The sequence below is a fragment of the Microcebus murinus genome, chromosome 6 (assembly GCF_040939455.1).
Source record: "Microcebus murinus isolate Inina chromosome 6, M.murinus_Inina_mat1.0, whole genome shotgun sequence".
Classification (NCBI taxonomy): Eukaryota; Metazoa; Chordata; class Mammalia; order Primates; family Cheirogaleidae; genus Microcebus; species Microcebus murinus.
This window is the reverse complement of record NC_134109.1, coordinates 7,298,435-7,370,523: the sequence shown is the minus strand read 5'-3', so window position 1 is coordinate 7,370,523 and position 72,089 is coordinate 7,298,435.

Sequence of the window (72,089 nt, the reverse complement as noted above, 5' to 3'; positions counted from 1 at the left end):
GCATTGGCTGAGGCTAGGGGACATGCATGGGGACAGGATTTGGAGCCCCAGCTCTGGGAAAGGGCGGGGGGGGGGGCAGAAATCTACATGAAAGAGACGTTGAGTCGGTCAGCTATCACTGCGTAACAAACACCCTCAAACCCAATGTGGCTTAAGACAACCACCACGTATTGCTTCTCACGGTGCTGGAGTTCAGCAGGAAGTTCTGCTGAGCTGGGCCAGGCTCAGGCTTGCAGGGCTGCTCGTGCTTCTGTGGTTGGCGGACGGTCTGGCAGGGGTCCGGCTGATCTGGTCGTTTGGCTGTGGGTTTGGGCTGTGAGGATGCCTCTCACATCCAGCTGTGAGAAGCTGTGAAATTTTATAAATTTCATTTGTAAAATTGGAACAATATTCTTTAACTCATAGGGTTGTCTTGTGAATCGAGTGAACTTGTGAATAAAGTGCAATAGTGGATTGGAAAGTGATGATTACTGTTCATATGGAAGTATTGCTGAAACTTTGTAGTTCTTATTGCTGTTATTAATACTGTTGTTATTAATTTATAATCTATATCTGGCTGCAATTTTCCTTTGAGGACAAATAGAGGAGAAAATAATATTCTAGTAATTATAAAGTGCTTTGAGATCCTCTGGTAATTGGAACTCAAGCAGGTTTACGTGGCTGGGAACACTAAAGCGCATTAGATTCCCTAACGGTTCTGTTTGTGTAACTTAGCCTTCCTGTGCCTGATCACAAAGCACTAGAACTTAGGGCCATTTGCAGCAGCAAGTCTCTTCCAGAACATGAGCTGAAAATCTTTGTCTTGTTGGGCAAAATTCCTTTATAAAGCAACACGTTATTTAAGGGACAACGTTCTGCTGTCTCCTCCGCTGTCACATCCAGGCAGAATGGTGGTTTGAAGCACAAGGAAATTGCTACCCACTCCCATCCCTTTCATTTCTACCGTAACAGTAGAAGTTAAAGTGGAAGCAGTCAGGCCCCACAGGGGCCCACAAACTCCATCCTAAGGGCGTGCGGAGTGAGCGTGTGCAGAGAGAGTGGAGGCAGGAAGAGGGCAGCTTGGAGTCATGCTCCCAGAGCAGGTCCATGACCTGGGGCAGTGAATACTGTGTTCTAATTTCTTAGAATCTCTGTGGTCTTTTTTTTTTTTTTTTTACTCATTCATTTGAACTTGTATTTTGGGCACCTGCCAAGTGGCAGGCAGTCTTTGGGGTGATGGGTGAGACATATTTCTTGCCTCAAGGAGAGCTCAAAGTAAGGAAGTGAGGCCAAGAAACATCCTCAAGGGCCAAGGAGATACCTGGTTTGTGGGGGCATTTAAATGAGACCCCTAGACATGGGAGAATGGAAAATGAACACCTGTGATTCTGGCTACTCAGTGCTGGAGCTGAGAGTTCCCAGAGAGAGGGCCCCGCAGTTAAGGCCTATTATTCTGTGTCCAGGAGGCCACACATCCCCTCACCTGTGGGGGGCTGTAAATGGGACTGCACACCTGGTCTGGCACATGACCCATCGTTGTGGCTTTGTGGTCATGCAGAGGGCCAAGCTCCTCCCAGAGCTCACCCCGACACTGACCCTTCATCCAACGTGCCTGCTCTGAAAATAGTGTTGAAAACACTGCAAGGCTGTGACTGTCTGGGTTACTTAGACACAGTGGGCGATCGGCAGCACATGTTTGGAAGATGCTCAGGAAGCATTCCTTTTGAAAAACGCACACCTCACTGACCAGAGAGGTCTGAGCTCCAACTGCGACAATCACTCCCTAGCCCCGCACCCTTGAGTTAGTGAACCATTAGTTAGTGCACCACTGACAGGTGTCACCTGTCTGAATCTCAGCTTCCTACTCCGTGAAGTGGCGATGGGACCACCCAGGAGGCAGGATTGTTGTCAGGATTCAGTGGGATGCCGTACGGAATAATGCCTGTAATGTATTATAGAAGGTTCTGGAAAATGTGAGTTAACTTTGGCCACCTTCCTAATGATAAGTGTTACACAAAAGCTTCACATTCTTATTTTTTCCCTCCAAAAAGGAGGCCAAATATTGGTTCCCATGCTATCAGGCCCTGAAAAGACTCTTCTTGGTTCAGTGACGTTTGCCCACATGTGACCTTGTGGTCCAGCCACATCGTTGTCTTATTGCTGAAGGGTCCCTTCCAAGTGCACTGTGATCTGCCCATCACTTCTTCACCTCCAATGTGATCCAGCCACACCAGACTGGTCGGTGTCCGGGATGCACACCCTGCTCGGCGCTCAGAGCACCGGCCTCCATGCCCACCACTGTTGCCGTCTTGCTTTAGCTCAGGCGGTTCACCTCCCTTTTCCCATGCCCCACCCTGACTGGGTGATGAGTTCCTGCACCCCATATCTAACTCTGAGATTCACTCAACATAACAGAGCACTTTTGTTCCTTGATAATTACCGCCGCGTCTTACTCAATGTCTTTCATTTCCTCAAATCTAGAGAGGTACATGGTACATTGCAGATATTCAATAAATCCTTTCATGTGAGTGATTTAATGCAAATTCACTTAGTCTTTCTTATTAGCAAGTGTCTTCTATGCCTCACCTGCCACGATCTGATATAGTCTATCAAACTGCTTGTAATTCCTTTGTTATGCATCAACAATTGCTTAAAATCAGTTACATGTATCTTTTGATACCCTAGAGGAAAGCAGTAGAATTAAGAATACTGAACCAATATAACAAATACATCTTAAAAAGGAAAAAAAGAACAAAAAGAAATCAGGGTAAATGGAAACTAAGAGCATTGATAAGTATAACAATACCAACAATTACAATAAATGTGAATGGGTCAAATCCCCCTATGAAAAGATAAAGATTTTCTGATTGGATTTTTATCAAGGGAAAATTCAAGAAAAATGCAGCTATGTTATGTTTATGAGGCATGCCCCTAAAACAAAATGACAGGAAAAGCCTGAAAACAGACAGATGGAAAAAGAGAAACCAGCAAATGCTTAAATAAAAGAGGTGAAGAAAAATATATATCAGACAACATAGAATCCAAGTCAAAAATATTAAATAGGACAAAAAGGGATTTCAATATTATTAAATATTACACTCCTTCAAGAAGAATATTCACACATCTAGTAACAAAACTCCCAACTACATAAAACAAAACCTGTTGGGGATGCAAAGAAAAACTAATAAATCCACAATCATAATAGAAGATTTTAACACATTCCTCTCAGATCAAATGTCACATCAAGTAAACAAAAAATAATGAAAAATATAGAAAAATTGAACACACCATTCACATGCAGTGCCAAACAGAAAATACAAATCTTTTCAAATTCCTCTGACACAGACAACAAAATTGACCATGGATAATGTGTCAAATAAAATATTAATATACTCACAAAAGCATAAAACAGAAAGAAAAACACCTGACCATAGTATTAAAAAAAAAATAAGAACAGTAGAAAAAACAACCTAAACTTTAGGAAAATTCAGTTTTTGAGTTGAAAAATTATCCTTTTATATATCTCTTAAGGTAAAAAAGACATTAAAACAAAAAAATGTATTTTAGAAATAAATAAATTTAAAAGACTATAATAAATCTTTAAAGATATGGCCAAAGGGATATATTAGAAAGGAAAAAAACTTCTAGTCAAAATTGCATTTATTAGAAAATAAAGACTGAAAAAAGTGTATTGAGATATTTAACTTGAAATGCTAAAAATACAACAAAATTAATCTAAATAAGTTAGAAGAAAAGATTCAATCAATTTAAAAGCAGAAAAGTCTTACATAGGAAACAAACAAAAATAAGGCCATAATTAATAAAGCCCAAAACAGATTCTTTGAAAATATCAATAAAATAGCTAAATGGCTTATGAAGAAATCCAAAATGAAGAAAAAAAAGGCAAAAATAAGCAACATCAGGAATAAGAGATTGTATAAAATTATAGAATCAGATGACAGTTTTTAAGTGACATCATATGCTAATTTACTGCCAATAAATTTGAAAAGCTTAAGCAATGGATGATTACAAATGAAAATATAAATTGGAGAATTAATGTATGCAACATAATTAAAAATTGCTGTTCATGAAAAGACACCATTAAGGAAATTAATTTCCAAGCCATGGACTAGGGGATTGCATCTGACCATACATATATCTGCAATACCTTTGTCTAACAAAGGATATGTGTCTGGAATAGAAAAAGAAATCCTAAAATTCAATAATAAAATATGGGCAAAGACTTGCACATACATTTGACAAAAGAAGCTATGCAGACAGCCAACAGGCACATGAAAAAGCGTTCAGTGTCACCAGCCATTGCAGAAATGCAAGTAAAAACCACGATAAGGAACCATAGCATGTCCCTTAGAATAGTAAGGTTACATGGATTCACAGCCCCTAATGTTGTGAGGGTGTGGAGCAGGTGGAACACCTCATACATTGCCGGTGGGAAGGTTAAATGGTGCATGGCTTTGGGAAGTCAATTTCTTATAAATTAGTCCTACACTACCTGTTTTGGTCAACTTGGGCTGCTATCACTAAACTTATTTGATAAAGCAGTAGCACGGTTTGAGAAGATAGCCTCCAATTTTGAAATAAATTTTACTGTGTGTAGAATTCTATCCAACAGCATTGCGTGATGTAGAGAAATCTTTGGTAAGAGGAAGAGTCCACCAATGTGGGAAACTCCACTGAAATATTTTAAGAAACGGCCACAGCCACCCCAGCTTTCAGTAACTACCACTGTGATCGGTCAGCATCCATCAACATCACAGTAAGACCAGCAAAACATCACAACTTGTTGAAGGCTCATTAGCAATTTTTACCAATAAAGTATTTTTAATTAAGGTAAATATGTTTTGTTTTTAGACACATTACTATTCCATACTAAATAGACGACAGGAATAGTGTAAACATAAGTGTTATATAGACTGGGAAACCAAAACAATCTTGTGAATAGCTTTATTCTGGTGTTTACTTCATGGCAGTGATCTGGAACCTAACCTGCCATCTCCCTGAGGTTCGCCTATGTATCAACTTTAGAAAGACACAGACCTTCAACCCATGGCAAGACCCAATGTCTGAGCAACCCCACTCCCAGATATTTGCCCAACATCAACTTACAAAATGACTTGTGTTTTCTTCATTCGTAATTGCCCAAAACTGTAAAGAATCAGCTTTGGAAATGTCCATCAACGGAAGAACAGATAAACAAATTATGCTGTACTCATATAATGGATCGACTCTGCAATAGAAAATAAATAAATAACCACTGACACGCAATAAGATAATGAATCTCTAAATCATTATACGGAGCGAAAGAATCCAGACACAAGGGAGTACATAGAGCATGATTGCATTTACTTGAAATTCTCCATCAGGCCAAGATAACCACCATGAAAGAAGTCACAGTGGTTTCTGCGGTGGTGGTGGCTGGCAGAATCGGGCTACAAAAAGCACATAAGGGAGCTTTTTGGGATAACAGGAATAGTCAAAATTTTGATAGTGGGGTGAGCTATACAGGTGTGGCGATTCGTCAGAACTCATTGTACTTTATACTTAAGATTTGTGCATTTTTCTGCATGTAATTATTTACCGATTTTTTTAAAAAATGCTTTAATACCCTACTTCTCAGTGTTTTAAGAGACGAAAAAGAGATTGCCCATAAACTAGTTATAGTCAGGGTGTCTGGTCTAAAGCACATACTCAATGAATTAGATCTTTTACACATTAGAATATTGATTAAATAAATAGAAACAAAATGCTGTGGGCTGTCTATGAAAATGATAATTTTCAGCAAGGTTTTTTTCCTACCTAGACAGCATGATAAAGTCGGAACACAACTGCTTCTAGAATTTAGATTCAGCTAGCAGGCCAGGGCCCATCAACTCCCTCCCAGTAACCTCTGATTCCCAGGTGGGGACCAGGAGAGCAGCCTTTGGGATTGATTTAATTCAATTGTCAGAGTTATTAACTTTGTTTCTGAAGGAATTTGTGCGATTCAAATGCTGGTGCAGCTCTGCCGGTCCCACTTTTTTGTTTGTACCTAGTTGATAATGTGCATCTGACATTTCTTCATTTTGCAATATCAGAGAACCAGGGAGATTTTAATTAATCCTTTTCTGCCTTCGTGTCTAAAAGCTAAAAGACATTTTAATGAGAAGTCAGCAGCAGCAGCAGCAGCAAAACAAAACAAAACAAAAATCAGTAATAAAATAAATAACAAAATAAAATTTGTGAAGCCCATAAGAAGCCCTACAGATGGAAGCATTCAGCTCAATGAAATAAAAGATGAATTTATCTGACTAATGTAAATAGAGAGAAAATGAAGCATTTGCATGGAGCTCAAACCGACTATGAATAGATGAGTAATGTCAGAGAGTCAGACCTGTGGTCGTAAACTCCCGGGCGCCAACAATGGTCATGCCCGATTTAATGAAAAAACAAATGAAATGCTACATATTACTGTTTGCTTCCCCAGTCAAATGAGTTGTCTGAATATTTTATTCGGTAAGGAATGTTTTATATATGAAAGATAATTAAATGGTGTATAAAGGAAGTGGGTTGCACGACGTTCTGCTGGGCACAGTGAGTGCAAGACAGGGTAGGCGGGAAGCTGGCAAGGCACAGTGCTTCTCCAGTGAGATTACAGCTCTGGGGAGTGACATACAGCAAGACCTGCCCGTGTGCCCAGCACTGTGCTAATCAAGCCTTCAAGGATGGCATGCAATCGCAGGCACGTGGCAAGCACTGAGAGACACATAAAAAATAGTCCGAGACAAGCACTTAGAGACACCGTAGTCCCAAAGGGAAAATAAGACAATACAAAGCCTTGCACATCACAGGTGATCAAAAATATGTATTGAATGAATAAGTGCCTGAGCATGAATAAGTGATAAATATATATGGCAAGCGCCAAAATGAGAGCCTCATACTCTTATCTGCTTCAGGATCATTGTCTATACTTGGGATGTGCTCTATCGGTTCTCTCCACGTTGGGTAGGTGGTTAGGTGGTTATTGACGTTTTGGAACGGATAATTCCGTGTCACAGGGGGCTGCCCTGTACATTGTAGAATGTCTAGCAGTGTACCTGGCCTCCGTTCTCGAGACACCAGTAGCAACCACTCCCCAACCCTCCCCAACAGCGTGACAAACAAAACTGTCTTCAGACATTGCCCAGTGTTCTCTGGTGCTAAGAATTTCTCTTGGTCAAGGACCACTGAGTGAGACAGACCCAGATCCCAGTTCAGGTTCTATGCGTATTGGCTTGGTGACGTTGGTTGGGCAAGTCACTCCACTCTCTTCCAACCTCAATTTCCTCACCCCTAGAGTGGATCCAGTGATGTTTATTATGACTGGGGTAGTTTGAATGATTGCCTCCAATTTTTCCTTTTCCTCTGCATCCCCAGCTCTTGACTTTGGGCTTGGTCACATGACTTGCTTTGGCCAAGTCAAGTCAATGAAGCGTCTCATCCTTCTGTCTCCACTGGCTGCCTTGTCCCTTTGCCTCACCAAGACAAGAACAAGCTCCAGTGAGCTTTCCGGTCTAAGAAAGACAAACATTCAATTGCACGTGATCATGGGGAGGACCCAGACCTACACAGCCACAGCCTGAAGCAGAGTTACTGGAGGCTGCCTGCAAACAGGTGGGAATAGCTGTTTTGCATCACTAGAGATCACGGTAACTTGTTATGTGGCATTATGTTGACAAGGGCTAACTGATACAATGAGAGCAACTCTACACAGACCCAACCGCATAGCAGATGATCGGCACATGCTAGATGCCTCCTTCCCTCTCCTTTCCACCACCTTAAAGCATGAATGTGCCTGTTTTCCTTCTGGCTGCAAGTATGGTCCAGTATTGACTCTAGAACATTTTCTCCATCATTTGAAGAACTATTAAAATATCAAGGAAAATAATAACAACTAGCACACTACATAGAAAAGCCAGAAATTAATTTTGTGCTTCCTATAAAGCAACTCTACCTTGGCATGCAGCAATCTGAAAACAGGACTTAATTTGCAATATGTTCAAGTGCTGAAACCAGATGCATGCTGGAAGAATGTTTCTGCGTCTCATTCATTCATTAAATGTGTTCTGTCCATGCTTGGGGCCCCAGCTGAAAACCAAAGTTAGGATGAGATCATTAGAGTGAGCTCTGATCCCACATGGCCAGTGTCCTTCTAAGAAGAAGAGCAGGCCATGTGATGACAGAGGCAAACGTTGGAGTGGCACAGCTGTAAGCCCAGAAGCACACGGGATAGAAGGCCACCCTCAGAAGCTAACCAGAGGCTAGGAAGGACTCTGCCCAGGGCCTCAGAGGGAACATGGCCCTGCTGACAACTTGACTTCGACTTCCACCTTCCAGAACTGAGAGGGAAGAAACATCTTTAGCTTTAAGCCACCCAGTTTGTGGTACTTTGTTATTGGCAGCCCTGGGAAACTATTAATGACACAGCTCAGCTCCACGCAGTGACTCGGGCCCCAGGCTGAGCAGGATGCGACCCCCCTGTAGCCCATGCCATTCAGGGCAGAGAGGACTGTCGAGGTCACTGCAGAAAGGCAGGGCTCTCACATTCCCATCTGCCAGGGCTCAGTCACATGTCCCCAACCCAATGCCAAGGGAAGCTTGGAAAGTACAAGGAGCCCCATGGACATTTGATGAACATTAATCATCTCTGCCATGGTGTTAAGTAAATATTGGTAGGATAATTAAACATACGCCCATTCCACTTAGACCTAATGTGGTTGGGTCCTATCACTTTAGCCATGTTGTAAAAAAGGAAATTAAAGCACGGAGTGATTAAGTGACTTCTCCAATGTCACACAGCTAATGGGGACAAGACCAGGCTCCAAACCCAGAAGCACTAGCTCTGAAGTCCCCATTCTGGCCTCTCAGTAAATGAGGACTGATGCTACAAAAATGGAGTTCTTCGTGGCAAGAGACTCTGTACTGTGTCACTTAAAGGTGTCCCCCAGGCAAGTGGCTTAACTGTCTCAAAGTACAGAAAGTTTTTCTTCCGGTTCAGATGTACCTTGTGCATGAAGCTCCTTGCGTGCTCAGAGGCGGTCTGCCCATCACCATTTGAATTTAAAGCAGGCCGTTTGGCACCCCTCCACATCATTGCCATTAGTGGAGTCGTTTGGTTTGGAGGGGGGAATCTCGTGCCTCAAGAGGAGCTGTATTTCTGAGTGGGAAAGGGTCGAGGCCTGCAGATCGGAGCCTGCAGTTCAGCCTCGTCCTGGATCTCGAGAAAGTCCCTGTCATGTCTGACGTTGCTCATTTGGTGAGATATTTTAATTCACCTTGCGCTGGCCCATGTGGCTGTCTCCTGGTTGGAGAAGACCCGTCGACAGGAGCTGGCAGAGTCGCCGCGCACTGCCAGCTCTTTCTGACTTCACAAAAGAACGCTGGTCTGGCGGAGGCTGCAGAAACCAGGTTTGCAACTTAATGCTGATTTTGCCCAGAAGTAATTAGTTCATTAACTGTGAGCACACGAGCTCATTAAAGGGGGAGGTGGAGGATGCAAATCAGTGGTCTGTGCAAGTCCATCAGAAGCGAGAAGGAGCTGGAAGAGGTCTGGTGCAAGCCTCCTGCCCAACACTCTCATTAACCAAAGAGGTTTCTGAAAGTCCAGAAGTCCCTGGAGGTCGGTGGTATTTAAAAAGGCACCAGCCACACTAGAAGGCAGGAAGGCAGGTGGCAGGAGAGGGGCAGAGGGATCTGCCACGTCCCGAGTGTTTCCAGGGCTCAGGCCTCACGCCGGGCATTCCTACTTTCAGTAAACAACATAATGCCCATGGTGGTGGCTTCAGGGTATTTTACATATGGCAGCATAGGCCCTGGGGTGGGGGCGGTTAAGACCTGCCAAACATCTCAGGGAGTCAACGGCAGAGCTGGAATCAGACCTGTGTCTTTCTGAACCACAAAACCAATGCTGTTTTTATCACACCAAGAAATTAATGGGCCCAACTTGAGGATTCACTGCCTCCTGACACGTGGTCAGCTCTGTTCCCTCTACCATCTAATCTCTGAGCGCGTTTGGAAGCCTTCCTGGGCAGTGCTATATTGAGATGAAGTTTGCAAATGTTTATTTACAGGGGATTAATTAACTTTGCTATTTGCAAGGACTGAACTAAGGGGAAATTGGCTTTCTCTCAGAGTAGGTATGGTGACATTCCCGGGGCCCTCATCCCCACCTCAAAATGTCAAAACCCTTCTAGGCCAACCCACGAAGAAAAAATAGCACAGGCTCAGCGCACTGGGGTTTGAAGTCCCTGCCTGTCACTGAAGGGCCACGGAAACTTGGATGAGGCCCGCTACTTCCCTGAGCACCAGCTCTCCCAGCCAGAAAATAAGAAACAAAGTGGGATCCCTGAAATCCTGCCTGGTTCTGAGACTCTCTGGGAAGTGCCGGGGAGTCTGACATGACCACTATCCACAGCCTGAGTCCGGATGGGGCTCTGGGTGGATGCCAAGGGACCGAGCAGAAGGGTCAGGATGAGGGGCCTTGAGTTTCCTGGCCCCTGGCCCACGCACGCCTGCCTATAGGCAGAGCCCCCAAAGGAAGCAGGAAGCAGAGTTGACATAGAGGCACCTGGAGCTCTCATTCCAGCACGGCGAGAGGTGGCAGGTGAGGCTCCAAGGGAAGAAAGTCTCCGTCTGCAATGAGCATGGAAGTTCTCCTAGTGCCTAAGAGGCCTGGAGTGTCTCAGGATGGGTTTGAGTGACCCAAGAGACAGAAGGGGGACTCAGAGAAAGGGACAGACAGGATTCCAGTGTCAACAGCAATGCGTGAATAAACTCGCCAACTTGCAGCACACATGGAATGAAACATTCATTCTTTTCTTCACTCACTCATCCATCCATCCATCCATCCATCCATCCATCCATCCATCCATCCATTCATCTATCCATCTATCCATCCATTTAACACCTGGTCCAGATGGAGGCCTGTGATAGGTAGAGCTGCAATCGTGAGTGAGAATAGCCACAGCCCTGCCATCATAGAAAGTCTGGCTCAGTGGGGCTGGGTCCTCTCTCCAGAAAGCATTGTCCACCCAGACAAATCCAAGATCGGAGAATGAGGTCAGTGAGGATGGAGTCAGATTCTTTAAGTATCAAGATGAATAAAAGTCTAATCTCCTTCTTCTCCACTCTTGCTTTCTGTTATATGGACTTGGAGAGTTGAAAACCTTAAGCTTGGGTTCTGAACTTTTTACCTGACTGTCTTAGAAAGCTCACTACGACTTACCTCTAAAATGCAATGCTAAGGCCTGCCTGGTCTGCCTCACAGAGTGTGAGAAGCGAACAAGAAGAAGGAGGCATGAAGCTCCTAAGTCACCATTTATGGACTGTTTTTAACCCCCTTCTTGCCTGCTCGGTGCTGTGATTGTGACCGATCTGGGAAGGTGTTCCTGGTGGAATTTCTGGAGCCTGTGGCTGCAAGGTGGCTGCTGTCCTGTGGCTGGCAGAACCACCGGCTCTGGGTGTCCCCAGGCCAGGTGTGGGCCAAGCAGCTGGGCACAAACGCGGTGCAGGGGCACACACGGGCGGAGCCTGCAGAGGGGCTCGCTCCACCCCTCTGGGAGAGCAGTGGCAATCAGCAGGTCCCAGGGCACGCGGGGGCCCAGCTCCAGTGTCTGGGCAAAGGGCCAGGAGCTGAATATCCCAGAAACAGGTCAGAAAACACAGTTCCAGGTGGGAAGAGGTGATGAGGGCACGTGGATTGCTATGGATTTAGACCACCGGAGGCGTGGTTCGGGTTGAACTGGTGGCTTCACAGCCACCAGGTCTGAGTCAGGAGCCGTGGACTCCCTTCCACACGCACAGACGGCGCGTCCGCTGTCCGATGAGGCCCTCTCCCGGTAAATGTCCTGTTCGTAGGGGCCGCCGTTGGACAATTCCAGGCAACGGGGTCCACTCTCCCAGATTCGGCATGTGAACCGGAGCCAAGTCAATTGTGATACTCTCGGCCCCGTCCACATGAAGCCCGGGTTCTGCATGGCAGGAGGATCCGTCACCGCGAGCGTGGCAACCTGCGAAGCTGCCCGGGGTGCGCGTCAAGCTCTTTCGTGAAGCTCTGCAGACAGAACTCAGAATGGCTTTCCTGGGAGGAAGCATGGCTCTCCAGAGAAGGCTAACCCTTGCCAACATCGTCCCAGACCCTGGTTCTGCTGCCACCTCCTAGCAGGTCTATGATGGTGACACTGCACCCCAAGATATGGAAACAAAGAACTGTTGGCCATTCCTCCCTCCACCCCATTTCCCTCCAGTGATTCAGAGGAGCGATGTGTATCTTTTCCTTGCAGCCATGGTCAGTGCGAAAAGAAAGCATCGAAGAATAGATGGCCCAACACTTGGGGTGGAGGGGTGAATTATTTAGGAAACGTAGATAGAGCCTCAGTTGAATCTAGGGCTGGGCAAAGTGTTAGCGATTCTTTTGTTCTCGCAGCTGGCCTTTGGAATCGCACAGAGCCCGTGCAGTAAATAATACCGCCATTGTCTGCCTGTGTCAGAGACAGACAGAAGGTACATTTGGCCCACGTCCAAATACCGTGAGGGCCACTCATAGTCACAGTGTCCAATTACTGCTGGCTTGACTATAAAATGCACTTCTTTTTTTTTTTTTTTTTCCGAGCTAATTTAAGAATGGGCAGTCTTAATGGCCCCTGCACAAAGAGGGGTTCTGCTGCACCCTTCAATGGAGGGGAATAAAGTTATGTTCAGAGAGAAACCAAACTGGCGTGGAGTAGGGACTGTCCAAACAGCCGTCTATTGATAGAAGGGTAAACTGTGTTTTGGTTTCCCTTTGAGAAGAGGTAGAAAGAATAAAATCTGCTCAGTTCTGAGTTTGCTTGCAGGCTCCATCCAGGATGTCAAAGAAGATTTAATAAAGAGCTGGGTGGGGGTGGAGGGGAATCAAAGAACTGGACGGCTCTGGCCATGCGCACAGAGAGCCACAGGATGTGGGGCATTCATAAATGAACGCATGATGATGACAATGATGATGATGATGATGATAACAAGATCTCAGCTAGTGAGTTCTTATTATTCGCCAGGCAATAGGATAAACACTTTTTCTCCTTTCATACTGCCAACTAGCCTGAGGGCTAACAATATTTTACAGATAAGGAGAAACTGAGGTGGGCATCAGAGTTGGTGGGCAGGCGGGACTGGGAGGCTTTGTCTTCAGAGGTGTCCCAGGACATGATTTTACATCCGGCACTGGTTGGAGCCCTGTAATATTTATTGGCAACCTGGTGACAGTCTGCAAACAGGAATTCAGGTGATACCTGGCAGTGGAGCAGCACGCTCCATAGGTAAGACTCGCGTCAGCCTTTGTAGACGCCGCCGTCCAAGGCCACCGCCTCTGCCTGGATTTGCTTCTTTGTCCCTGGAAATCCTCAGGTCTCGTGTAATCCGCTTACAGTGCCTCCAAGGTCAGTAATTTCCAATAACCTCCTTTGTCTCCCGCTTCCCCCACAAGGAAGCGTTAATTTGTGCTTTGGATAAATAAAGGAAGGGGAAAGGGTGCTATTACGTTAAAAAAGAAGGAAGGGGGGGAGAAACAGGGAGCTTTAAAAACCTCTTTCTCCAGCACCAAATCTGCCACTTGCACACTGAAATGTCAGAAAAATAAACCCGGGATTTACGTTCAAGCACGTTAGAAAGCAGCACCTGACCTTGGTCTTTCTTCCTTCTCGGGAGGAAAATCAGATGCATCTTTCAGATACATTCGCTCCAAATTTCAGAAGGCTTTTAAACACACGCGTCCCTGACACAGCAGAGTTATCAATCAAAACGTGGAATCCTTGATAGGCTCGGTGACGGCAAGTCCGACCACCGTCCCTTTCATCTCGGGTGTCTCACTGAGGGCTTCATTCGGAGAAAGACCAAAAAGCCACATCGGGGCTAACGAGGAGGGATAAAAAGGAAAGCCCGTCTGCTCCGATTTGCCGACCGGCAACCCCGAGAACACAGCACGTTGTCTGTCAAGGAAAATGAGGACATTTTCTCGGGCCTCTTTGAATCCTGAAAAGATACACATTCTTTGGGAAGAGAAAAGGGATGTCTCAATTCTTAAGGCAAACTTTTCAAAGAGCTGAAAGTTGGATGGAGCCAGCGCTGCTCCTTGTGAATTATCTCCTTGTGGGCTCTTTGATATCTTAGGGCACAGGGTGACGTTGAAGACGCTGATCTTCTGCAGGTGGCGGGCAGGTCTCCGCAGGGCGGGGCTCAGTGACCGGCCGTGGAGCTGAAGGGTGGGCGCTGTGCTGAGTGACCTGGAAACCTGGTCCGGCTCACAGGCACGTTCCTGGCCTCATCGCACTGAAAATGCTAAGACCCCCTTCTGCCTCTCGACATCTCATTCTAACCCCAGAGGCTTTTCCTTAAGTCCCTGTAAGGCCGATCTGGACCCTCAGCCTGTGTTTGCTTTCGTTAATCATTCTTACCTGCCGATCGCCTAACTCTATGCACGAGTCTGTTGCTGACTCTTGGTTTGCCACTGAACACCCCAAGATTTATCCATGAATTCATCCGTTCAGCAAAAGTACTGGGCACTCAACAAGTGTCTGGCCCTGAGGACGCCGTGCAGGTGATGTAGACATGGTCTCCACTCCCGGAAGCAACGTGCAAAGGAAGAGGGGCCGTATTTTTGAACAAGCGATAAAAGGTGCTCAGAAAGACCAAAGACGGGGTGCCCACCCAATCTGCGGGGCCCAGAGGAGGCCTCACCGAGGCGTTGACTTGGATAACTAGAAGTCACCCAAGTAAAGGAGCAGTGCTTCTGTGTGTGAGGCTGTACGCTTGTGTTTGGGCAAGGGGCACAGAAGTGCATCCTATAAAACAGTATCCTTAATCCTTGCAAATGTGGCTCTGCGGACGGTGGGCCCATCACGCCTGTGATGTGATAATTCAGACTCTCCATTGGACCACTCAAGGCCCAGCCATGCTCTCCCCCTTTGCTCCACTCCCCACCCCCACCCCCACCCCCATATACACCCGTGACAGCAGGGCATGCTCTCATCCCACCAATCACAGACCCTGCCAGCAGGCAGCTGTTCCTAAACATTCCATGTTGTCACACAGCCTAGAATGTTCTCCACACCCACCTCTCCACCAGTCTATATCCTCCTGACTCACTTGAGATAGTCCTTCTCTGTAAACCTCCTTCAAGCCCTGATTGTGGAATAAATTCCCTGCTCATGTGCAAGGGGTGAAGACGTGTGCGTGTGTGTGTGTGTGTGTGTGTGTATGTAGATCTACAGTAAGTTGCAAAGATAGTACAGAGTGTTCCCATAGACCCTTCTCCCAGGCTCTCCTGCTACCATCATCTTACATTGTCACTGCGATACGTGTCACAACTAAGAAACCACACTGGCATGTTACTGTGCATGAAACTCCATACCATATAGAGAGTTCATTAGTTTTTCCACCAATGTCCTTTTTCCACTTTTGGACACAATGCAGGACATGACATCGCATTTAGCTGCCCTTGTGTTTTCACAGAGCTTTGCTTGTGTCTCTGTCTTGTCACTGGTCACAGCCTGCTTTGTGTTAGGGTTTGGTAGTGAAAGTCCCATAACTGCCCAATGTGGAATTCTGGCATTTGGGGACTTGTGAGGAGGAATCTTTGTCAACACTGGGTCCCCATAGATCTGCTGGAAAACACACTGTGGAGTGGCCAGTCGGTCCTGTGACCAAGGCTTTGTGATAAAAGGAGCATGATGACATGCCACCCCCTCCATGAGCTGCCCTTCATGGGTACGGAAATCACACTGAGGCTAAAAGAAGCAAGTGCAACACCAGTTGTTAGTTAGCAAAAGTGGACACACTTGGTTCTTACCATGAATGACATCATCTCAGATAGCGATCTACAACTGACATCTTGGATTTTGAGGTGATGAGCAAGATGGATATTAAAAAAGCAAGTCAAATGAATGACTTGTAAGTATCACAGGCTACAGTCCCATTTGTTAGTCTTGCAAAGTAATTATAACTCTGGTGGAAAGAACTCCCTTCCCTCCTGCAGGGAAGGCAACAGTAAATCAAGGCATCTCCAAGACAGCATCAAGATTAAAGATGCATGAGGCTCACAGCAACGCACGCCCAACTTGTGTCTAGATCAGTTCACAGTGCCTTCAAGAACAGCAACGTGGCAGGAATAGCAACGTGGAAAGGGACAAGAGACCAGCATCCGTGCATGCAGGAGGAGAGCTTCTGAGCCTTCTCAGGGCCTCGACCAAGCAATCAAGGGTCTTGTAGGGGTGTTGGGAGGAATTCCTAGCGAGAGACTGCCCTTGCTGTCTCTCACACCCTATTGGTTGGTCACCTTCTGCATTAGTTATTTTTGATGCACAACAAAGTACTCTAACTTTAGTGGCTTAAGGCAACTAGCATTTATTATCTCAGTTCCTGCAGGTCGAGAAGCAGGAGTGTTGTAGCTGGGAGATTCTGACTCAGGGTCTCTCACGAGGGTGCAGAAAAGCCATCAGCAAGGGTTACAGGCATTCAGCAAGGGTTACAGGCATTGGAGGTCTGAATTAGATCAGATTTGCTTCCAAGCCAACTCACCTGGCTACTGGCAGGTCTCAGAGGGCCCCCTTCCAAACACAAGCACGTTGTTGCTGACAGAGCTCAGCTCCTCACCCGCAGGCTCCTCCACTGCTGCCTGGTGCACTCACGACACAGTGGTGGGCGCCCCTCTCCCCTGGGTCACCTCCTGTCAGGCAGATGGCTTCTCCCAGAATGACAAAAGAGAAGGACAGAGCCCAAGATACGAGCTGCAGTCTTTTTATAACTTAATCTCAGAAACAACATACCCTCACACCCGAAGTATTCTGTTTCATTGAAGTGAGTCGCAGACCAGCCCCGCACAAGGGGTGGAGTATCAAAGAATTTGAGGACATGCCTCTCAAACCATCACACTCTCCTTCTTGGTGTAGATAGATGAGAGTCATGCTTCATAAACATTGATTAACCGTCTTCTATACTGCAGGAACTATACCCAAGAGGGTATCACGGGACTTCGTGTAGAAATAGTACTAAGTAAAGTTTTGAAGAATTAGTCACAATATTCCATTTATATTAAAGTAGAATAAATATAAAATGATGAGAAAATAAGTCCTTCTCTCTGAATTATACCAAAGCTAAGTGAACTGAAAATGCTAAGTCAAGCATATTTGGGATTCAGTAGTAGCCCAAGACCTTTGAAATTGTAGACCAGGGGTTGGCAAAGTCTGTCCTAAAGGTCTGAATAGTAAATATTTTCGGATACGTGGTCCAAATGTCATGATCTTTGCCATAGCTGCTCAAGTCTGCTGCTGTAACAAAGAGGCCGCCATAGACTAGACACGAATGAATGAATGTGGCCGTGTTCCAATAAAACTTTATTACAACAACAGGCAGCTCCCATGTGGGCCATGGTTTTCCAACCATCATTTAAGAAGTCTGTAAACTTGTTAAAAACTTTCAATATAGGATCCTAGGGCAGGTGCTATGTCCTATTTCACCCCTGCTTCCTGCTGCCCAGCACAACACACAGCTGAGTAGGCGGCACAGATGATGTTCACAGATGAACGTCTGAATGAACTGAGGCCCAAGGTATCATTAAAAGATAAACACAGTGTGGCAAGATATAGTTATTTGAAATTTTTACTCTGTATGTTGTTCTATATATAAAGCGCCTTTTGAATGACTACAGTTCACTACCTCACTCAGCAGCCCACAGGCTACACGGGATACCAAAGCCCACTAAGACCTGTCATGTCTAAATTATCGACACAATAGACCATTGTAACTCCTTTGGACTCATTAGCCTTAATTATGTCAAGGTCTCATTGAGGACTCTTTAAATCTGAAGATTCTTGAGATAATAAAAGTCTAATAGCTCCTTCGGAGCCATAAAGGTCTCTTTATGTCACGGGCTATTTGGAGATTCAATATTCCATAAGATTAATATCACAATATTGTAAAAAATGACAACAATTACCACACCCTCGATGTCTACCGAGCATAAGTCAGTAACCGGGATGGAGAGAGGCCGCTTCTCGTTCACTGCCTGGATCTTCGTCAAGGAGGAAAGGCGAAGGGTTCTAGGAGTTCAGTGTGGACCTCTGTCTCATGACTCCAACTTCCTGGTGCACAAATCCTCCTGCTCCCACACAGAGCTCCTCTGACTCTCACCTGAGGAAGACATGCCAAGGGGAAACCACTATCTTTGCTCCCCCTGTCTCTCTCCGTGCTTGGGTAGCAGCCGTGCAGTAGGTTGCATACATCTGCTTCTAAGTGATCATAGGAGAATCAACAACCTTAGGAAAAAAATTACAAATAGTGGTCATTTTCAAGGCTGGCTAAGAAAATGCTGATAATGAACTGTAGTTGGGATAATGTGCTTTTTCAGTGAAAGAGGCAGAAAAGAATAATTGCTATATTAGTTGAAACATAACAGAAAAATAATAGAATTCAATGGTAAATGGTTGTTTTCAAATAAATTATTGCATCATTAAGATATGCTTAATAACGGGTAAATTAGAGAGTAGACGGCTGGTTATGGCATTTGAAAATTAAAATATGGTAAATTATAAAAGACATAAAAACTATATAATAAATATAAAAATGTAGACACTGGAAACTTACCCATATTGCTTCCATCCTAAGAAAATTACAGTTATTGGGTATGGTGGACAGACTTTAAGGTGGTGTCATGGTCCCTGTCCTCTGTTTCATGACCTTGTACAATGCCCTCTTTTTGTTAAGTGTGCACCTGTGACGTGACTTGTTCTGCACAAGAGATTATGGCACAGGTAATGGGATATCACCCCCATGATATACTAACTTTCACGGTAAAGGTTAAGAGATGCCATTCCCATTGTTACATTACATGAAGAAGATTCTGTTTTGCTAGAAGACTCACCCTGGAGTCTTGCTCTCTTTACCGACTATGTAAATGAAAGATATTATGAATCCTACAGCAGCTAGGAAATGAATTCTGCCAAGAACCTGAGTAAGCATGGAAGCAGACACTTCCCCAGTTGAGCCTGCCGATGAGAATCCAGGCCCTGACCTAAGTTCGACATAAATTCTAGTTATCAGCATTTTATCAGATGCATAACATGCAAATATTTTCTCCCATTCTGTAGGTTGTCTATTCACTCTAGTGATAGTTTTTTGGCTGTGCAGAAGCTTTTTAATTTGATCAGGTCCCATTTATTTATTTTTGTTGTTACTGTAATTGCTTTTGGGTTCTTCATAAATTCTTTGTCTAGGCTGAATCTATAAGAGTTTTTCCAACATTTTCTTCTAGAATTCTTAGAACCATATGAAAAACTGTTCAACATCTCTAATCATCAGGAAAATGCAAATCAAAACCACAGTGAGATATCACTCTGCTTCACTGAGAACAGCTTTGATCAAAAAGTCCCAAAACAACAAACGTTGGCATAGGTGCAGACAGATAGGAACACTCATACACTGTTGGTGGGACTACAAACTAGTACAACCTCTATGGAAAGTAGCATGGAGATAACTCAAAGGGCTAAAAGTAGAACTACCATTTGATCCAGCAATCCCACTACTGGGTATGTATCCAAAGGAAAAAAAAAATACATTCTATAAAAATAGACATCTGCTCTAGAATGTTTATAGCGGTACAATTCACAATTGCAAAGATGTGGAAACAATCCAAGTGCTCATTAATACACGAGTGGATTAATAAAATATGGTGTATATATATATATATATACACACACACATACCATATATACTATATATATATATACCATATTTTATACCATATTTTATTAATTCACTCATGTGGATTAATTTTATATACACACACACACACACACACACACACACACACACACACACACAAACACCATGGAGTACTACTCAGCCATAAAAAATAGTGAACTACCTATTGTATTATTCTGGATGGAGCTGGAGCTTATTCTTCTAAGTAAAATATCACAAGAATGGAAAAATGAACACCACATGTACTCACCATTAAATTGATACTAATTGATATGCTAATGTGCACATATGGGAAGTAAAATTCATAGGGTGTTGGGCAGGTGGGAAGGGGGAGTAGAGGATGGATAAATCCACACCAAACAGATAAGTATCTTTCTTAGTTGTAGATGAAAAAATTCTTAACAAAATATTAACAAATTGGTTCACACACATAAACATGCACATATACATACACACAAACATACATATAATGTGATATATATGATATATATATAATGCATATATACACACATAACATATGTAAACATGAGAAAATACAATATATCCAAGAAATACAATATTGGTTTAATTTTAAAATCAGAAATAAATTAATTTTATTAATTAATTAAACTTTTAAAAATATGATTATCTCATTAAATATGGAAAAAACTTTGCCAAAATTCAAAACTTATTCAGGATAAAGAACTCTCAGCATACCAGGAAAGGAATCAAACATGCTTAACTTGATAAAGGGCTCTACAAAGCTAAGATCATAATTAATCATAAAACATCAAATATTTTCCTTCTATGAAAGGAAAGTAAGGGGAAGATACCTGCTCTCACCAATTCTTTTTATTAGAGTATTAGGTATACTAGCCAGTGCAATAAGACAAGAAGAAATAAAAGGAATAAAAATGGGAAAAGAAGTTAAACTGTGTTCATTTGCAGACAACATCATAGTGTACATAGAAAACCCTAAGGGATATATAAAAATTTTCTAAGATTAATCAAAGAATTCAGTGGGTTTATATGCAAAATTCAACTTATTTTTATATATTAGCAACAAATATTAGAAATTTAAATAAAAATAGCATTCCTAAACATGAGATAAATCTAACAAAACACATGCAAGACCTATATGTTAAAAAAACTATAAAATACTGCCAGAAGTAAGTAACGATGACATAAATAATCAGTAAACTATACTATGTTTATGACAATTTCAACTCTCTCTAAATTGATTTATATCTTCAAAAAAATTCCAAACAAATCCCAGAAGGCTACTTTGTAGCAATTGACAAACAGCTTCTACAATTTAAATAGAAATGCATAGTGTCTAGAATAGCTAACAAATTTCAAAAAAGAACACAATCAAATCATTGGCAGTACCTGATATTAAAACTTGCTCTAAAGCTATAATAGTCAAGATTGTGTGTTTTGGCATGATAAGAAACATGCAGAACAATGGAACATAATGAATGTTTGAAAAATATACCAAAACAATTTAATGAGGAAAAATTATATTCAACAAAGTATAAGGAAAGAAGTGGATATCCACATGAAAATGAAGATTTTTTTCATACACAAAAATGAACTTCAAATGGATTTACACATAAACCTGAAAGCTAAAATTAAAAATGTTCTAGAAGAAAACTTTATGACCTTGAGACAAACATTTCCCAGAGGGAACACAAAATGCATGAACTGTAAATAAATTATTATAAATTAGACTTCATTATAATTAAAATCTTTAGCTCTTCAAAAGACACTACTAAGAAAACGAAAAGGTCAACTACACACAAGGAGAAACTATGTTAAATATACACATAGAGATAGAGAAAGAGACAAAGGATTTATTTCCAGAATATGTAAAGAACTCTTAAAACAAGAAAGCAAACAATCCCATTTTTAAAACAGGCAGAAAATTTGAGCAGACACTTCATTAAAGAAGATCAACAAATGGCAAATAAGCACATGAAAAATATTTTCAACTAACAGTAAAATGACAGACACTATGAAGTGTTGGTCAGGACACAGTACACCCAGAATTCTGAAGTATTGTTGATGAAAATATAAAATGGTGTGACTACTTTGAAAAATACTTTGATGGTTTGGTATACATTTAAAATTACTGTTACTATAAGACCCAGAAATTCCCCTTCTAGTTATTAATATTTACACAAACTAAAGGAAAACATGTTCACACAAAAACATATATAGAAATGGTTATAGCAAATTTATTCATAATAGCTCCAAACTAGAGTCAATCCAGATGTTCATCAACAAATATGTGGATAAATTATGTTATATCCACACAACGAAATACTCCTCAGCAACAAAAATGAAAAAAAAAAATACTAAGATATGCATCAGTGTGCATGAATCTTAAAATCATTTTGCTGAACTTAGGAAAATAAACACTAAAGTGTTTATGACCTGGGCTTTGCTCTCAAGGAGCTTGAATTCTGGTAGGGAGGAACTTGTAAACCAATGGAATAATTGTCCAAAATAGCAAGTTTTAAAGCTGATTTTCTTTGTTGGGGAACATTCATGAGAAACCCACTGATCTGACCTGACATTACATTGCATACTGAAGAACAGGGAGGTTTTCTGTGTAGACAGCAGCAAGTGATCTCTAATGATGCCTGGCCCCTGCCTCCTCCCCTACATCCCTTCACACACCTGTTCTGTTGCTCTCAGTGCCGCAGGCCTGCAAAGTGCCAAGGCCTTTCCCTCTTCCAGGCCCTCACACCCACTGCTCATTCACTATTCAACGAACTCGTAACAAGAGCTTACCATAAATTTTTACCTCCATCTGAAATTGAACAGTCAGCAAAAGTTCCTGGTGGAACTTTTGGAACTAGTGGAGGAAGACAGATGAAAAAGCAAATAAGTAAACAAGTAAAGCAACAAAATTTCAAGTAACCATAAATGCTACAGAGAAAATTAAAACAGGGTAAATGTTCGGACTACATTGCCCAGTATGGTCAGCATTAGCGACGTGTGGTCACCGAGCACTTGCAAAGCGGCCAGTCTGGACTGAGATGTGCGGTAGTGTAAAATACACACCAGATTTCAAAGACTCGGGATGAAAAAAAAATCCAAAATATTTTATTAATAATTTTATATTGATTATAGGTTGAAATAACATTTTAGATATACTAGGTTAAGTAAAATATATTATTAAAAATTAGTTTCAGCTATTTCCTTTTCCTTTCTTTTAACATGGCTACCAGAAAATTTTTAATTACCTATGTTGCTTACATTATCTATATCTATATCTATCTATATTTATATATATATGTTTATTGCACAGTGCTGTTCTAGAAGGATGGTTAGGAAAGACTGTTCTGTTCCCTCTGCCTAGACGATGTGCTTTCCTGGGCTGCTTCTGGCTAGCTCCTACCTATCTATCCTTCTGAATTCAAGCTCAAAGGAGTAATTAATTCATTTTCTGTCTCTTTGTCAGTGAACTGTGCAGACGCAGAGAGTGTTGGAGGGTGGGGTCCGGGCTGGCAGTTCAGAGTGCATAGAGGTTAGGACATGAGAGGAGACTGGCATCCAAGACCAAATGAATGCGAAACTGCCTGGGTGGCCCTGGGGAGGATCTGTGGGGTCTTCTGTGGGGGAGTGGGCCCACCAGGCACTGTCATAGGATGGTGATGCTGTGATGCAAGGTCCTCAGCAGGATAGAGACGGACCAGTGGCTGGGAGACTTTGGCGGTTCTGATGGAGCCTGTCGGATAATGACAGCTTTCTTCCTGCAACTGCTGTGCGCAGAGCTTGGAAAATAGATGTCAGTCGGAGAGTTTGCTTACAGAAGTCCAAAGTGTGATACAGTCCGAAGACTGTATCTCAGAATCTGCTTCGTACTTACCTGTTATTAATGCTGCGGAGTCTTGAATAAAATAGCAAAGGTTAGAGTACTGTCTGTATCCCATGTGTTTTTCTGAATGTTTGAAATATTCCACAATAAAAGTGATATACAGACAGATAGGCAATATTAGAGATAGATAGGTGGATAGACAGATAGATAGAGAGATGATAGATAGATAGATAGATAGATAGATAGATAGATAGATAGATAGCAAGCAAACTACAAAAGCTCTCCCAGAATGATAATTCTACACCATGTGAGATGATCACCCCATATTATCATAAGCTTTCCCACTTGATGCATTAGGTCCTCATTGATTTTTCATGCACACTTTTCCTGGGGCCGCTTGCAAATGTAGAAATAATACAATAGGCCTTAAAATATGTAAAATTATGTTCAGGTGCCACGCTCCTGCTATCGCTCCCAACACTGGTGCACTTGAATCAATTATCTGTTATTCTTTTATGTTCATCTCTCCAACTGGGAAACATTTGTATCCCAATCACTGATGGGTTGACCCATTTTCTGATCAAATTTGTCTTACTTATGGCACCATTAAGAAGAAGAAAAAAATGAACATCAAGGGTTTCACCTCCTCACAATTTCCCGCTCACATATCACAGGGTATTTATACCGAGCCCCAGGAAAGGCAGACCCCAGGAGTACCGGCTCCTTAATGCACGCGGGAATTTCCAGAATGTTATGATTGCAGGGCTTTTCAGTATTGGTTTAAAATGTTTCACTCCCAGTATCAAACACAGGAAGAGACTTTGGGAGCTGCAGCGCCGAAGTAAGAATGTTAGGCCATCCCTAAGCTTTCTAGAATCTGCTGTTTGCCTTCATCCAGCCAAGGAAAACCTACACATACAATGATTAAAAACTTGCTGTGTTACTTGTGTTATTTCCCAGCCCTGTACCTTTGCAGAAACTTGAACCTCCAACTGGAAAATAGCATTGGCCCATGAGTATACTTGGAAAAAATATTCCTATTCAATCTGCACAGCTCAGCTTAAATGTTGTGAATGCTCTGAAAATTCTTCCTTTAACAAGAGAATCAGTTAGCCTCAATTGTGTGCTTATATAAAATGTTTAGTTTTCATATCTGGTGCAATGCTGCCAGATTTCAAGATCACACGAAGGTTACCCGTAGCATGGTTAATGTCACCTGGACTTGGGGACACATGGCACAGGTTCAAATTCTGGCTCATCACACCCCGGCTGGGAGATCTCCGTAAGTTACCTAACTTTCCTCCATGCTTCAGCAACTGAAAACAGGTACAAGGGTGCCAGCCTTCCTGGCTCATTATGGAGATTGAATTAGTCAATAGTTTAATATTTGAAAAATACAGTAGGGTCTGGCACATGGAGTTTATTAAACTTAAAAAATGCACATGCCTCCATCTACCTCTATCATCAGAGACCACTTTAAGTGTATGAGGCAGATTTCTGTCCCCTGTGCACCTGGCACTGGGTCAGAAACGCAGCTGGTGCCAATTAAAAGTAGGAGGGACTAATTTTTAAAAACAAAACAAACACCGTCCTGCCATTTTCTATAACAAATGCTGTATGCTAAGAGACTTCTCAGCTATGAAACTGTGCCTCGGTTTCCTCGTCTACAACTAATCATACCATCTCCTAGGATTGTTTTGAGAATTAAATGAGTTAATATATGTAAAATATTTGAAACAATGCCTAGCGCATAGTAAGTTCTCCATATATATCTGCTTTGATTGTTACATGATGCTTACATTTTTATTACAAGGCAACTTATTTCCAAGTTGGGGATGTAATAAAGAAAAATCACAGCCAACATCATAAAGATCATTTATTTACCAGCTATTATGTATTATGCTCTGAACTTTTTTGTCCTAAACTTTTGTCCTGCATGTTTTTATTTACTTATCACACTTAAAATACTCTTCTGAGACATCATTTTTCCCGATTTGCAATTTATAACAGTTGGGGAAAGTACATACAAATCTTATTTATTACTAAGAACTGGGAAGCTCACTTTCATCGCGTGTCTTATTACAGTTCACCTTTGCGGAGTCTACAGAAAGATAATTGAGTAACTACCTGATTCGGAATATTCATTTCAGCTTTTTCTGTACATAAGTGGCCCTAGTGATTTTTTCCAAAGCATATTTGACTTCCAGTGTGCTATACCATGCTTTAGTTGTTAGCCTGTGAGTATATTTGTTTTCTTATTTGGAAATACACAATTCTAGGAATGAACTGTTGTTTCTTTTTGTCCAAAACATGCCAATCCCTGACCTGACATTTCTAGGCTATGCCAGAGAGATGAGCTGAGAACTTGGAAGTGTGTTTTTTATGTATGCCATATAAAGTTGAGTGCTAACCCAACAGTAGTGGTACTACAGGCATTACTCTCCCTATGCAAATCTATGCAAATTGATGTAAATTTCCAAAGGCCCCCTAGGCCATGGCCTCAAAGCATTCACGCTGTGGGCAAGCAGAATTTGGAATAATAATGGAAAATATGACTGAGTTGCACTGCCAGTCCTACAAAGCTGACTCCTTAAAACTATCCTCTCCGAAGTACTTACTGCCATGCACAGTCACATGGCATCCAAACTTCGCGGCACATCTCCAAGGAATACCTTATTTCCTTTTTTTAAACTGTGGAAACTGAGGCCCAAAAAGGAAACTGAGGCCCAAAAGCTGTGTGAGCTGACCAAGGTCACACAGCTAGAAAGCAGCAAACCTGCCCCGTCTCTCTGCAGTGTGACTTCCTCCAGGCTTTCTTCGCTTTAATCTGCATTTCTAGTACCCAGTGAAGGGTTTTGGCCATAATAGAATTTTTTTAGTTAATTCATTTGATAAATATTTATTGAGCATTTATCCTGTGCCAGATAAATCGCAATTTATGAGAAAAGCAAACACACAAACACATGAATGAGTATCTAGGAAATTCGTATTACAATGTTATTTATAATAATGAAAAAGGAAAACTGCCTAAATGTACAACAATAGAGAACGGGTGAAGTAAATTGTGAAATATTCACAGCCTGGAAAATCCTATAGCCATTTTTGAAGAAGATCTAATGACATGGAGCAGAGGTCAGCACTTTCAGCCTGCCACTTTTTTTTTTTTTTTTTTAGATAAAGTTTTATTGGAACACAGCCATGCTCATTCATTTACAGCGGCTTTCCACTGCAACGGCAGGGCTGAGTGTTTGGGACACAGGCCAAATGGCCCACAAAGCCTGCAATATTTATTATCCTACCCTTTACAGAAAAAATTTGCCAACCCTTGATCCAGAGAAATGTTCATAAAATGGTAAGTGAAAAGGGCAGAACACATAGGAAAATACATGCGTACGGATATTATGACTGCAGTTTCATCCCAGCAAGCTGGGATCAGCCCATCCTGCTCTTCAATTCAATGATGACTAATGAGTGTGACTGATCTTGGGTCCCTGCCACTGCCCCGCACCACCTGGACGCTGAGAACCCGGGATGTATCTGGTAACCTGCCTTCAAGCAGTTCACACTTTAGTTAACTGGGATATGATATTGATTGGGAGACAGTGGAACTTATTTATACCGAATTCATCAAAAGAGCAGAAAGTAGAAAATTATAAAGAGCTCACATTATCATAAAGATCTATAAAACTGAATTCTAATGATAGAATTATAAGGAGAAATTATAAAATCTAAATTAGAGCAGAATATTTTGTGTGTCTCTGTCAGAAAATAATAACCTAAAAGGACAAAGAAGATGAAAAATGAGATGATTAGAACAAAATGCAGATGCTTAAATCAGTGTTTGTTTGTGTGTATATACATAGTGTATACAGACACACAGATAAATAACTCTATATGTAGTATAAGGGAACATCTATTCTTTTCCAAATTATATGGAATTTGTATATATATATTGGATTACAAAGTGTGTTACAACGTAGTTTAAAGTATCAATATAATACAGCTCATGTTCTCTGGCTACAATGCAATTACATGTTTAAAATAAAAAATAAAACTATAATCAATGCCCCTTCCCCTTACTATGCTTGGAAATACAATGGGCCAAAAATTGAATCACAATTAAAAATTTTTGAAACTATATATATGTAGAATGAATTAGAAATAAATGTACCGCATATCATAACGTTTTGTGATAAAGCTAAATTAATATTTAGAGACAAATGTAAGCTTTATTGAATTTATTTTAAACAATAAAAATTTAAAATAAATTGATAAAATTAAAATCCATTAACAACTTATTAAAATAAAAGAATTAAGCAAAGTTGTTTTATGCAAGATCAATATTCAAGAAAGTTGCATTCTTATTTACCAATAATAACCAATTAATAAAAAATCTAATAAAAAATAATCTATTCACAATAGCAATGATTCTATAAAATACAGTAATAATCTATCAAAAGATGCATCATATAGCTATGAAGATAATTACAAAAATGCCATTAAAGTACTTAAAAGAAAACCTACATAAAGTATACCCAGGTTCTTAGATTAGAATAACTTATAAAGATACCAATTTTCCCCAAATTATTGTATAAATTCAATGCAGTTACAATCCAACTGTTTGGCATGTCAGGGAACTTGCCTTGATGTAATAAAATTAACGTCAGAAAACAAAGAGTCAAAAAAAGTTAAGACAATTTTGAAGAAAATAAAATTGGGCTCGTGTCCTACCAGATAGCAAGATGTGTTACAAACTTCTAGCAATTAAGTCTATGAGGTCAGTGCAGGGGATAGAAAATAGATTATGAAAACTGAAGCCCCAAAATTGACCTGTACCAATATAGACATGTGAACTGGTAGAGGGATGACATTAAAAAGTAGTGTAAGCCGGGCATGGTGGCTTGTGCCTGTAGTCCCAGCTACTCGGGAGGCTGAGGCAGGAGGATCGCTTGAGCCCAGGAGTTTGAGGTTGCTGTGAGCTAGGCTGACGCCACGGCACTCACTCTAGCCTAGGCAAGAAAGCGAGACTCTGTCTCAAAAAAAAAACAAACAAACAAACAAACAAACAAAAAAAAAAAAAAAAAAAAGTAGTGTACCCCTAAAATATGCTGAAATAAAAAAAATAAACAAAAGAAATGAAAGAGAAAAAACAAAGTGAAATAAAATTTTTAAAAAAGTAGTGTCAGGGAAAAAGCTATTACACAGTAAGATTTAAGGGACAATTACTTATCCATATGAAAATTAAGATGTCAGAAACCTACCTTACAGTAGCCTCAAAAAAGAACAAATAATATTTAAATACAAAAATGAAAACTCTAAAATTTTGGGAGAATGTATAAGAAAATGTCTTTAGGACATAAGAGTGGTGAAGAATTTCTTAAAATTAATCTAATCTAACAAGAAACATTACATAATAAGAAACCAAATCTAATGAAACTGTTTGAAGGTATCTACAAGGGTTTGGAATCAACTTCTTCCAATTCCTATTAATGTTGATATTTTCATCTCCTCCCATGAATCATGAATGTTCATAATGGCGAATCCTTTCCAGAGGTTTTTAATTTATTTTGCCCAGATCCAATTTCTTATCAAGTTCTTTTCTTTTTTCTTTTCTTTTCTTTCTCTCTCTTTCTTTCTTTCTTTCTTGCTTTCTTGCTTTCTTCTTTTCATTTAATGAATTTTGTAAAAGTTTATTACATATTCTAGATACTTTTTCTTATATTACCTGTTTACTTGATAAATGTATATTCATTGTCTTGTATGTAGGGTAGTATGTATGTGTCAAAAATTATCAAATTGTACACTTTAAATATGTACAATGCATAGTATGCTAATTATATCTCAAGAATGCAATTAAAATATAAATAACAATAAGATAACTAAGGAAACTAGAAATAGTTTCTCTACTAAAAACAGAAAGAAATTAATTGGTCAACTAAAAATATATAGAAAAAATTAGCCGGGCATGGTGGTACATGCCTGTAGTCCCAGCTACTCTGGAGGCTGAGGCAGGAGGATTGCTTGAGCCCAGGAGTTTGAGATTGCTGTGAGCTAGGCTGACGCCGCTGTACTCTAGCCTGCCGGGCAACGGAGTGAGACTCTGTTTCCAAAACAAAAAACCACAAACCTAAAATTGATTATTTGAGTTTCCACTTTTGAGACAAGATAAAGAAAGAATTAAACACAAACTAAGTATCAACAAGGAAATAATGACAAGAGCAGAAATACATGAAATAGAAAATTTAAATTAAAATTTGGTTCTTTGAAAGGATTAATCCACTGGTCCCCAACCTTTTTGGCACCAGGGATCGGTTTCATGGAAGACAATTTTTCCACAGATGGGGTGAGGGGGTGTACTGGGGAGGCAGAGTTCTAGCCATTATCAGAGAGCGATGGGGGGTGGCTGTAAATAAGGATGAAGCTTCACTTGCTCACCTGCCCCTCACTTCCTGCTGTGTGGCCCATTTCCTAAGTTTCATGGAAGACAATTTTTTCCATGGGTGGGGTGTGGCTCAGATTGGTACTCGTCCACAGCCTGGGGGCTTATCATAGGTAAGCCTCATGATAAATGGATAAAGAAAATGAAAGAAGGTATGAATTCTTAATGTTATGAATAAAAGGATGGATATCACCATAGAATCTACAGACCTTAAAAGGAAATTATGGACAACATTTTGATAATAAATTTTAAAACCTAGATGAAATGGTCAAAGTCCTTGATAGACTCAAGTAACCAAAAACTGACCCAATAAGAAATAGAAATCTTGAATAGCCCTATATAAATGAAATTGTTGTGTAAAATCTTTTCCAAAGAAAAAACAAACAAACAAACAAACAAACAAAAAATACTGCCATGGCCAGATTGCTTCATTGGTGAATTCAATCGAACATGTATGAAAGAAATATTGTCAACTCTACACAAACTCATTCAGAATATAGAGCAGAAGGGAACCAGTCACAATTCATTTTATGAATCTAGGATTACTTGAATGAAACAGATAAAGACATCACAAGAAAAGAAACTACAGACCAATATTTACTCCTGTTGAACTGAGGTTCAAAAAACTTTTACAAAATTTTAGCAAATTAAATCAAATAATATATAAAATCGATAATATATCAAGATTAAGTGGATTTTATCCCATTAGTGATAGATGGAATTAACAACTAAAAATGAATCAATGTAATTTATTAGTTAAGAGAATATAAAAGAAAAAAAAGTACAACAATTTCAGTAGGTGCAGAATAATCTTTGACAAAATTCAAAATATATATACATGGTTTTATAAAACCCTACACAAACTCATAATTGAAGGAAACTCCCTCAACCTAGTTTAGGGCATCTACAAATATCCTATAGCTAGCATGATTTACAATGGTGACAGGCTCAATACTCTCCACCTGTGATCACAAAAGAGACAGGGAGGTCTTCTCTCTTCAATTCTATTCAACTCTGCATTGGAGGTCCTAGGTAGTACAACAGGCACTTTATTTATTTAATTATTTATATATTTTTTAACAAGGCATTTTTTTAAAAAAGGAAAATAGGCATATAAATTTGGAAACGTCCAGGTTCATTTTGTGCTGCTATAACAAAATACCACAGACAGGGTAATTTACAATGAACATAAATTTATTTCTCACAGTTCTGGAGGCCAGGAAGTCCAAGGTCAAAGGACTGCATCTAGGGAGAGACTTCTTGCTGTGTTGCAACATGGTGGAAGGGCAAAGAGACAGAGAAAGAGAGAGCAAGAGGGGGTAACACATCCTTTTATAGCGAACCCACTCCCGTGATGAAGGCGTTAATCCCTTCATGAGGACAGAGCCTCCATGACCTACACGTCATTTAGTGGTCCCACCTCCCAACACCTCTACATTGAGGATCAAGTTTCCAACTCATGAACTTTGAAGGGCACCTTCAAACCATAACAGAAAGGATGAAATAAAAACTTCTTCCTTGGTTAAGTATATTCCTAGGTACTTTAATTTCTTTGTTACTATTGTGAAGGGTATTGAGTCTTTAATTTGGTTCTCGATTTGATTGTTGTTGGCGTACACGAATGCCTCTGATTTCTGTGTATTGATTCTGTATCCTGAGACTTTGCTAAATTCATTTATCAGTTCCAGGAGTTTCCTGGTTGAATCTTTGGGGTTTTCTAAATATAATATCATATCATCAGCAAACAGTGAAAGTTTGATCTCTTCTGCCCCTATTTGGATACCTTTAATTCCACTTTCCTGTCTGATTGCTGTAGCCAGGACTTCCAACACTATATTGAATAGAAGTGGAGATAGTGGGCAGCCTTGTCTGGTTCCAGTTCTAAGTGGGAATGCTTTCAGTTTTTCCCATTCAGTATGATGTTGGCTATGGGTCTGTCATATATGGCTTGTATCATTTTTACATATGTCCCTTCTATGCCTATTTTCTTAAGTGTTCGTATCATGAAAGGGTGTTGAATTTTGTCAAAAGCTTTTTCTGCATCTATTGAGAGAATCATGTGGTCTTTGTTTTTGCTTCTGTTTATGTGGTGAATTGCATTTATAGATTTGCGTATGTTGAACCATCCCTGCATCCCTGGGATGAAGCCCACTTGGTCATGATGGATTATTTTTTTGATAAGCATCTGGATTTGGTTAGCTAAGATTTTGTTGAAAATTTTTGCATCTATATTCATTAGGGATATTGGTCTGTAGTTTTCTTTTTTTGTTGGATTCTTTCCTGGTTTTGGTATCAGAGTAATATTTGCTTCATAAAAGGTGTCAGGGAGGTTTCCATTCTTCTCGATGTTGTGGAATAGTTTCTGCAAGATAGGTACTAGTTCTTCTTTGCAAGTGTGGTAAAATTCGGGTGTGAAGCCATCTGGACCGGGACTTTTCTTTTTAGGGAGATTTTTAATTGCTGTTTAAAAGACCTCTACAGGGAGAACTATGAAACACTGAGGAAGGAAATAGCAGAGGATGTAAACAGATGGAAATCCATTCCATGCTCGTGGATCGGCAGACTCAACATCATTAAAATGTCTATACTACCCAAACTGATCTACAGATTCAATGCAATACCTATTAAAATCCCATCAGCATTCTTCACAGATATAGAAAAAATAATTTTGCGCTTTGTATGGAACCAAAAAAGACCCCGAATATCAAGAGCAATTCTAGGCAACAAAAACAAAATGGGAAGTATTAATATGCCAGATATCAAACTATACTACAAAGCTGTTGTAATTAAAACAATCTGGTATTGGCACAAAAATAGGATTATTGACCAGTGGAACAGATGTGAGAATCCTGATATAAAACCATCCTCATATAGCCATCTAATCTTTGACAAAGCAGACAAAAACATACACTGGGGAAAAGAATCCCTTTTCAATAAATGGTGCTGGGAAAACTGGATAGCCACTTGTAGAAGGCTAAAACAGGACACACACCTTTCACCTCTCACAAAAATCAACTCACGCTGGATAACAGACTTAAACCTAAGGTATGAAACCACTCGAATTCTAGAGGAAAATGTTGGAAACACTCTCCTAGACATCAGCCTAGGCAAAGAGTTTATGAAGAAGACCCCAAAGGCAATCAAAGCAGCAACAAAAATAAATAAATGGGACGTGATGAAACTAAAAAGCTTCTGCACAGCCAAAGAAATAGTCATGAAAGTAAACAGACAACCTACAGAATGGGAGAAAATTTTTGCATCCTACGTATCCGATAAATGGCTGATAACTAGAATATACTTAGAACTCACGAAAATCAGTAAGAAAAAATCAAATAACCCCATTAAAAAGTGGGCAAAGGACTTGAACAGAAACTTTTCTAAAGAAGACAGAAGAATGGCCAACAAACATATGAAAAAATGCTCATCATCTCTAATCATCAGGGAAATGCAAATCAAAACTACAATGAGGCCGGGCGCTGTGGCTCACGCCTGTAATCCTAGCTCTTGGGAGGCCGAGGCGGGCGGATTGCTCAAGGTCAGGAGTTCAAAACCAGCCTGAGCAAGAGCGAGACCCCATCTCTACTATAAATAGAAAGAAATTAATTGGCCAACTGATATATATATAAAAAAATTAGCCGGGCATGGTGGCGCATGCCTGTAGTCCCAGCTACCCGGGAGGCTGAGGCAGAAGGATCACTCGAGCCCAGGAGTTTGAGGTTGCTGTGAGCTAGGACGCCACGGCACTCACTCTAGCCTGGGCAACAAAGCGAGACTCTGTCTCAAAAAAAAAAAAAAAAAAAAACTACAATGAGATATCACTTAACTCCAGTGAGAATGGCCTTTATCAAAAAGTCTCCAAATAACAAATGCTGGCGTGGATGTGGAGAGAGAGAAACACTCTTACACTGCTGGTGGGACTACAAACTAGTCCAACCTCTGTGGAAAGCAATATGGAGATACCTTAAAGTGATACAAGTGAATCTACCATTTGATCCAGCAATCCCATTGCTGGGCATCTACCCAAAAGATCCAATGACACTCTACAACAAAGACACCTGCACTCGAATGTTTATAGCAGCACAATTCATAATTGCAAGGCTGTGGAAACAGCCCAAGTGTCCATCAATCCAAGAATGGATTAATAAAATGTGGTATATGTATACCATGGAGTACTATTCAGCTCTAAGAAACAATGGTGATATAGCACATCTTATATTTTCCTGGTTAGAGCTAGAACCCATACTACTAAGTGAAGTATCCCAAGAATGGAAAAACAAGCACCACATATACTCACCAGCAAACTGGTATTAGCTGAGTAGCACCTAAGTGGACACATAGGTACTACAGTAACAGGGTATTGGGGAGGGGGGAAGGAAGAGGGGGACAGGTATATACATACATAATGAGTGACATGTGCACCATCTGAGGGATGGTCATGCTGGAGAATCAGACTTGTGGGGGGAGGGGGAAAGGGCATTTATTGAAACCTTAAAATCTGTACCCCCATAATATGCCGAAAGAAAAACCAAAAACTTCTTCCTTTGCAGATGATAGCATCTTGTACCTAGGAACATCCAAAGGAATCTACAAAACCAACAAACAAAACTCCAGAACTAGTGAGTCAATTTAGCAGCATGACAGAAGATTTGGTCAATATAAAGATCCATATTATGCATTTGCACATACTAGGAATAAACACTGAATATATACTAAGAATAAAACACTGAGAACTGCAAAATTTTGCAAGGAGAAATTAAAGATGACTTCAGTAAATACAGACATGTTTACTGCTACCTCAATACAAATCTTTTTGGGTTGCTTTATTTAAAAAAAGAAAGAAAGAAAGAAAAGAAAAGAAATTGTCATGCCAATTCAAAAATTTATATGAAAAAGCAGAAGATCTAGAATAGCCAAAATAATTTGAAAAAGAAGAGCATGGGTTTTTTATACTTCCTGATTTCAGCACATACCATAGAAGTACAGTATTAATAATAAAGACAATGTAGAATTGGTATAAGCATAGACACATAAATGAATTGAACAGAATAAAGAGTCCAAAAGGACTCCTCATAAGGCAATTAATTTTTGCTAAAGATGCCAAGGCTATTCAATGAAGAAATGATAGTCTTTCAACAATATGTACAATTACATTATCTATATGAAAAATAATGAACATTAACACTGAGCTCACACCTGGAAATTTTAACTTGATATAGATTATAGACTGAAATATTAGAACTAAAACTATTATTTAGAAGGAAAGGCTAAGAGAGAACCTTTGTGACGGTGGGTTAGGCAATGATTTCTAAAATGAAAGCAAAAGCCACGAAAGACACAATTAACAGGAAGGACTGAATCAAAATTAAAAACCTTTGATCTCTGAAAGACACAGTTAAAGAAATGAAAAGCCATGCCACATACTGGAAGAAAATATATGCAAATCACCTACCTTACCAGGAACTTCTGCAGAGATTATATACAAAATTCTCATCACTCGATAACTAGAAAACAAACAATTAAAATGTTGACAAAACATTTGAACAGAAACTTCACCAAGTAAGATATATCTGTGACCAATAAGCATGTCAAAACAAGCTTCACATCAATAGTCATCAATAAAAGCAAAAATAATTACTGAAAGATTCTATTCCTAACATTTAAAAACATATCAAAAATGCCATATATAAGATTATATTTATGGAGTTAAAGCAACATAAAAATGTATACCAGTACACATATATGTATGTGTATTTGTGTATATATGGATATATGAATATTAATAGAATATAACTATTGAAATTTACATAAATCAAATTAAGTATAAAAACTTGTATGGAAATAATAGCTAATCAATATTCAAAATGGACATTTTGAAGAGGAAAGAGAAAACATTGGAATAGTTGCGGGATATGTAAGAGGTTTAAATTATTTCTCTAATATTTATCTTCTTATAGTCTGTTAGAATATGACAGACTGTACTGGCATAATCACAGGATATGTGTATTAATATACAAATCCATAATTCCTTGGCTGAAACCTTTGGGGCAGATAGTTTCGTATTTCAGAAGTTTTCTAGATTTTAGGAAAGTAATATGATCCATGTACTAAGTGTGACTTAACAGCCCCAGCAGGATCTGAAGCGGCAGCCTGCAATTAAACACATGAATATTTCTGCCACAGAAGACATGAATATTCAGACAAAGCGCTGTGGTAATCACTATAAATAGCCCCCCTTCAGATTAGGTCAAGGTCTGCTGCCAAATGAGTTCGCCACAGACTTTTTCTTAAATGTGTTTTCCAGAACCTTTCATATTTTGGTATCACTGATAAGACAATATGGGTCTACAGCAGTTTCGGGGAGGTTTGCTATATTAAATATAATTGTAAAGAACAGACAGACGTCAGGACGGAACACTCTTTAGTTCCCTGCGCAGTTGGCCTAGGCATAGAAGTAAGCAAATATCAAGCTGCTTGAGCTGAGCTTTGTGAGCATGCTCCCTGTTATCCTCTTCTGACAGAGCCCCGAGTGTGTTTTCTTTGCTGGGTTCAGGTTCAAGTTCAAGTGGGCTCTCTCTGCCGCCCCCACCACCGTCGTCCCTCCACAGAGTCACGGGCCCCGGCGTTGCTTTCTCATTTCATGACCCGCACTTCTGAGTCTTTAGTTTTCACATCTGCAAATACTCAAAGCTAAATTTAAATTTAGCTTGTTCTGCTTCCCTCCGATAGGCTCAGCAAAATACTGTCTGCCTGGTTAACTCTTTAGCTCAGAAGTGGATTTTATCTGATGCCTGATCTGGCCGGTTTCCCTAGAACCTGCGTGCGCTGTTCTGCCCGTAGTCGCTGTTGTCATCAACACACTCTGGTTGCTGTGGTGATGAAGGGGTGCATTGAAATCCCTCCCAGAGTAAAAGCCACTTTCTGTGTGAGGTCCGGCCTGAGGACACCGTTAGTCCCTGTGATGATACTTCCTGTGTAACATCATCAAACCTCCCCCAGGCAACAACAGTAGCACCAGAGGCAACTTAGTCACTTCCTGTAAATACCATTTGCATCAGTTCTTCCTAGATTTGAGGACTTCATAGGCCTGTACAGTTTCCTGAAAAGTTTTTAACTCTACCATAGGACTGACAATCTTTGTATTTAGCCAAGTTAGACATTAACAAATAAATATATAACCTACCACCTCTCACCATCATTTCTGAATGAATATTCAGCCCTTTGGAATACAGACTGTGTGGGCCTCACTTTTTTTCCTTTTATCGTGGAGCGATGTAAACTTTTTTTCACAGAAGGTCCTGGTGCACGGACTGCATTTAGGGACCACGGGACAAATGCCCAGTTAGGGATAAATGCGTGCCAATTCACAGACTCATCGTTTTGCTCCAAAATAGCCACCACGAGATTTTCCCTTGCTAGTCAGCAATTGGTTGACAAGTTAGAAAATATATAGCTAAAGACAAACATTTATAGAACACTCAACACCTTTTCCCTTGAGGTGAAAAGAAGAAATAGCACTCACACCAACGATCCACGTTTTTAAATAGCTCTGATCGCATTCCTGCAGGAACAGGAAGCATCGGAGATGTGAGCCGAGAGTCGCGTGTGAGGCTGCTCCGTGCAGTGTCATTCACACGCGTGCACACACACATACAGGCACGCACACAGCTTCCCAAATTGCCAAATTTGCAGAAATGGGTAAATATATTTTGAATCATTTTATCTCATTATTGGAAAGCATGGGGGTTGTTAAACATCACCTTCTCAAGGAATATTTATGCATGTAGGAAAATGGTGATGACTGACATAAAGTGAGGAAAGCAGGGTGCAAAATGGCATACAGGTCACCCTCCAACAACATGGGTGTGAACTGACAGACCGCTTGCACGTGGATTTTCTTCTGCCTTTGCCACCCTGGAGGTGGCAAGACCAACCCCTCCTCTCCCTCCTCCTCCTCAGTCCACTCATCCTTGTTGTTGAAGACAACAAGGATGGAGACCTTTACGATCATCCACTACCACTTACTGAATAGCACGTATATTTTCTCTGCCTTATGATTATCTTAATATTATTTTCTCTAGCATCCTTTATTGTAAGAATACAGTATGTAATACGTATACTATCCAAAATACGTATTCATCAGCTGTTTATGTTTTCAATAAGACTTCTAAGCAACAGTAGGCTATCAGTGGTTAAGTTTTGAGGGAGTCGACAGTTCTATGTAGATTTTGGACTACGTGTTGTAGTCAGCACCCCTGACACCTGTGCTGTTCAAGGGTCAGCTGTGTATATTATATACCGTATATACTATATTATGTACATATATACATATATACTACTATATGTGTATATTGAATACTATATTAAATTATAAACATATATAATGATGTCAACATAAACATATATACACACAGTTGACAGTGGGTCCCTCTAAACTACAATTATCATCTATATACCTTTTTGTTATCTCCAAATTTTCAAAAATTGACATGTACTACTTTTATAAGCAGCTAAAGACACATTTACCTTCATTTTGTCAAAGACTGCCATGGTGAGAAGCTACCTTAGCTACTTTTGGAACTGAGGCCCACTGTTCTTTAATTTCTCTTTATTTGCCACAACTTGTCCACTTATTATTATAGTGTTACTATTTTATGAATAGAATTTGTGGTGAGTCTTATAGTCACTGGCGCACTAACAAACTAGTTAAAGACTAGATTTAAAGTCACCTGTTAAAAATTTGAAATAATTCAGATTGCCATTCACGTAACCTTTTCCATTGCCGTTCACAAACCTTTTAGGGTTTGCTAAGCAAATTAGTAGCATAAGAATTAATGAAGAGGCATAGCTAGAACACTTCAGTCAAGTCCTGGCAGGCAATTTTGAGGCATAAAATAATACTTTAATAGTATATAGTTCTTCTCTATTCATTATTTCATGTCATGTAGGCCTCATGGGATGGCACTTTCTTAGCCAATTCAAAAAGAAAGATAGAAAATAGCTAAGTTCATGAACTCAGAGGTCAACCTTGGGTCCGAGTCATGGTTCCTTGTCTTAGTAGCTATGTGACTTTGGCAAAATTGCTGTCTTGTTGTTTCATCTGGAACATGCAGGTAACAGAGAAAGCTTTCAGGTAGGGTTTTTGTGAGGCCATCCATTCCTTTATTCATAATCCAGAACAAGCAGTGTCCTGGGCACTGTGCCACTCCTTAGAAGTAGAGCAGTCAATGTGACCAATCAAGTCCCTGCCTTCATGGTACTTAAATGCCATTTGAAGAGAAAGATAGTAAACCAATAAGCAACAAACACCATGGTTTGAAATTACTAGGACTATTGGTTTACTGAAATCTCAGCCTTAGAAGGTAGTGACAAAATGTGTTTTAAAGTATCCGCACTAATTTTTCCTCTCATGGGTGATACAGAGAAGATGCTGTGGATGTGATTACATATCTGTCACTTGGAATTTTCAATATTGCCATTGAAAGTATCCACAACAAGACCCTGTGGTCTTGGTTTAAATTCCCCTGTGACCAAGTATGTTGAACATCTCTTTATGTGTTTATTGATCTTATTGTTCGTATGAGTTTTGCCTGTTTTTCAAGATATTGATTGATTTTTATATCAATTTTTTGTTATATGTTCATCATAAATATCTTCTCTTAGTTTATAACCTATCTTTCACTTTCTTTAAGGTATGTCTTAATTAAATTTAATATTAATTTTTTACCTTTTGTTTATTGTTTAATAATTGTATGTCTAGTTTAAAAGTCTATTCAATCCTTGAGATCTAAAGTATATTCCCATTTATTTTCTACAAAGAGTCTCAATGTTTTGTCTTATACATGAGGCCTTAAATCCATCTAGAATTACCTTTATGCATGGCATATGGTGGAGGTTCAATTTTTCTGTTTTTACATATAGAAAACCATTTTCTCAATTGATTTTTTAAAATCTATTCTCTCCTCCATAATCTCACATGCTTCTCTGGTGTAGACCAACTTCCCTGTACATGTACCTGGGTTTCTTTCTTATAGCCCACTGGTCAAAATATCTGTTTTTGCTCTGTTTCCATAGCCATGTGATGTTTATGGTTTTATAATAGATGCTGCTATCTGATATCAACCCTTCCTGCTTTTCTCCTGCAGAAATGTCCTGGCTAATTTTGCAGGTTTAATCTTCATTTTTACTTTACATTTTAGAAAACACTTTTCAAGTTCTGTAACTGGAGCTACATTGAATGAAGAAGAGATCAACTTGGGGAGAATTGATATCTTTATAATCTTAAGCTAGCTTTCCTATCTATGAACATGGTATATGTCTCCATTGACTTAGGTTTGTTTTACTATCTCTTATTAAAATTTCTGTAAGGTGTTTCTCACAGTTTTCTTTCTTTGTCTCCCATAGTTTCTCCAGGGTGCTCTGGGGAAAGGATTCCACAGTTGTGTTCCTTTAGAATTTTGTATGCAACCAAAGCCAAAAGTCCTCCTATCTCCTGCTCCAGCTTTTTGCCTCTAATGAAGATGCTTGTCAATGTTAGCACACCCCACGCCATTTTACAACTAAGGTTATTTTGCTTCCTCTGTTTTTAACAACCTCTTTTCTCATCTTGGTTAATGCCTGTTCACTTGCTGTCATTCAGCTCACGCATCACCTTCTCCATGAGAGCTTCTCCAACCTTCCAGCCTGGGTGCCTTTCCCATAATTCATTCCTTGTGTTTACATCTCACAAAAGCCTTTCAAAACTCCATTGAACTGATCGGTCCATGTGTTTGTCTCACTCATGAGACTACGGGCATAGGAAGAGATTTTATTTGTCTTTGGTTTTCCAGTGCCTAACATGGAGTCCTTCATACACAAAATGGTCTTTAAATGTTTGTTGGATTAAGCTGCAGAGTTACAGTAATAATCTAGAGGTCACAGGGCTGGGGTCTAGGCTAAGTCAACATCATTAAATCTAAAAAAAAAAATATATTCAAAAAGAATAGCCAGGGACCTGGATCTTAGTCCTTCTTTTTCCCTGAAATGATGTGAGATTTTTGATGGACACTTCTCTCTGAGCATCTGTCTTTTCATGTATATCATGGGCATAATTCCTGGTTTCCACACCTAGTTGGAAGTGTTTTGAATTTTAAAAAACGGGGAAAAAATTGTAGAAAGTGTTGAGTTTCTCAAAGAGACAAGCAAGATGTCTACAAAGGGCTTTGCTTTTCCTAATCCCATCACGACCCTCAGCCTTTTCAGAGAAACATCAGGATGCATTTTGTAGCATTAACGCTCTTGCTAGGGCATAGGGGATTTTTGTATACACAGCAGAATGAAGCTCAAATATATATGTGTGTATATATATTAAACTTTAATTGACAGGTAGTCTTTTATAAGGAATCCATTTAAAAATGATAAAATACAAAGACAGTGCTTTTGTATTTCAAAAAATGTAACAACTATTTAAACATTAAAGGTTTATTATATTGTATTATTTAATAACATTTATATTGTTATCGTTACATTGCTTCAATGAAACAACAGCTAAACTACACGTTAAAAATTCAGTTCTATTTTATTATGTCCTTAATCCCATTTGGGGGATAAATTTCCTATCACTAAGCACCATTTAAGATTTTTATGAAATGCTTGATTAGTTTGACAACCGAGGCAGCAGTAGCTATAACCACAATAACTGTGTTTTCCAAAAAGGCAGCCGGTCCTTAACCCAGACCAGTAGATTCAAAACTGAGCTTTGGAAAATCCAGGGGTCCTGAGGCGGTGGCTTTGCTTGCAGTCACTGTGGGGACCAAGGGAGGCCTGGCAGGCAGGGGGCAGAAAAGTGGCTGTGCTCCTTTAATAATTACGAAGTCTTTGAAATATATATAAAAAAAAGGTAAGTTTACAAAAGTCCATGTACCCAGACCCAGCTATCACAAAGGAACTAATACATCATCTTATCTGCTTCTGATTTCTTTAAATTAAGTAACACACCAGAGATCAAGTTGAATTCCCCTTTGCTTGTCTCTCCTCCCCCTCTCTTTTTCCTTGGAGGTTATTAGCATTTCAAAGTTGTTGTGTGTCCTTCCAGTCCATGTTTCTAATGTTCATGTTACATATCTTTTCCTTTATAAATAATGAACAGCATTGTTTGGTGTGTGTTTAAAATATACATGAACGGCATCATACTGCATACATCCTTCTGCAACTTGCTTTTATTTACTCAAAGTTGTCTTTAAGGTTTATCCATGTCAATACACACAGATCTGGTTCATTCGTTTTAACAGCTGTGTCTCCGTAATCGTCAGGGGTCTTGGTTGCAAACAACAGAAACTGACTCTCATTAAATTAAGCAGAAAAGGATTTAATTAGAAGGATGTTGTGGGATTGACAAGAGAAACAGGCAGAATCTGAAGATACAGGTTCAGGAAAAGGGCGGTTAGCGGGAGAGGACAGGCAGCGGAAATCATACACCCGATCTTCCCCAAAAGAAGTGAGGCTGGGTAGCCCTGGTGCCACCCCTGCCGTGTGGCTCCCACCGGCACAGCCACCACAACCAGCATCACCGAACTGCTCACGTTTCCCCGTCTGTCACCTTTGCTGGTCCTCGTGGATACTGCCACTTCCATCTTCATTCCAGTATTGCATTGACCCCCTTATTTTTTTAGGCACTGTCTTATGCCCTGAGAAGAGAATACTGAATAAAACCAACCATTTACCCTTATAAGGCTTACTATACTCCAGAGAAGAAGACAGGTAATAAATGAACTATATTTATATCTGCGGGTATACCTATAACTCTATGATTGGTGACACATGCTCAGGATTCAAAGTCTAGAACTTTGATGGAGCATGTGATTGTCCAAGTCACATCCTATCTATACCGTGGCTGCCAGGAAGCCGGAAGAAGAAATATCTACGCCCCATGGACAGCATGGAGTAACATTTGCTACTTTAAAAAAAAAAAAAAAAAACACATCAATTATTCCGAAGAAAGTGAAATAATGTCTGATGTTTTAATTTGCATTTTCCTAAAAATGTATTCACTGACATATAAGATTTCCATTTCTGTGATTTCCTGTTCATCATCTTTGCCTGCTTTTCTCCTGCCTTGCTTGTCTCTTTCTTATTATATTATAGGAAAAATGCAGATTCTGGCTCCCACATACTAATACCGGTTAGGTAAATATGCTGCAATTATATTATCCCAGTCCCTGGCTTGCCTTTTCAACAGTGTTTATACTATCTTTTCTTAAAATCAGCTTTATTGAGATATATAAATTACATAAAATGAAACTCGCCAGTTTTAAATGTATAATTTGGTCAGTTTTGACAAATTACATGGTCATAGTCATGGAGTAGAATATTTCCATCACCCTGAAAAGTTTCCACATGCTCATTTGTAATGAAGCCCTTCTGCCAATCCCAATCCCTAGCAACTACTCATCTTGTCCATATAGTTTTCTTTTAATTCATACGGTGGACTCATGCAGTATGTAGCTTTGTTGTCTGAATTCCTTAATTTAGCTCAGTGGTGTTGAGATTCATCAATGCTGTTGCTTATATCAGCAGCATGACCTCTTTTATAGCTGGGTAGTATTTTATTGTGTGGATATATCACAATTTGTTTATCCATTCAGTAAGTAATGGATATTTGACTTGTTTCCAGTATTTTTACGATTATGAATGAAGCAACTATGAATGTTCAAGTACAAGCCATGAGGGAGACAAAACCCTACCCATTCTTTAAGGTCCTGGCTCAGTTAGAGAATTCAATTGACATAAAATAGATTAACAGGTGAAAAAACATACACATTTATTTAATACAAGGTTTATATGGCATGGGACCCCTCCTAAAAAAATGAAGATCCAAAGAAACAGTTAAGAGTCAGTTACTTACATGTGAGTCGGACGAAGAATAATAAGTTGTGAAGAAGCAGCTAAATTATGTAGGGAGAATTAAAAGATGCAAGTTACTTTAACAAGGTCTGTGCAGCATTCTCTCCATCTCAAAGTCTCGTCCTTGAGGACAAGGACGTTGCATCTTTCACATGGGAACTTTATCTTTTGCTTTTAAGAAACAACAGGAAGGTTAGAGTAATCTTCGTGTTTCTGCTGCTTTTCAAATACCTTTACCTTAAATAGTCAGTAGCCCGAGTGTTACATTTTTAATGCCACCAAAGTCTTTGGGTGGACATAAATTTTCATTTCTCTTGGGTAGCCACCCATGAATGGGATTGCCAGTTGTACTCTGGTAAGTATTATAACTTTATAAGAAACTGTGTTTCAAACAATTGCACCATTTTGCATCCCTGGCATCTGTGCAAGTTGCAAGAGTGGCAGGTGCTCCACACCTTCAACCAACACTTGGTATTGTAGCCATTCTAGAGGGTGTGCACTGGATTTTAAATTATGGTTCCAATTTGTTCTTCCCTAAAGACACATGATTTTGAGTGCTTTTTCGTGTGTTTATTTGCCATCCCTGTATCTTCTTTGGTGAAAGATCATCTGCCCAACTTTTATAGCCCCAATTTTAAAAGTCAGGCTATGTTCCTTATCATTATTGAGTTGTGGGAATTCTTTATATATTCTGAATACTAGCTCTTTGCAAATGTTTTCTCCCAGTCTTTTTATTTTCTTAACACCGTCTTATGAGCAGCAAAAGTTTTTAAAATTTTTATTAAGTTCTATTTATCCTTTTTTTCTTTGTATGTTTATTTTGTGTGTTCTAAGAATCTTTGCTTAGCTCAAGGTCACAACTATTTTTTCCTATATTTCTACCTAGAAGCTTTACAGTTTTAGTTGCTCTTATATTTATAATTCATTCCAAATTCATTGTTTATATAGTGTTAGGTAAGTGTTGAGTTTCATTGTTTTCAATCTGGATGCCCAATTGTTGAAGTACCATTTGTTGAAAAGACTATTATTTCCCTTTTGAATTACTTTGGAAGCTTTGTTGAAATTCAATTGACCATATATGTGAGGGTCTATTTTTCCACTTTCTATTCTTTTCATCGATCTATTATGTTTTGTCTCTGCACCAATAACACAATAGCTTGATTACTGTAGTTTTATAGTAAGCTTCAATTTAAGTACTATAACTCTGCAAGAATTGTTTTTTTAAGTATTTTATATATCCATTAAATTTTAGAATTAGCTTAGCAATTTCAAAAAAAATTCTACTGGGATTTTGATGAGATTTTATTCATTTTAGAGTTGGATTTAATAATATTGAATTGAGTGATACTCTTCCAATCCATAACATGTTTTATCTCTCCATGTATTGAAGTTTCTTGAACTTAATTTAGCAGTATTCTATAGGTTTTAATGTACATATCTTGCAAATAGTCTGTTAAATTTGTCCCTATGTATTTCATATTTTAATGTTCTGCTAAATGGTATTATTTACTGTTATTTTAATTTTTAAATGTCCTTTGCTAGTATGGGAAACAGATTTAATTTTTGCACACTGACTTTATATCCTATGGCCTTGCTAAACTGACTTATTATTACAGAATTTTAAATATATATGTTTTAGAATTTTCTACATAGATAATCACATTTTTATTAATAAAGACAGTTTTGCTTCTTTTGTTCCAATTTGGATGCTTGTTATGTCTTTTTCTTGCCTGATTGTACAAGCTAGGACTTCCAGTAATATTAAATACAAATGGTGAGCATGGACACTACTGTCTTGCTTCCATTCTTTTGGGGAAAGCATTCAGTCTCTCACCATGAAGTATGAGGTTAGCTTTCTACGTTTTTTGCTAGAGTCCCTTTAGCAGGTTGAGGAAGTTCCCTGCCGTTCCTAGTCAGCAGAGAGTTTTGATCACTAATAGGGGTTGAATCTAGCAAATATATTTCTGCATCTATTGATATAATTTTTCCATTTTAGCCTGCTATTATAGTGAATGACCTTGAATGATTTTTAAAGGCTAAACTAAACTTGCTTTGCTGAGATGAACGTCTTTTAGTTATGATGCATTCTGACCTTTTTGTGTGTGCTGTTGGATTTGATTTGTAAAAAAAAAAAATCTTAATGATTTTTGCATCTGTGTTCTTGAAGGATATTGCTCTATAGTGTTCTTTAAGAAAAATACCTTTGTCTAGTTATAGTATCATGAGCATAGAATATTCAAAAACTGAGTTGAGAAGTAGTCCTTCTCATATATTCTGAAAGAATTCCATTAGAATTGGTTAGATGTCCTCTTTAAATATATGATAAAATTCACCAGTGAAATATTTGGGCTTGGAGTTTATGCGTGGAGAAGGATTTTTAATTAATATAATAGATATAATGATTTTCAGGTTATCCTCTTGAGTTAGTCTGATACTTTTTGTCTTTCAATGACTTCGCCCATCACACCTAAGTTGCTGATTTGTTTGGCATAACGGTGTTTAAAATATTTCATTATTGTCCTTTTATTATTTTTACCATTGTTAGGAATGCCACCTCTTTCATTCTTGATAAGGGCAGTTTGTGCCTTCTTTCTTTTGTATCTTGATCATCTTGTCTAGCAAGTCATTAACTTTATTGATCTTTTCAAAGAATAAGATTTTAGCTGCATCAATTTTTTTCTATTGTTTTTATAATTTTTACATCAATGAATTTTGGTTTTATATTTTATTGCTTCCTTTTCCTGATTACTCTGCATTCATTTTGCCTTTTTTTTATTCTTTAAGTTTATTTTTTTGAAAACTAGCTCATTGATCTGTGGCACTCCTTTAATGGAAACATTTCTTTCTAAAAACTCCTTTAGCTATATGTATCGCATACATTTGATACATTGTGATTTCATTTTCATTCAGTTTATGGTATTTTATTGTTTTCATTGCAGTTTCTTCTTTGACTCATAGTTTTTTACAACTATGTTATAAATTATGTGTTAATGTCCTAGTATTTGAAAATTTTCTGAATATTTTCTTTTATTAATTTCTAATTCAACTTTGGTATGTTGGACAACACACTTTATGTTATTTAAATCTTCTTAAATGTATTGGGACTTTTACAATTCAATTTTGATACTAGACACCCTTCTTATCTTTCTTATTAGTTTATCAAGAGTTTTTATCACAGTGATGTAATGAATATTATCAGATAGTTTTTCTGTATCCATTAACATGATTATACATTTTTCTCCTTTAATTTGTTAATATTGTAATGTATTTTAGTGGGCTTTATAGTCGTAAACAAATTTCGTATTGTTTTTCTGGTATAAATCTAACATGTAATGTTTTCATACACAGATTCATTTGGTTTGCTAATTTTTATTTGTGATTTTTACCTCTATCTCAGTAAGAGTGACTTACAATTTTTTTTATTCCTGCTCTATCCTTCTTTAGTTTTTGAAATCAAGTTAATACTAATATCAGAAAAATGTTGAGTAGATTTCTTTACTTCACTTAGAAAAAAAATTGTAAAAGAAGTGATTAATTTGTTCCCCAATAGCCTGGTAAAGTTCATTTATAAAACAACCAAGGTCTGGTGTCTTTTTAGAGAAGATATAACTGGTGAAATCTGTTTATCAGCAAATTTACTTTTAATGGTAACTGGCTTGTTCATATATTTTCTTTCTTTTTTTCATGGTTTTCAATAATTGTCTTATCTAAATCGTCACATTTATTACAATAAAGTTGTTCATAAAAATTTTTACATATCTGATATAATTTTTCCCCAATATATTTATTTTTACTTGTTCCATCTTTTCTCAATTACTTACTGGAGGTTTTTTGGTTTCAATAGTCTTTCAAATAGCTAGCTTTGATTTGGTTAATTCTATTTTTTTTGTAATATTTGCTCTCGTATTTAGTCTTTCTTTGCTTCTACTTTCTTTGGGTTTACCTTATTGCTTTTATCTAATTTAATAAATTAAGTGCTTTAGTAATTTTAAAACTTTAATATTCCCTAATATTAAAGTTTATAATATATTCCTAATATAATCCTTAAAAGTTAAAAAATTCCCATCTAAATATCACTTTAATTTTACCTGATAGATTTTTATAGGTAATGATTTTGTTACTTAGTTTTAAATGATTTATTATTTACATTATATCTTTTTTGTTGTTGTTCAATGAATTATTAAAAGTAGCCTTTTCTTTTTTAGTATCTAAACACATGGTATTATAGAGATATATTATTTTCATTGATCTCTGATTTTCATGCAATATATTTAGAGATTATGGTCTATTTGATATAAATTTTTTGGTATAGGTTGAAATTTTCATTCTGGTTATTACATGGTGTTTGTAAACAGTACATAGATGTTCTTAAAAATGACTATTCTCTGGGCTTTTCAGAATTTCTATATAACTTAAATTTTTCAGTATGTTGTTCAAATTTTCTATCTTTACTAAGTTTTAATATTCCTTTTACAACAGTTACAAAAGAGATCTATTAAAATATCTTACTGATTATGAATTTGCTAATTTTTCCTTATAATTCTGTAAACTTTTGCTTCATATGTTTTATAGTTATGTTGTTAGTTGCATTTAGGTTCATGATTATTACATATTCTCATTAAGTATTCCTTGTATTATAAGTAACAAGTAACCAAATCCCTAATAACAATTTTTTACTTGAAATATACTTTTTGCTGTTAATTTAGAGTACCTATTTTTAAATTTATTTATTTATTTTTCATTGGCAATGAAGCTACAGGAAAAAAACATAAGGGGACAGCTTCAAAACATTAGTTTCAGCAATGATTTCTTGAATGGGATTCCTAAAGTCCAGACAACAAAAGCAAAAGTAGACAAATGGGATTGCATCAAACTAAAAAGCTTCCACACAGCAAAGAAAATTATTAACAGAATGAAGAGACATCCCATAGAGTAGAAGAAAATATATGCAAACCACATATCTGATAAGGGGTTAATGCCCAAATTATAAGGAACTCAACTCAATAGCAAGAAAACAAATAACCCAATTAAAAAATGGGCAAAGGATCTGAACAGAAATTTCTCAAAAGAAGAGATATGAATGGGCAACAGATATATAAAAAAATGCTCAACCTCTCTAACCATCAGGGAAATGCAAATTAAAGCCACTGTGCGATATTATTTCACAACTGTTGGAATGTATAAAAGAAATGATAATAAGTATTGGCAAGGATGTGGAAAAAAGGGAACCCTCATACATTGTCAGTTGGGATGTAAATTATTATAGTCATTTTAGAAAATAGTATGGAGGTTCCTCAAAAAACTAAAAATAGAATTATCATATGACCCAGCTATACTGCTTTTGGGTATACATCCAAAGTAAATATAATCAGTAGGTTGAAGGGGTATCTGCACTCCCATATTTATTTAGGCATTATTCACAATAGCCAAGATATGGAAGTAACCTAAGTGAAACACCTATTTTGCATAGGTACCTGTATTTTATTTTACATGCAAAATACATACCTATATTTTATACCTAAGTGGAATATCTATTTTTGTTTAGCATTTTTCTGATATATCTTTAGCCATTCTTTCATTTTTAGATGTTCAGCATTACCTTATTTTTAGATGTGTCTCTTACAAACAGCACATAACTAGAATTTTGGGAGGTGGACACTGTCATTCATTCATGTTCACCATTTCCCAGGTAATAAGCTATATGCAATTCTTGATGCACAAAAGGCACTAAGCCATGCATGTGTAATAAAGACACACCAGCCCCTGAATTCACACATATGGAAAAGTAGGCAGATTTGACTCTAAAACCCATCTCTCCAATATTTCACTTAGGGGACTTTTATGCTATCTTTATTTATATGTAGAGAGAAAAATACTTAAATGTGGAAAAAATATACTAAAGATAGAGAGTTTGCCTGATGAAGAAGAAACAGCTACGTTAGGAAACCGAAAGCCTAAGCCAAGATAGTGTCCGTTACTCTCTGTGTGAACTCAGTCAAATCACTGTCCTTTCTGGTCTGCAATTTGTCATCTAGCTGGACCAACCAGAGAGACACGTCCCCTTCCTATCATTATTATTAAATCCATTTTAAAAGTGAAGAAATTCATGTTCAGTGAGGGAAACTGACTTGCCCAGCTGAAAGACCTAGGATGTATTCCAGACATACTCTCCTTCTTATATTTCGTAGTCTCTCTTAATGGAGCCTACTAAGGGTTGAATTGCCCCCAAGTCCCCTCCAAAAAATTAGTATGTTGAAGTCCTAACTCAGTGTCTTAGAATGTGACCTTATTGGGAAATAGAGTCATGGCATATGTAATTAATTAAGACAAAGTCATTGGGGTGGACCCTAATCCAACATGACTAGTGTCCTCATACAAAGGAGGAATTTGGACACAGACACGTGCACAGAGAGTGACACGTGAAGATGAAGGCAGAGATTGACGTGATGCTTCTGCAAGCCAAGAAATGGCAAAGATTGCCAGCAAACCACCAGACCTCAGAGGAAAGGCGTGGCCCAGTCTTCTGCACAGGCCCAGAACAGATATGCTGATACCTCGACTCAGACTTCTGCCTCCAGAATTAGGAGAGAATAAATTTTTGTTGTTCAGGCCACTCAGTGTCTGCTACTTTGTTACTGCATCCCTAAAAAACTAATGCAGCATCACTGTGTTATAACTAGAAACTCTCTTGCTCAGCACCCAACTCTGTCTTCCATACATACATACATACATACATGTGCACCCTCTCACCTGCACGCCGTGGAGAAGCCCTGCTTTATATATGACGGCTATGAAAAGAGAAAAAATCTCACCATCTCCTTGCAAGATCTTCCCAGGTTGTGGAGTGTAAAGGGAAGGGCCCTGGCTTGGGTCAGGAAACTTGAGTTTGGAAATTGATTTGGACAATAATCTTTCCTGCTGTCTCTTGGTCTTCTCATTTACACAATGAGAGGGTTGCAATTCTAATCAGATCTTAGTTGACCGAACTTTACATTTTCAAAATATTTTGCCAGCCAATCTGTACTTCTACTGACGTAATTAATTTGATTGCCCAACGTCTATTAATCAAAGACATATAAAACAGGATATGCACCAAAATCACCTCCCCCAAATTCCTATGATGTCACCAGCATCTAGTCAAAGCTGAAAGGCACATTCCTGTGGATTAGTTCTGAAGCTCAGGCGCAGCTGAGCCAGATGAGCAGGGCCCAGCAGGGTGGACGCCTGTGGCTGGGGGCCAACATCTGCCCAGAAGCACCCTCTGCGGCCCCCCGAGTCTCATCTGGCCTGCGTGTCAAGTGTCCCCTGGAAAGCAGTGGGTGGGGATGAGGTCCTTTCCCCTTGCTGCTGCAGCCCACGCTTGTCTTCCCATGCAGGCCCGGTGGAGGGGAGACTGGCAGGGACAGGGCAGGTCCAGAGAGACCAGCGACTGACCCTGCCACGCGTTTGCATGAAATTCAAGGCCCCACGATGGCTTCCAGTGAAGAGAAGAGAGGCAAGGTGGGGCTGGATGGGGCTGGGTTTGAGGTCGCCTTCAGCACGGAGCCCACCTTGGCCTTTCTGTCATCTCTGCACAAGCAATGGGCCTGGGCACCCGGCCACCTCAAGTGACTCAAGCTATGAGTCAGTAGCCTTTTGTCCTTGGGTAAGCTGCTGGACTTCTCTGGACCTCTGTATTTTCCTTTGTTTAATGGAGATAAGTCCCCATCTCCCCTGCTTTACTGGGGTATTTATGAGAGTGGAGTTAGGATGATAGGCATTGGAATTTATTTAGTTTCCGCGATTCAGCAAACATGCTCTGAGCATTCCTAGTTGGTGTTCATTTATTCAATCAGCTAAGACATACTGAGGGCCCTCGGTACGCCAGGAAGCAAAGCAGGTGGGAGAAGCGTTGAGAGGAATGAGCCGACCGTGTAACTCGGAACAGAACAACTGCCCTGCTCTGTGGCGTGTGTTCTGGGCCCTCACAGCGCAGCCCATGGCACAAAGGAAGTCTGAGCTCAATCCTGCAGCAGAGAGAGGTTCCTCTGAGCAGGAAGGGGTGCCCCCACCCAGGATTGGCCGGCGGTCATTGCTCCAGCCTCAGCCTCTGTCGGTAGCATCCTGGCCAGGGACAAAAAGACAGGTCCATGCCTCCCGATGCTGTTCCTGCTGGGTAGGGAAAACTGTGACCATTCATCCATGCTCAGTAGAAAACAAAGTAAACATCCACCCCCCCAAAAAAAAAATTAAAACTAAACGTTTGTAGCCATTTTTGTCAATTTGGAGCTGTTTGGCACTCAGACTTTGGGATGTTGCTAGAAAGATGGAGAAAAGAAAAAATGAGCACAGTTTTGCTCAGCTAGAGTATCAGGAATTCACTTTCCTTTCCCCCTTAATTCCACAGCCACAAGTTTCCCAGGCTTCCAGAATATCCCTCACCCTCTCCTCAATTTCCTTTGCCCTACCCATGTATGGAAAAAGGGAGTAAGAAATCAAAAGCCTGATTCACTCTTCGATCTAGGTGGGCAATGGGATATTTTTTGTTTTAAATGAAACAGAGGGATCGTTTATTTTGATGCAGCATGTTGGAATGGGTCTATGATATTTGAGGTGTGAGCATTTCTGTTAATCCAAATTACCTTGAAACTTTCTTTAGACTCATCTTTCTGGTTGACAAGGAGATCAGCGGGCTCCCTCGGGAAACTGGGGCATTACCCTTCCTGAAAACGTTGGTAACAGCCTACAGAGGATGTCCATCCCATTTCGACTCCAAAGCAAGAAGAGCTCACTTCCTGTCACAGTAAGCATAGGTCATTGTCTGTCCTGCCACTACTGCTGGACCACACTGGAGCAAAGTCTCTTTCCTGTCGGCTGCTACTCTATCTCACTGGCCTGGCTACCACCACAAGCCATATTTGTAATCTACTGTGAATTGGATTTTCAGCTTCTCAAAGCCAAGGTCATGAGTCCCGTTAGTTGGACCCCTGCAGAATGAGTCTCCAACAAACCACATGATTGGCGTTTCCCACCCCCCCGTGATCTTTCTAGGAGACCCCAGACAATTTAGGGGCGCAATGATCCCAAGGAGGAAGAAAGAATGTGGGAGTGACTTTCAGACATCATCCTCCTGTGACTCTGAAGCTCCACCCATTTGCAGATGACTCTACGGTCTGTCATTCTCTTTCCCCCGATGACCACATGCAGGCACGTGCAGTGCAGGGCGGGATCTGGAATTAGCCCCATTCGCCAGATGAGCAAAGCGAGGCTGCGGGTCAGTGAGAGGAAACTGGAATGTAGGACTTCAATCCAGGCAGCCCGAGTCCGTCTGGGCTGGGCTGGCGCTGGCTGCCAGAGCGTTGCCTGCCACACTCAGGTGCCGCTCACAATGCAGGGAAACCGCTCTCCCTCCCAGGGGGTGGGCCGGCTTGGCAGGGAGGCGGCCAACTGCTCAGTTGGCTGCGGAGATAATACTGCTCAGAGCTGTTTATCAACCATCTCTGAATGGCAGCCTCCAAATTCCTAATTAACTAACATCCGTGGTCTGGTAGCTCTTCTAAGAGTCCAATCATATCAGATCACGAACATTCTACACGGGTCTATCTCTCCCCAAAACCTGTGCTCAGGGCCTGGTAGATAGAAGTTCCCAGCGACAGTAATTAATGGATGGAAGGAGAGGAAGGGGTGGGCTTTGTGGATGGCCCCAGGTCCCCAGAGCTCCCAAGAATGGAAGTTGATTTTTCTGCCAAGGGCAGCCTGTGTGGACGGTAGGCCCTCGAGGAATGGGCCGGGATGCTCAGCTGTTCCAAATTTACCCAGGAACGCAGGGGCCGGCAGGCGTGGGCCACCTGGCACCCAGCTGTTCATAGCATCATGGTCCTAGAATCCTGCGCCAGAGGGGCCCGTGGAGATCCCCTAACAGAGCCCTTCATTGTCCATACCTTGCTGGGTCCACCGCTCCCTAGTGGCAGGTGTATGACGGGGACCCCGGGTCTCTCAGCAGTATTGTCTTCCTCCTGCGCTCCAGTGAGAGCTGACCCTGCAGATGCCATCCCTGTGTGCAGGCCACTGTCCTTGCACATGCTGTCCCTTCTGCCCCAGCACCTTCACCTCCAGGAAGATCCCGCGTCATCCATCCGCTTTAGCCCAAGCTCACCCGCGCGGGAAGCCTTCCTGGGCTTGCTCCCACTCCGCGCTGATTTCCCCGGATGCAGGTCGCCTGGCCACGCACTTAATGAGAGAGCTCACCAGAGTGTCCGCGGTGGGCCAATTATGCTCTTCCTGACAAAAATAATTTTAAAAAGTCTGCAGACAGACATTAACTGCAGATGGGCAAAGGAAGGCAGGGAGCTGGCAATTTTTTGAGCACCTCCTACATGCCAGGCCCTGGGCATCTCCCCCCCCCCTCACGCGCAGGGAGGCAGCACGCAAGGAGCGCACATCTCTGGAGTCCGGATTTATAAGCTGTACGATCGAACACAAGCAAATCACTAAACCTAACATCTGCTGCAAGGAGGAAATGGCTGTAACGCCCACCGCATAGAATAAAACATGCGCTGAAAAAGACGGTGCACGTCAAGCCGTTAGTGTGTCATCTGCAACGCAGTGAGCTCTCAAAATCAGCAACGTGTTTACAAGCCCTAATATGCTTAGCTCATTAAATGCTTATAACGCCCTGTGATGAAACTGAGTCTCACGGAGGATGTGAGCAATGTGGCTAATGTCCTCCAGGCTGGAAGAGCAGAATGGAAGGTGGATCCGAGTCCGTGTGACTCCAGCTCACAGGACACTCGGGCTCCTGAGGACAGGTGTCACGGAGACCGTCGGGACGTGGCTCCTCTCTTCTCCTGCGTGCCTTCTCCCCACCCCAAGGGGTGCGTGGCTCAAGGCGAGAAGGGGCCCCTCGCCTCCGTCCCGCGTCTATACTGGAGGTGAGCTGCGTAGCATGCTCTTTCCAGGTGTGTGGTAGGTTGGCTCTGTTCCCCGAGCGCTCGGGAAGGCTGCGCTGGCGCTCGGAAGGGGCTCTCTCACGCTCAGTATTTCTGAGACTGATGTTTCAGAGGGCAACGGAAATGCTATCCGGGCTCAAATGATATCATTCAAATAGGGGACATTGTCTGTCGCATAAAACCTCCGTTTAAAGATTTTTTAAGACATTTTAAAAGTGACTTTGGAAGGAAGCCGAGGAGAAGGATCAAAAGTGGCACCGATGGCTCCAGGGTGGAGTCTCTTTCCTTCAGCGACTGAAGTGTCCTGCCAGAGATAAGGGTGTCCACCTGTCGTGGGCGGGAGGCGGGAAGGCTGCGGGGAAAGAGCAGGAAACTTCACAGAGCCTGGCCGGCCCCCGGGGCTCGGTTAAGGGGCTGGGAGGAAAAGCGCAATCGCCCTCCCTCCTGTCCTGCCCTGCGTCCCCGAGCCGGGAGAGGCCTGTAAGGCCCCTGTGACGCCCAGAAGCAGAGGGCGGCGAGTGGGCGCGGTTCTGCGTGTGGCCTGCCAGTCACGCCAGCCGGCGTGCTCTTCCTCGGTGCCTGCCCCTGTGCAGGGTCTCCCGGGGGCCCCAGGAGGCCAGTACCAACACCCCCATTTCACAAATGGGGAAACTGAGGCCCCCAAAAGCTCAGTGTTACTGACCCACTGCCTCTCAACGGAGACACGGCAGAGACTCAGACAATCACCGGCCACCAGCCACGCCGCTCCACACGCCCCGTCCTGCCCCTCAGCGCAGTGCTGCCGGGGGCTATGTCTCAGGCTCATTGCAGGGTGACCGAGGACCAGACTGAGGACCAGAGAAGGGCCAGGACTCCCCCAAGGTCACACAGCCAGTGCCTGGCACAGCTGGACCTTGAGCCAGCGCGGTCTGGCTGCAGGCCACAGCACACCCGGGGGGCGTGTGGGAGAACTTGCGGATGACTTGTTTTCCTTTAATGGTTCATTTTTAGTTACTGAATCAGGTATTTTAGTCGTGTTTGTCATAATTAGATTCTTATGTTTTATGCTATAGAACCAATAAGAGTGCTGAAAACATACTTGAAAGTCATATTGGTCTTTTTTCTAAAACAAACAAACGGAGCTGAAAAACTAAGCCACTCCAAGAGAAACTAGTATTATAGTTGTTACCATGTGGCAAGTACAAACAAATTTGTGTGTCTAAACTTACACATAGGTATTGCTATAGACATGCATGTTTTATACCTACAAATATGTTGCATACATGCAGATTAATACGCGTGCACATCTCCTGGTATTGCTTACAATTATTAACCATCGTTGACTAAATTGACACCTGAGCATAGAGTTGCCCACATAAGAGGCATCTTGATTACAAAGCAAGACCTGGAGTTCAAGGTTTTTCCCTTGTGACTTTTAATTTAGCGCTCTCATCCTTGGAGCCACTGTTCATCTTCTTTGTCCACGGCAGCTTTATCTGTGGTCTGTCTTTCTGGATAAGCCAACACCTGGACTTCTCATCCAACCTCAAGGTCAGCCAAAGCTGCCTGCTTGTGTCTCGAAGAGGCTGTCGGGGGTCCCCAAAGCAAATGTTACCTGTGCCACAGAGCCCCAGTTTTCTACCTGGACACCCCAAACCCAATGTTGCAGAAATCTGTCTGGCTATTTTTGTTTGATGTGGTGACAAAGGGAGAAAATGTTAAATTTATTACAGAGTCTTATTTATACCTCCATTTATTCTGCAAAGCATCAAAGGTGGTATAAGTAGGATGTGGGTCTAGACGGCTAATCTATCATCTCTGTTCCAGAGGGCTCCATATTTCATTCCAGTTGAAACCAAACACGATCAGGTCATTATGTAAATAACAAAATGGGATGTGTCATTTCTTTGAAGAATAACTGATAAATTATATGTGATCATTTTGGTATTGATTAAATTAATAGAATAAGCATTTACCTTACTATGAACCCCATATGTTAAAAACTTGTCTTAAAATATAAGCCAGGGTCCAGCAAAAGGTTGGATCTGGAATGGTACGCACGCACTCATCTGGCCTCACCCTTCCTCCCCAACCTAGAAGTGACAGAGAACAGGCACCTGCCTCCAGGTCACTGTTCTTTCCCAAACAGCAAGCTCCCTGCCTACCATTCCTACTAACTCCATGCAATTCCCTTAGAAACCCAAGCTGATATAACAATGGCATTGCACCAAGTAATAGGGAAGTTCAACTGTACTCTCCACTTGCATTTCGTATCTACGTCTAAAACAGGTTGTGCTTCCTTTCTTTTTATTAAAACTCACATCTCTAAGTATGTTTGGAGCGCCTTTAGGCAGATTCATTGGGATTTTTTTTCGTATTCTCTGTGTGCATGAGAAGAAAAGCTCATTTGATGAGCCTGGCCTCCATCTCTTTCTCAAAGTCATCAGCTGAGTCAGAGTTTGATTTGTCTTAAAGCCACCAATTTCATCCATTCCCCTTGAATTCATTGATTAGATTTTACAATGTAAGCAATATGATTATTACATCAAACCCCTTTATGTTTTTAGCTAGTCTATCTGAAAACCAGAGAGGGAAAGTGAATTATCCAAGGTCACACAGCAAGTTCATGGCAGAGGTGGGACTAGACCCAAGGGATGTGAGACTAGGTTGATCTTCCATTTCATGTAAGGTGCCTCTGCAAGAGGGTAGTGCTGGATGTACCTGCCTGTCTGTCCCAGCCTTTGGCCATGGTCCATGTTGCCCAAAGTGATTACTCTTTAATTCCTTAAAATTGTACACATGGTGAGCTCCAGAAGCTCTCCATGCAAACACTGCCTGGGTTTTCCATTCTCATTCCATTTCCACAATGCCCATGTCTAGAAGGGCTGCCAATTCTGGATCTCATCTTAGAGGACAGTTTATACTCTGAGCCAATGCATTTTTCCAGGGATGAGCTAAACCTGGGTGTGGCTCAGGTAGGAGGGGCTAAAATAATCACAGAATGAAAAGCAGGTCCTACTGGGCATTGACTTCAGATGTCTAAAGAGAAGGTTTTGGTGTACACAAGAAATCAAAACTGTCCCCACGGAGTGAAGCTAGAGGCATTCAAGCATCCAGTGCATTTGTACACTAATTGAAGACCTTCCTGTCAATTACAGTTGACCAAAAAAAAAAAAAAAAAAAAAATGGATGTATCATCCTGTGAAGGAAAGGATTGCACAAACCAGGTGCAAGACAGCTCATCACCGTAGTCCAGGCAGATCTGGGTCCATGTCTTAGCTCTGACTTGAGAACTATGAGACTTCGCAGCTGCACAAAACGGTGAACATGCTGAAGAAGAAGAAGATGACGATGATGAAAATGACAATGATGAGGAAAATGGTGATGAGGAAGACAAGGGTATGACAACAATATAAATAAAGGCTGCTTCTGCCAATAATGTTGAGCGAGAGATCCTCGCATAGTGTGGGAAGTGGAGGAACCAGGAGGCGTCTAGGATTTCCCACTTCCCCTGTGATTCTGTGACTCGTAAGTGGTTGAATGAAAATAACCAAGCTTAGAGCTGGATCAGCAGCAGGTCAGATCCAGCAAGTACGAACTACAGGGTCTTGGTCAGATTATTTATGTTCTTCAGGCCTATCTTTTTAACCTTGGAATATGGTGATAAAATATCTATCGCACAGGGTGGTAAACAGAATTAATACGTTTTAATTTTGTAAAGTACCTTGTCACAACTCCAGGCATATGGGAGTCACTCAGTGAATATCAATCCATCTCCGATGAAACAGGAAAGGAAGTGATGGGTGTTGATCTAGAGAACTGATGGCCAAAACCCCAAAATGGCTGGATGTCAGATTGGTGGGCAGTCAAGGGTAGGTCCTGGCCACCCCCGGGACCCAAGGATGTGGTGGCAGACCCACAGATCACGTCCAGGGTGCCCACTGGCAGTGCGTCCTTGCACTGATGGGCACTGAGCACTCTGAGTGAGCCACCTCCTGAGCATGCCCAGGAACACCTGTGTCCCCACGGATAGGCACCCACCCCGAAAGAGCAGTCGGTGCACCCCCTGGGACTGGCAGAAGATTTCCAACCATACTGTAGTTCGTTCTTTTTTCTAATTTTTTTTCATTGAGTGTGAAGATGCCCAGGAATCTGTGGGGATTTAGTGGGCTTGAAGCAGAACTTCTGCGGCAACAAGGGCAATGTCCATGGACTTCACGTTAGAGGAAAGAGCAAAAGTCAGAAGCAATGGGACGAAGACCTGTCTCTTCGATTTCTCTGGTCCCTCAGCCACAAGGACACACAGGCTGCAGCGAGCACCTCCTGTGCAGGGTGCCTGCTTATTGCCACTCTAGAAGGGGGGACCCTTTAACTGAGACGAGAATAACTGGGTGACAACTAGAATTCATCCCCATGCCCACCCTGAACCGGGTACTTTGGAAACATGAATGTTGATCCCCCAAGCAAAGTGGCATGTGATCTTCTTTTCACAGGAGGGACCACGGGTTCAGAGAGATGGGGTGACGTCATAGTCACCCAGGTTGTAAAGGCCAAAGCCACGGGCCTTTCGCTGACCACTGACTCACTCCCTCATCTTGTTCTCTCTGCGTTTGTGGAAGCCAAATAAAAGGGGCAACCTCAAGTGACGGGCTAGAAACTCGCTGTCCCTGTCGTCTACCATGCAAAGTGGGCTGGCCCAGTTAGCCAACGTGCGCTAGGTTGGGATTCTCCCGTCTACAGGTCTGCTTTGTTTGTTTCTCCCCACACACTTAGCTCTTCCATGGTGAGGAAAATAGATAACCTACTACGCTCGCGTTCCCAGACGGGCTGAGGCATGGTGCTTGGCAGGCTCTCGGGTGTAAGCGCCGTGGAGTATGAGACGGTGCTTGCCCAAATGATGAGCAAGGTCTTTCACTTCTAAGCAGTCTTGCCTTGCCTAGGCCAGTCCTGTGCCTCTAGGGAAGCCCCCACACCATGTCTAAGGTCACTTAACTCGTTGGTGGCAAAGGCAATATTCAAATTTATTCAAATTCTGTCCGCTGCACTTGGCCACATCACTGCTGCCGTACCACATGACATATGGACTGATGATAGCCAAAGCCACCCAACGTGCACCGACGCTGTGTGTCACTGGGCAGTGGCCTCGCCTGGAAAGAAGATTCCTTTACAGACAGGTAGGGGCCCAGTATCTTAGTATGGAAACAAGTTGACAGTTTCAAGCGAGGTGCTGTATCGGGGTCAGTGAATGCTGGCTGCAGAACGCCAGAAGTGCGTCAACTGAGGACGCTGTGACTGAGGGAGCTATTGTACCAACGATGCCCTACGACAGCATGGTGTTCCCGGTCACAAGCCTGTGTGGCCCGTTGAAGGTGTAGGGTCCCCGCAATGACTTGATGCCAGGAACCTTTGAGTATCAGCAGGGCTCAGAGCATTGGAAAGAAACCGATGACTTGAGAGATGTTTCCAGAGCACCCGAGAGGCACACAAGTCCTACTCTGGGCCCCGGGCACAAGAGGGGTTGGTTAAGAAGCAGGAGGCTGACACTGCAGAGGATGCTACTCGGCGACTCCGAGGGACACCTGCTGCAGAGACGTGTGCACAGAGCGGCCACCACGGGCACTCGGAAGAGCTTCCAGGGGAAGGTCCCCGGAGTTGAGGGTAACGAGGGACAGCTGTTTGAAATGCAGAGATGGAGGAAGGGCTCCCAAGGAGGGGGTCGCCACGTGAAGCAAAGATGAAATTTGTTTAGGAAAGCAAGCGCAGTCTCAGGAAACCTTGCTGAGCACTTGCCGTGCGCGCGGCCTGCAACAGGCTCGGGGAGACGAGCGGGGCGGGAAGAAGCCGACCCGAGCAGCCCGCCTCCCCAGCCTCCCGTGCACGGGGCCAAGTTAGCGGGCTCTCCTCGCACGGCAGGACTAAGACGTAGGTGAAAGAGACAGGTGAGAACTGCAGGAGGAGCAAGGTGGGCGTCTGGGGGCTCGCAGGCCAGGTTTAGCACGCTGACCTGCACCCGGGCATCCTTCGGAGCTAGCGAAGCTATCACAGCCACCCTGTCCCCTGACTTAAAACAAAAGCAAACAAACAAAAATACACTTTAAAAAAATTTTTTTTAAGCAAATACATCGGGGGTGAGGTGCCAGGGAGGCGACATTTGAGATGCCATTTGCTGCCTCCCTGGAACGACAGACTCTGAAAATGCCTGGTCTTCCCTCCCAGGCCACCGGGCAGGTGGGGCCGACTGGGAGTCTCAGGACGTTGGTGGGATCTGCAGAGCCAAGCTGCGGTTGGGGTCTGGAGAGGGGCTCTCCTGGGGAAGCTCCTCTGACAAGCTGTCGTCAGCACCCACGCGGAATGGAGACAGCCCGGGGACCGAGCGACACAGACACGGGCTGTTTTATCTGGGGGGGATCAGGTTTCAATCAGACGCTCCCTCCTCACCTGTGAGCAATTTTTCTTGTCTGTGTGAAGATGGGGGTTTGAACCGAGTGAGGGCCACAGGCTTTCTTGGGCCATCTCAGCTGCCAAAGGAGTGTCTCCTGCCCGGGACCCTCTCTCTGAGCCCTGCGCTCACGGCTGACCCTCCCCTCTGCCGGGGGCCCCTACCTGTCTGTAAAGGAATCTTCTTTCCAGGCGAGGCCACTGCCCAGTGACACACAGCGTCGGTGCACGTTGGGTGGCTTTGGCTATCATCAGTCCATATGTCATATGGTACGGCAGCAGTGATGTGGCCAAGTGCAGTGGACAGAAATTGAGTAAATTTGAATATTGCCTTTGCCACCAAGTTAAGTGACCTTAGACATGGTGTGGCTCCCTAGAGGCACAGGACTGGCCTAGGCAAGGCAAGACTGCTTAGATTAGAAGTGAAAGACCTTGCTCATCGTTTGGGCAAGCACCGTCTCATACTGCCTGGGCCCCCGGCACCCGCAGTTCCAATCAGGAGCTCTCGGCCCCTGTGACGTCTGGCCCCTGCGGCTTGTGTCTCTGCGGACGGCACCCATCCATGAGGCTCAGGATAGGAAGTCGGGCCAGTCCTCCATCTCTCATATTCCTAGCATCCTAAAGATTGTCTCTAATTTTTTTTTTTTTCACTCTGCTCCTTTTCTGCCTCCCTCCAACTACGGTCCACTCTCTCCCCACCTCCTGGCAGCGCTTTTCTTCCCGAGGAGGGTTCCTTGCAAACTTGTCCTCCCCGTGATATGTATAAGATTTCCTGTGCAAACCTGCTTCTGCCTCTCTCTCCCTAAAGCCCTGCTGGGGTCACCCTGCACCTAGAGGCCCCAGTCTCACTCATGCCGTAGCAAAACTTCAAAAGCCCTTCTCGACCTCGTCTGCTCACCTGCAGCAACACCAGAGAGCTTGCACGCCCCGGCCCAGATGCTGCGCCTGGTGGGTGCACACTTTCTACCTCCTTAGTTTGTCCACGTCCTGGATGACTCACGTCGGGTTTCAGCTCCCCCAGGGAGTCTCTGCTGATTTCTTACCCCAGGGCTGGGCTAGGTCCCAATTTCCCCGTGGCTACAGCTCCCCTGGCCCTTGGCGCTACACCTGGGCACCCGACAAATCTTGCTCAGTCTCGGTTGTGCGTCTGTATGAGCCGCTGGACCATGGGCTCCTTGGGCTCAGTCTCTCTCTACTCCAGCACCAGCTTCAGCTCATGCCACTGCCAGTGCTGAAGAAGTGTCCGACCAATGTGTAAGTAATTAATTTCCTCTCTCAAGAACAGAGCCGCGCTCATAGCTCCAGAATCCCTCCCTATATCATAAGAGAACCAGAGGGAAACTTAGTCATCCCTATGTCACAGATGTGGAAACTGAGGCCCAGAGAGGGGAATGCTCTCATGCCAGCCCTACACGGGCCCAGGACCAGACACTGGTGCAGAGTGTCCTGCCTTGCGGCTGCACCACCCTCTCTCCTCCTCCTGTCTGCTCACTCTGGCCCTGGGGCCAACCAGAAGCCTACTCCCTAGAACCCCAGTTTGCCCTGATCAGCTTCTTTTGCACTAGGAATCAACCTTGGACAGAGGCAGAAATCAGGGTATTGATCTTGCAACTATAGTCAGAAAACACCCGCACCTCCCCAAGGCCCCTGCTCTCAGTGATCTCTGGAGGCCAAGATACTAATTTGAAGTTTGGCTCAACTCTGAGCCCCCGTTCCAAACATTCTTACCAAATTCCCATTCTGTGTTCTGTGTGGACCTATCCTGGACTCACCCGCCAGACTACAGGATCCCAAAGGATAGCCCTGGAGGCTTCGTCCGTCACCTAACACCACCTTCTTCCACCTCAAGTCAAAAATCAAGCGTGTAGTAGGTGCCCAGGCAATAGCGGCTGTGGGAATTCAGTTCTGACTCTCGGAACAGGACGTCCCCACCTTCCCAGGCAGACCAGAGCTGGAGCAGGCAGGAAGCTCCCACAGCTACGCAGCGCTACGTGCCGACCACAGGCCATGCGTTTAGATTCCCGGCTTGTCTAATCTTCACTGCCATCCCAGGAAGTGGTCTCTGTTACTGTTCCCATTTTAGAGATGCGGAGACTGAGGTTGAAGGAGGTTGTGCTGATACGATACGATACGCTATGGGTCAGGTTGTGCCCACACTGCACACTGCCCATAGTTTGTCATTTTCCAGGTGTCTGCTGGAGGAACAAGGCCACATCATGTTCAACCTCACAGGCTTATTCCTCTCAATCTGTGATAAAAACCTAGAAGGTAAGACACACCTGAGATCAATGTGAGCGTCACCCCAAAGAGGGCAAGAGCCCAAAGCCAAGGGGTGGCATCAAAACCCGTTTGGATTACACTTAATTAAGACAAGTCCTTTTTCTTTTATTCTGTTTTGTTTTTTTTTTCCTTTTGTCAACGCTGCACTATTGGCTTGTGCTGTCTAAAGAGAAAATAGTTAATTGGTTTATTTAGCCAACTATAGATGTATTCAGTATTATTCTTCATCGCGTGAATTAAATTAAGTAGTTTATTTACCCCCATGCAATCCATTCAGTTCATTTAATTTAATTTCATAGTTATAATATGGGGAACAAACTAACTAGATTTCTCCCTTTGGGATGGAAATGGGCAAATATTTTGGTTCTGAATTAACAAGCAGCAAAGCTGATATTTATAATAAATCATCCATTGTTAGCCATCCTGATAATTATTCCGTGAATGGTCTAAAACAGACATGGGCATGCAACAGACACATTGTTGGCTTTTGCTGCAGTTTAGTTCTTTGTGTTAATGAACAATCTAAACTGAAAACTCAGAGATGATTCCAGAGAAAATAGGTTTGTTTCACAGAGATGAATTGAGCACCTACTATGCGCCTTGCACTGAGAAACAGATTCAAAGGCTCACACCAACCCCTGCTTAAAACACCTCTGTGCCCCAGGTCCCCTACAGGAAGATGCCCAAGCCCCTGAGAAAGGTTTGCAGGACACCCCGGGCCTGGCCCCGCTGGCTCCCCACCCTCAGCTCCTGCCCCTTGCCCCCTGCTGCCCACGTGCCCCCCGATTTGCTGTGACTTCAGCAATGCTGAGCTACTTGCAGCTGCGTGAACATGCTGAGCTGCACTGGAACTGTGGGTCTTGGCTTCCTCTGTCCTCTCCTCCTCCTTCTCTTCCCTCTCTCCCTGGTCAACACTGATTAATCACCCAAAATTCACTTTCATTTGTACCTGCTCTAGGTACCCAAAATGCCACCGACAGAGTTGATACCACCCTCCCTTCATGGGGTCCGCTGGGCATGGCGAGCATCACACCCCACCGCAAACAGCCTTATCTCCCCACATTGAGAGTGCAGCTTTGGCCACCCCCCGGATCAGGGCACAAGCCAGCCCCCACCTCCTACTCTCCCTCCTGCAAGCCCCGCACCCCTAAAACGGGGCTGATAATAACACCTTCCTGGCATAGTTGTTTGTTTTGAGGATTAATTGAGGTTACAGTGTGTAAAGGATTAAATGCCAATGTATGTAATAGCAAACCTCCCATAAATATTAATTATCACTGTCTGTTTCTAGCTCACACGTTCTACTAGATGATGAGTTGCCGGAGAGTCAAGACTTTGTCTTATTTCATCTTGGGATTCCCAGTGAATAGCCCAGTGTTTTGAACAGAATATTTTTCTTCCTTAAATGCATATTTCATGATTTATGAAGATGGTTGGAGAATTTCGGATGACAATTAAGGCATGTCCAGGCAATGGAAAAGGAGAGGAGAAAGGGTGACAGGGCTCTGTTATTTGGGGAGCACCAAAATTTGCAGACAAGAGCTCCCTGCTCTTCGATAGATCTGGAACCTTCCGTGGAGAACAGGGCTGGCATTAGGAAAATTGGTCGATTTGGGAGCACATGGAGGGCCTGCTGCCGGCAACTCACATCAGCTGGGGAGCTTTCGGGAAGTACAAACGCCCTCGAGGAAAAATGCAAAGCCCTGGGCTTCTAATCCCATCACCTAATAAGGGTAAGCTCTAGAGCCGTCCTTTTTAAGAAAACAAGCAGAATCCTAAGAAGGAGAACAGGGAGTGTTTTCTTTGAATGAAGGGAGCAGATCCAGGAAGAAAAGAGATTCAAAGCCTAACAGACGCATGTTTGAATCCCAGCTTTGTTACAAGGTAGGTCGTCTGGGGCTATTCACCCCCCGCCCTGGGCCGGATCCTTCACCTGCGAAAGGGAAGGACAGCAGGAGTTTGCAGGTGAGGGTGGGACGACGTCTGGAAAGGTCTGGGAGAGCATGGCGAGGTGGTGGCATCTCCCTTCCATGAGGCCCTGCACACCCAACACCAATACTGACTCTCCAGGAGTGGCACTTAGAGCTGCATATCAATTAGTCACAGCCCTTAAAGCTGAATGTAATTAATTCTATGATGTGCTGCCGCTGCCGCTACATTCCAGTAAAATCACATCATGAAATTGGGGCATGATGAAGGATTTCTGACAAAGGCAAGGCAGATCTCAGTCAAGCCTCCATATGTCCTTCATGTCAGGGTCGGGGCTAGGACTCCTGAGCCGAGTGAGGACCTGTGGATGTCCCACTGCCACTGTAAGAGGAAACACATGGGAGTCCTGCATGACAGCCCCCCCCCCACATCCCAGGAGAATGTACACAGGCTAGAGGAAAAAAATAAAAATAACAGAAAAAATGGGAAAAGGCAATCAATTTCCTGCCAACTTGTACCTTTCTTGAAGCCCCATCCAATTACTTACTTCTGCCCATATCCTATATCTACAAAGATGTTTGGAAATATAATTTGAATTTATTTCTTATTGTGGTAAAATATACATAACACAAAATTTACCATTCCAGTTCTTTTTAAGTGTACGGTTCAGTGGCACTAAGTACGTTCACAATGTTGTGCAGCCAGTGCCACCATCCACATCCATAACTTTTTTATCAATCCAAACAGAAACTCCATGCCCAGGAGACAATACCTCTCCACGTTCCCATTCCCTAGCCCCTGGGAACCACTGTTCTACTTTCTGTGTCTATAAATTTGCCTTGTCTAGGTTCCGCATATAAGCAGAATCATATAATATTTGTCCTTTCGTGATCGGCTTATATCACTTTGCATACTGTACTCAAGGTTCATCCATGTTGTAGTGAGTGTCAGAATTCCTTTCCTTTTTTAAGGCAGAACAATATTCCATTGTATGAATATACCACATTTTGTTTATCCATTCATCTGTCCATACATGTTAGTGTTATTTATACATTTTAGCTATTGTGAATAATTCTTCTGTGAACATAGATGTACAAATATGTGTTTGAGTCCTATCAATTCTTTTGAATATGTGCCCAGTAGTGAGATTGCTGGCTCATATGGTAATTCTACCAAGGAACACAATCATTAGACCAAATAGACAACCCACAGAATAAGAAGAAATATTTGCATGCTACACATCCAATAAAGGGTTGATAACTAGAATTTATAAAGAACTCAAGCAAATCAGGAAGAAAAATATCAAACAACCCCACTAAAAAGTGGGCAAAAGACATGAACAGAAACTTTTCAAAAGAAGATAGACTAATGGCCAACAAACATATGAAAAAATGGTCAACATCTCTAATCATCAGGGAAATGCAAATCAAAACCACAATGAGATATCACTTACCTCCAGTGAGAATGGCTTTTATCAAAGAGTCCCCAAACAACAAATGTTGGCCTGGATGTGGAGAGATATGACCACTTATACACTGCCGGTGGGACTGCAAACTAGTTCAACCTCTGTGGAAAGTAGTATGGAGATACCTCAAAGAACTAAAAGTAGAACTATCATTTGATCCAGCAATCCCTCTACTTACCCAGAGGGGAAAAAGAAAAAAATATTCCATAAAAAAGATACCTGCACTTAAAAGTTTATAGCAGCACCATTCACAATTGCAAAGATGTAGAAACAAACCAAGTACCCAATAATACCTAACAATGTAGAGGTTCTGTTATTAAGAAAGAGTGCAGAGTAGATCTTGGGAGAAAAGAATATTTTGTTTCCAAGCACCTAAAAATATAACTCCCAAAGTACAGAAAACAAAAACTTGATAAAACAACCAGAAAAAAATGTACAAAAATACTCAATATAAGCAAGTATCTTTAACACACCTAGCTCAGGGGATGATAGAAAAGACATAACGCAAGTAGAAGATGTAACAGGGATTAATATGACTATTGAAATGCTGATATGCAGGACATATACAAGGATGGGCATGTAGTGTAACTGATAGATACATAAACGTGTACATCCAACAGACAAGGAATATGTGTTCTTTTCAGGTAAACATGGAAGATTTATAAAAATAGACCAAGTGCTAACTCTAATCCACCTCCCTCTTCCCACAATAGGTACCATGCAAACCATAGTCACAGTACAATCAGAAATAAGCAACAACAAAATAACGACAAAGCGAGGAAGTTGTGCTAGTAAGTGAGAAATTGCTGTGTCTGCAGGCACCAGGCAGGAGAGGGCAGCTGGGGCTCCAGAGGCAGCCCATGCCCACCAGCCCATGCCACCTCATTTCAACCCGGGCTTCATTCCCTGGTTTCCTTCATTCCAGGTGATATTTTGGGTTAGTTCTTGTTTTCATAAATGAACAAGGAAGACATGCATCTCCCAGGTGGGTGAATCTTTATCCTGGAAATCTAAAAGTAGGATTTCAAGGATCTTGGCTCTGCTCTATGAATCTTGATGAAGGGACCGCGTTGTCAGTGAGCTGAGCTAAGATCGTGGCCTCCAAACTAGGGACCAAAGTCGTGTCTGGGCTCAGAAGAGTGTCTCCCATGCCCTTTCTCCAGTCAGGCACTCTTGGTCATTCCTATTTTTCTTTCTTTCTAAACAATGAAGATTCCCTCAGGTATTGATGGGCACTTGGGTTGCTTCCACATCTCTGCAATTGTGAATGGTGCTGCTTATAAACATTCGTGTGCAAGTGTCTTTTTTACAAAATGTCTTTTTTTTCCTTTGGGTAAATACCCAAAGTAGTGGGATTGCTGGATCAAATGGTAGTTCTGCTTTTAGTTCTTTGTGATATCTCCATACTACTTTCCATAGAGGTAGTATTATTAATAGCTTGCAGCCCCACCAACAATGTGTAAGAGTCCCTTTCTCTCTGCACTTACATGCACATATGGAAGTAAAACTCAATGGAAGTCAAGCATGTGGGGGCATGGGGAGGGGATGGGTAAATTCATACCTAAAGGATGGATACAATGCACACTATCTCAGTGAAGGGCACACCTATAACTCTGACTCAAACTATACAAAGGCAAACTATGTAACTAGAACATGTGTACTCCTATAATATTCTGAAATTTAAAAAAAAAAATAAAGAATGAAGATTCTGTGGCTGAAGCAGCCACCATTTGCAATCCTGGGACCACCCTGAGTGGGGGCTGGCCAAATGCAGACGCCCAGACTGTTTTTGTGAAGCCTGGATGCTAACATAGTTCTTAAAGTACCCTGCACATTCGTAACCTATAATTTAGTCCTTTTATCAATAAGTCACATCGTCTTTGTCCTTTTTTTCCTTTCAATTATTCTTTTTTTTGCATGTTAATGTTGACATTCAAGCTTTCTTGAGGTCAGAATTTTGTTTGGATGTCTTTTTCCATCCATTTTCAGTCTTTGCAGTCATTTGTTTAGCTGTGTCTCTCAAACAGCATTTTGCCATATTTTAGCAGGTCTGGTTTTAGAGAGTTTAACTTGTTTCATATTGGAATGAAAATATTTATTTGTTTCTTCCTTCTTATTTAGTTTTTCTCCTTACTATACTTTCCCTTGTTTGGCTATTTTTTTTTTCCTTTTACTTTCTTTCTGTTAAATGATTGAGATTTCATTGAAGTATCTTTTTTTCTGCTTCTACTAATTTGGGAATTATATACTCTCTTTATTTTTCAATGTCTCTCGAAACAATTAACACACATATTAAATGCTTTCCCTAAAAGACATAATTATCATCAGCATCTCTATCTTCCTAAGCAAGACAATCCACATAGAGTTTATTTCCTTCCAGAAAACCCTCTACCCTGTTTCACTGTTACTGAAGTTTAGTTTCAGCTTGGTTTTTTTGCACTTTTTATTAAGTGATAATGATTATGTCATGATTATTAGTTAATGGTATCTATTTAGTTTTTCAAAATATTTATTGACTGTATTGTTACTTTCTTTTTTTGCATCCAATTCCTTTCTCCTAGCTTTATGTTTCTTTTTTGCTAAAGTATATCCTGTAGGATTGGCAAATGTTTTTGGTAAAGGGCTAGATAGATAGCAACAGTGTAAGCTGTCCAGGCCATTTGGTCTGTGTCACAGCCTCTCAACTTTGCCCTTGTAACATGAACACACCATGGACGATAGATAAGCACATCAGCATAAGCTGTGTTCCAGTAAAACTTTGTTAACAGACACTGAAATTTGCATTTCATGTAAATTTCATGTGTCACAAAATTGTATTCTTCTTTGGATTTTTTTTTTCAATCATTTAAAAATGTAAAGTCTATTCTGAGCCCACAGGCCTTACAAAACAGGGGATGGCTGCATTTGCCCATGGGCCATAATTTACTGACCATGGCTCTAGGCTGTCTTGTTCTTCCGGAGAGGGTGTGTGCTCAACTTGCTGGTTGGCGTATTTTTAAGTTTCTTTATTTTATGTTGTCCTCACTCTTGAAAACTACCTAGGATGAGTGAAGAACTCATGATAGAAAGCTGTTTTCTCTTTGAATATACGACTTAATTATTCTTCTGGCATCTACTACTGATGAGGAATCTGACATCAATGTGATTTTCATTTCTTTGTAGAAAATTCAGTTTTTAAAACATTTTCTCTGATAGCTTGTAGGATTTTCTTTTATGTTGTTGTTGTTGTTGTGTTTGGTGGTTTTTCTAGATGACATCAGCCAGTTCTTGGAATATACACAACACATTTTCAAATTCTCCATAGCTGTCCTGGGCTTGCTTCTGTTCATTCTCCTAGAAACCCTACCAGACCTAGCCCACAGGCCAGCCCACGAAACGGGACCAGCCCATAAAACGGGGCCTGCCTCTTCCATGTCTCTCAACTTTTCCAGCTTGTTCTGTCCTTGTATTTCTATGGTCTTGGAGGCTTCCTCCCTCTAGTACATCTTTTAAGATCCTTTTTTTTATTTCCAAAAATGTATTTTTATATACAGAAATTATCATTGCTTTTCCTAACCCCCTGTTACTATTTCAAAACCTCTTTTCCTCCAGACCTTTCTTTTCTCCCCTCATGGCTGCTTTTCCTCTACTTATTCCAGGACACTAAAAAAGTAATTTAAACTTCCTCTCAGATTCCCTTATGTTCTCTTGTTTCCACTGGGTGCATCTTCTTCCACACTGTGTTTTTGTTTGTCTCTCACGGGCTTCTATTCCTCCAGTGCTTTATGATTTGGGCTTGTGAGACTGTCGCTGCCCTGGGGATTCCAAGAACTCCCGGGATGAATCGTCGTGGCCCCTTAACACGGGTCCTGCACAGTCACAGTTCAGCACCCCCCCATGTGGTGGACTCAAGACAGTCCCTACCCTTGTCGTGGCTCCAGAGCCTGCCATGTGCAGAAGTTACTGCTCAAGTCCCAGTGCTAGGACTTCCCCCACACCCCTGGGTACAGACACAGAGTAGTGCAGACTCCGGAAATGGGTGGGAGCAGATTTCCAGCCCCCACTACGGATTCATGGCATAAGTGTCATCCTTAGCCACACCTGGACTCCCAGATGTGGTCCCCAGCCCTTCCTAGGACCCCAAACCCTTGGCCCAGCCTCGTGCATGGGCCTGGATTCCCCTCCCAGCACCCTCTCTGGCTTCAGTGATTCAGCCCCTGCTAACCACAGCAGCACCCGACTTCTCAGGAAATATGTCCATTCCTGGTGTCTGGAGATGGCCTATGTTTGCTTCTGAGCACCACCGTGTTTAGTACACCTTGCTAATATTTGCCCCATCTTCCCTATGTGTTCAAAGAAGCAGGGAAGGTTGCAGTATTTATCCAGGGCCCCATCTTAAGCTGAAACTCTCATTGCTTTGTGAACACAATAAAGTGATCATACCCATCCCTCAGGATCGTTTTAAAAACCAAGTGAGATAAATGCTTTGGAAACCATGAAGTGTCTAAAATACAGCAAATACTCATTATTCTTTTTTAAATTCCAGCAAAAACCCACAGATTCAGTCTCAATGAGAGAAATTAAGATTAATAGGGGGCAACACAGATTTCTGTGGATACCAGAGCTGTGAGATGCTCCTTGATAGCAGGCTTCTGGGGTAAAAGAGCTTCAGGAAAAATAGCAAATTCTTGAAGACCCAAACACAAATCTGTGTATTATGGGCTATGAGAAGCCCTGTTATAAAGACACGGACCAAACTTTGTTTAGTGTCATCTTCCAAAGCACACTGATCTTGGAAGCCTTTTTAATGCAGAGCCTAATGCACTGGCGTGAGCAATTCAGACCCTCGTTGAGGAATCCTGATTTCCTGAAAAGACTGAATGACAGAAGACTATTAAATGAGGCTTTACGAATCTCAGGCACAGTACCAACAATAAACCTCACTCCACAGCCATCCCAGAGCATCACATTAAAAGACATATTGAAGTAATTACAATCCAAAATAAGCTTACTTTACTTAATAATGTGTCATAAATAGTAACTTTCTTTACACTTAGGAATTAGCTGAAAGATCAGTAAGTGGAAGGCCTACTACGGAAATGTGTAGTGAGACGCATCTCATGGTCTCATTTTAAGTAGAATGGGCTCATATCATAGACATGAGCTTGAATATTCATTCCAACGTCCCTTAGCCTCTGTGTTATCTTCTATAAAATGGGAATGATA